We start from the raw sequence: 67,943 nt of genomic DNA, 5'->3' as shown, positions 1-67,943 counted from the left end.
ATGACAAAAGACATAGAAAGTCCTAAATGGGAAGGGGGTGGGGAGCAGACAGGTGGCCTGCGGGCTGTCTGACCATCGAAACTGCCGACAAGAGGCCAGAGGGGAGTGTTCCCCTTTTCTACCCATCTCCCACTCCCCATGGCTCCGCACCCGCCTCTCTCTCTCTGCCGGTCCTCTCCCTCCATTCCCCTCCCTCTTCTTTCCATCTCCTTTCCTTTCCCCTTCCCTCCCTCCTACCATCTTTCGGAGGCCCTCCTTCCTACTTCCTCCACCACCTTCATTTCACTCCCCACTCATCACTCGTGGCTCACCCTCCTTGGTCACTCTGCCTTTTGTCTCTTTGGAAGCCTCTCTCTACCTCTTTGCTCTTATTTGTGTCTCCACCTCAGCCCAATTTCCCCTCTTCTTCTCCCTCTTTATGCCTCCCAGCATGGCCCCCTGAGCTTTGTACATAATTAGCACCCAAAGATGTATATTGAATTGGATCACTACACTTACTATGTGACTTGCACAGTTCTAGACACTTTATTTTCTTTTTTATAAATTTATTTATTTATTTTTGGCTGCGTTGGGTCTTTGTTGCTGCACGCAGGCTTTCTCTAGTTGCAGCGAGCGGGGGCTACTTTGTTGTGGTGCACAGCCTTCTCATTGCAGTGGCTTTTCTTGTTGTGGAGCACGGGCTCTAGGCGTGCGGGCTCAGTAGTTGTGGCTCACAGGCTCAGTGGTTGTGGCCTGTGGGCTCTAGAGCACAGGCTCAGTAGTTGTGGCGCACGAGCTTAGTTGCTCTGCAGCATGTGGGATCTTCGCGGACCAGGGCTCGAACCCGTGTCCCCTGCATTGGCAGGCAGATTCTCAACCACTGCGCCACCAGGGAAGTCCCAGTTCTAGACACTTTAGAGTAGACAGGTCTTTACTGATTAAAAAGTTGAAGCCAGGGAAGGTTTTGAGCTGACAAGGAACATCCTTAGAGCCTTGGTGAAGAAGATTAATTTGTCTGCCTGCAGTGAGTAGGGCAAGTTGCGGGGAGACGAGACCCTTTTTCATGTCCTTTCTCTCCCCCTCCAGCTGTTTCCCTCTGGCTCTTCCTCATCCTCACAGGCTTCCCCACCTGACCGCAGCTTCTCCCTCTCTCCCTTCCATGGATCTCCCTCTCCTTCCTTCAGTTTTCCTTCTCTGCACCCCCTTTCCACCCTCCCTTCTCTCAACCCCCCCCTTTCCTAGAACATCTGTAAGCAATCGGCTTGTGGAGGGGGGGTAGGGTTGAGAGCTCTTCCCAGCCAGCTGTGGAGGGTGTGGCCTAAAGGAAGGGCTGATCTCCAGGAGGTGAAAACTTAGAGCTCCATCCCACCTTCCCCTCCCCCAGCCACTCAGCTCTCTACCCAAACCCCAAACTTTCCTTCTTCCCCTATCAATCTCTACCACACACCCCTCCTCTATCTTTGAGACCTGAAGGCCCTAGCCCTGCCCCTAACCCCACAATTCCGTCATCTGGAACGCTCTAGTCAAACCTAGATCAGAGAGGTGTCCCAGTGCCCAGCCTCTGAACTGCTGGACAGCTATTGAAAGGGATCTAAGCCAAAAGGTCAGGGAGCTCCTCTCCTTGGCTTCTCCCCTGGGGCTTTGAAGTCCAATCTAGGGTTGAGGCCAGAGGTGAGAAGAGATGGAGGCTGAAAGGGAATAGTCCATTCGACCTTTGCTGCAGGTAAGACAGGGAGCCCAATATATTTTTATACATCAGACTTGTAAATTGTATCCACCACTACCTTCTATTATATTAATATCTCAACTCAGTAAAGCCACAAGCTTGAAGTCCAGAGGTTGTTTAAAAATCTTTTAGGGCTTGGTTCCCCCTCCAGCTATAGCTATGGAAGAGAGGGCTGTGCAGAGGAGCTCTCCCTCTCACTGCGCTCCTGAATCTCAGCCCCAGAGACTTCTCATTTTACCCTTGGGGGTTGGCTGCCGGGAACACCTGGATCCTTTGCAGGGATCACTGTATACCCCCATTTACCCACTAATTCATTACCCCAACATGTTATATCTCCCTGAAGGGAAGGGCAAGGGGAGGGACCTATTCTTAGCCCTGTACATGATGCCTGGCAAACAAGTGTGCTCATTACGAGGTGACGATGGACAGGAAGGAATTGGCGGCCAAGGAAGGAGTGTGTGTTTGTTTGGGGGTGGAGGGGTGAGAAGTGCCAGAAGTCCAGAGAGCTCATGGGAAGACTTATACCTTTTCATGAAAAGCAAGAAGGGGAACATGCTAGCCCCTATCCCCAACCTGATGCCAAAGCCAATTTATTGTGTGTTTAAGGACAAATAGCATACCTATGCTGTACACACACACGCGTGCACGCATGTGTGCACACGCACATCCTGATTCCAAACTGATCAGAGATGCTGTCTTTATTTTTATTTTTTATTTTTTTTGACTGCACCACATGGCCTGTGGGATCTTAGCTCCCCAACCCGGGCCCTCAGCAGTGAAAGCGAGGAGTCCTAACCACTGGACCACCAGGGAATTCCCACTGTCCTCTTTATAGAGCCAGAAAAAGCTGAAGCTAGTGAAATAGTATGTCTGTGTTTTGGGTGCAATCTCTGGCCCTCTTGCCCTTCTCCCGGCCCCTTCCAATGCCCTAACTTTCTGTCTGGCATTGGTAATCTTTTCCCAAGAGCAGGCTAGAAATGGCAAGCGTCGTGGGGGTGGGAGGGAACGCCTGGCTCATCCTCAGCTCCTCAGAGCCCCAGCTGGGTGTGCACTGGGAATCCTGGTGCTTCAGGTCCCTCCCTGATGGGCTCCAGATGTGCTTACATCTGGGAAGGCCATCCCAGGAAACGACGCTCCCGCCCACAGCTCCCACCCCGGATGGATCTCTCCTTCAGCTTCCAGGCCCTTGAGCCCAGAAGCTTCAGGCACTCCTTTCTTCTCTAGAGGTAGGTACAAGGCAACAAAGGAGAGAAAAAGGATGGAAAGCAATGGGGGTGGGGTGGGTGAGCAAATAAAATGAGGTCAATGCTTAGGACACCCCAGAGAATCTTATTTCCCTTTTAACTTCCTATGTGAAGTTGTTACATTTTCCTGCAGAATTCTGTTGCCTCAAAAAAATGCCAAAAAGTAGAATAGGAAAACTGAAGAGGGTTTGGAAAAGAAGACACTAGCTTGGATGGTGGAAATTCCTTCCCATTAATCTGATTGCTCTGGACCCCTGGGCCTTGTATTTTTTTACCCCAGTGTTCCCTTAGCCCTGCCCCTCTCCCACCAGTGCCCTTCCCCTAATCCCTGTCCCTCTGCCCCTCCCAAACCTAGTCCAGCCTGGAAAAAGTCCCAGTTTCATCCCTACAGAGATACCTGAGCACAGTCTCAAGCCTTAGGTTCAGGGCCCTAGAACAAGAGAACAAAAGCATCTCATCTCCCAGGACTGGTCTTGTCCCCATGATGTCTAGCAAACATCCTTCATCCACCCCTCCTGTGCTGTGAGCAAAGTGGGGGTAGAAAGGGGAGGGGAGTCTGCGTTTATTTTAGGTCAGGACATGGGGGAGGGGTTTTTCCCCCCGTCAGACAGGGAGTGGGGATGGTGGTGGGTGAGTCACAGATGATGGAGCCATCAGTTCCCCTAAGCAGAGACCTGAGTCAGGGTGGCGAAAGAGCTTTAGGGTTCATACGGCCCACTCCTGTACTTTCCGATTTCTCTCTCTTGGACACACATACATTTCAATGCTCCAACTTTAGCAGGCTCCAGACCCAGACTCCTGGGATAACCAGGATCCTACTCTACTTCCAGAATCCTCCCCCCCCAACCCTTGCAGCTCCACAATCTGTATACCTATCCCTCCGTCCTTCCCTCTGGGAGACCAAACTCCCACTCATCACCCCACCACAGGGCAGGAGGAGGGGGTCCCAGGAGCCGCAAACCAATAAGCTCCTCTGATCCCTTTGTCCAGCGAAGTCTTCCCACTCTTTTTTGCATCATATCACATTGAGAACATTAGATTTGAACCATCCCCAGAGGTAGTGAGAGAAGTCGCTATGGCCAGAAGCCACTAGCCTGGGGTCTCTGGTGCTCCCAGGTCTTACCAGGCTGCGAGGGTTGAGGGGATTGATACCTGCCTCAGCACACCCACAGTCCATCTGTGTGCGTGAACACACACCAGTTGGGAAGTGTTATTTCAGGAAGACCTCACCCAGCCTATGCCACCCCACCAGGCTTCTTACAGGCCCCACAAGGCTCAAGTCTATTCCCCGAAATCAGGATATCCAGCCTCAGGGCTCTCAGAGTTTCCAGGCATTTGAGAATCTGGAAGAAGCAACCCCAGAGAAATCACACACACACACACACACACACACACACACTTCCATCCTGTTTCCGAGGATTAATGAATTGTGCACCCAATCTTCCCCACCCCCACCCTAGGAACAATGGTCCTATGTTAAATATCTCTGCTCCAGAATCTTTCCCCTGTAGAAACCCAGCCCAGTTTAGAGGACTAAACTAACAGTGCAGTGGGAAAAGCAAGGACTTTGGGATCAGTTGGGATGAAATCTGGATTCTACCTCTGCCCCTTTCTTTCTGCTGATCCTGTCTTAGTCACTTCACTCTCTGGGCCTCAGTTTCCTGACAGTAAAATGAGAATCATAATACCTGCAGCGCTGGAGATATTCGGAAGATGAAATGGGATAAAGGCAGGTTAATGGTCAAGCCCAAGGCCAGGCATATAGCATGTGCTAAATAAACTATTATTAATATTCCTCACCCTTCTCCCATGCCACTGACACTCAGCGTGGCTCCTGGCTTTAAAACTTGCACCTCTACCCTGAACTCCTCTGCGGAAATTCAGTCTCCTAGTTCCAAGCTCCAGCCTTCAGGGCAGGCAGGCTGGTGACAGCAGGAGTCTGGTGAGTGTCCTGCCCTTGCCCTTCACCCCTTCTGCCCCTCTGTCAAGCAGACCGTGATTAATAATAATCAGTCATCACAGCAAATAATTCTTACTGAGCAATGAAGGGACAGAGGGTAGCAGAGAGGTCAGAGCCGAGAGAGAAAACAGAGACACTTGGAGACACACAGACTGGCCAGAGACAAGCTGAGAGATACACTGAGAGAAAGCTGACAGGAGACAGAGCATTTAGTGGGCAGTGGGCTGAGAGGAGAGGGTATTGGGTTTAGAGTCAAAACACTTAGGTTCCAGACTCACCACTAGCTAGCAGCCATGTGACCTTGGACAAGTCAATTCACTTCTCTACACCCATTTCCTCTTCTGAAGGAGAGGGTTGGGCTGATGATCCCTAGGAACCCCCTCCTGGCTGACCTTTCTAGGCCAGCTTCCAGACCTGGAGGGCTGCCTGAAGCAGCTCCAACTGGGAGGGAACCCCAAGTGCAGGCCTGACCCGGAGCAGAGGAAGGGAGGGCCAGGCAGAGGCAGGCATGGTGAGATGGAAGGCAGGAGGTGTTGGGGCCACTGGGAGAGGACTTATAAGGGCAGAGAGAGCCAAGAGAGGAGGGATATTGGGGAGAGTAGAAAAGCCAGCCAGAGAATGACTAAGGGGCTCCCGGTGTAAACAGGAGCAGGGAATGGACAGGGAGGGGGCCTGTTTGACTTGGCCAAGCAGGGGGGTGGAGTGGGGAGGAGAACTGGGGCAGGACGCTATGTCCCTTGTCCCTCACCAAGGCTCCTGGGAGGAGCTGAATCACACACCTCCCTCCCTGTATCCCTCCCCACCCCCACCCCAAGCTCCCAAATCCTGGGAAAATCTAAAGAGCTTGTGCCTGAGCTGAAACAGGAGAGATTTGGGTTCACACACACATGCTCTGCTGGGTTATACAGCAGTCAGCCCTCAACTTCTTTCCTCCCAGAGAGGGTCTCAGCCCTTGGCTTGAGTAGTTTTCACCTAGAGGTTACCTTCACGGCAGTGCTGTGCTTAAGATCCTGACCCAGAGATTCTTTGGGTTCCTCGCCTAAGAGGGGGTCAGGACCTGCAGATGTGAGAGTGGGATGGGAGCCAGCATCACTCCACGGTCTGACCAGCTGCCTTCTCCCTTGGGCTGCAGCTGGCTCTGGAGAGGGGCTTTTAAAAAAACAGCTGGGTGATTTGGGACAGGAAGTAGAGTAGTAGAATGAGGAGGAGACTCGTGGCGAAGGAAAAAGCATTGATTCTGAGTCCCCCAAGCCAGAGTGGGGCAGGGGACTGGAGAAGAGAAGGGGCAGGGTTCTGATTCGGGGGATTATTATTCTGGAAGAGGAGGAGTCCTGGAGGAAAAAGACAGGAGGAGGGCTGGAAAGGAGAGGTTAGGAGAGAATCTAGGCCCCTTGGTCCCCCTCCCCCAGACTAAGATAAAGACTAGAATCCTGAAAGGTGATCTCATCACAGAGAGCCAGGGCTGGGGGAAGGGATGGGCAGGGGGTCACTGCCTTCTCCTGCTACAGTCCCTTCCTCTACATCCACAGGGCATCGTGGGAGAATGGGGTCCTGGGTTCCAGCTCCCAGAGCCTAAAGACAACAGAAGCTAAAGGTTGGGCCCCTTTGCAAGACACCACCGCCCCCCCCATCCTACAATTCTCCAGGTCTGTAGGAATCAGGCCAGTTTGATCAAGAAGACACTGAAGGGCCAAAGCAACCCTTTCCCCCTCCCACTACCAGGCTCTTGGTCAACTGCCAGGTTCTAGGAAGGGACTCAGCAGAGGTTTCCATATCCTACAACCAAGAAAGGGGGAGGCCTGGACCGGAATCCTCCTGGTGAAGTAACCCCAAATTTCTGGACTCCTGGGTTTTCAATTCTAGCAACTTGGGGGGGGGAGGGGGCAGGGAGCGGAGAGCCGGTGTAGGTCCTCCATCGGATCGGCCTCACTGGGAGCACCCTGTACCTCAACTCCTGAGTCCCAAATCCAGCTGGCTGGAACCCAGGCACCCCATGGCCCCGGAAGGCAAAGGGGGAATCCCAGTTGGCCAGATGCCAGAGGTGTCTCCTCTGCATTTAGACCCCAAAGCCTCCTCCCTGAATTGGTGAGGGAGACCCCACACACATATTCAGACTCCCTCCGCCCTCCGGAGGTGATTCCTTTCCTCATTAGGAAATTCTCCGCTCCCTTTTTCCGACTCCTTTTCCGAGCGTTTACGTTGTACATCTGGAAAGGAGGCGGGAGGAAGTAGGGGGAAGCAGTGAGAAGGAGGGGGAAGAGCCCAAAGCAGCCCAGTCTGACCCAGTCCAGACAACCGGCCTCCAGCTGGGGCTGGGGCGAGGGAAGTGGAGAGGTGCGTCCCCCCCCACGCCCCTTCGGGGTGGGGGGCGCGGGCTCAGCGTTCCAGGGACCCAGGAATGCCCCCCCGCCCGCCCCCCCGGCAGGCGGGGGGAGGGCTCAGCCGGGAGTTTGGCAAACTCCTCCCCGCGTTGAGTCATTCGCCTCTGGGAGGTTTAGGAAGCGGCTCCGGGTCGGTGGCCCCAGGACAGGGAAGAGCGGGTGCTATGGGGAGCCGGACGCCAGGGTCCCCTCTCCTCGCCGTGCAGCTGCGCTGGGGCCCCCGGCGCCGATCCCGGCTGCTGCCGCTGCTGCTGCTGCTGCTGCTGCCGCCGCCGCCCAGGGTCGGGGGCTTCAACTTAGACGCGGAGGCCCCAGCAGTGCTCTCTGGGCCCCCGGGCTCCTTCTTCGGCTTCTCGGTGGAGTTTTACCGGCCGGGGACAGACGGGTGAGTTGAGGAGGGTTGGCGGCGGGCTGGCGGGGTCGGGGGTGCGCGCCTGGAGACAGGGGGCGCGGCTGGAGTCTGGAGGGGACCAAGGCTTGAGTTTGGGAGGCGGAGTTTGGAAGGACTAGGGTTGGAGTTGGGGGCCCTCGCCGGAGTTGGGGGCCCGCGCTGGAGTAGGGAGGGGACAGTGGCCGGCGTGGAGGGTGGCCAGGAGTTTGAGAGCGATCAGCAGGGAGACGTGTGGGGTGGGGAGAGGACACGAAGCTGCAAGCTGGAGGAGTCTGGGCCGGGGTCTTGGGGCCAAGAGAGAGGAGGGCGCGGGAATGGAGAGCAGAGGGTCTCTGGCTGAGATCCGAGAGCTGCCGGGACCGGAGGCGGATGGGGACGGAGAGGGGGCGCGGAGGCCAGGGTGGGCATTTTGGAACACTGGGGAACCCCGGGACCCCTGAGGGCCATTGTGCGGAGAGAGAACGGGTCGAAGCAGAATGAGCTGTGTGTAGTAAGAAGGGAGTCGGAGGCTGAAGGGGTCCGGAGGTTAAATGGGGGCCAGCCTTACCCTCCCCTCCCCCCTCAACTCAGACTGGGAAAGACTCGGGAGGGGGACGGCGGCTCCCTCCCCTTTCTCCTCGGTCTCCTACTCCGCCCGCCACCCCCAATCTCTGTTCAGAAGAGGGGATCCGGGAAGTTGGGGAGAGTCCCGGGACCCTGGTCCTGGGGGGCGCCGGGGTTGGGGGCTGGCTCAGCCAAGGGCGGGGGCTCGGATGTGTCGGTAGGGGTGTGTGTGCGCCCGTGAAGGGGGGTGGGCGGTTTCCCTCTTCTTCTAGCTCTTGGGAGGAAGAGAAAAACTGATTTCCTGTAGCTTGTCGGCTGGAGCTGAGCTGAGACCGGGACTTCTGGGGTTGGGGTCGGAAGCTGGGGAGACGCGGGCTTGCAGGGCCCAAGAGCGTCAGAACACAGGATCTCAGAGACCGGGGAAGTCTCAAAGGAGGATCCCCATTCCCAGCTCAGCAGGATGACAAGCAGAGCGGACCCTGTGTGCCAGGAAAATGGGGAGCCCACGGGCTTGGGGAAACGAGCTAGGCAACATTAGAACAAGGGTGTTTGTTTAAATGTGGGGGGGGGGAGTAAGAGGGGAAGGAAGCTGCTCCTGGGGTGGGACGGGGACTCCCAGGTGCCAGATGCCTGATCCTCCACGATGTCTGGAATAATCCTCTTTCTGCATCTCTGGGCTCTGAGATTGCCACTGCTCCCCACCATCGCCACCAGCACAACAACCCCTGGTATCCAGCTTTGATAGGACCTCTGTCAGAGGTGAGCTGTTCCTACACATGATACAGTTAACTGAGCTCTACTCATTTCCTTTAATTTTTGGAGAAAAGGGGTTAATCTAGGTAATTCACTTGGGGTATGGGGCATATTTCTCCTTTGTCTGGAGGATGGTTAGGCCCCAGCTGTTGGTTCTGGGCTATTCAAGGTCCCCACCCAGCCCCCACCCCCCCCCCCCGGCCTCCTGCCCAAACCCCCTTGCATCACCCTGGCCTGGAGCTTCTGCCAGGCCCGGCCTCCCCCAGGCCCCTTGCAACTCCTTACCACAAACCTAACCGGGTAGAGAAGGGGGAGGGAGGGAGGGGAAGGGATCCTCCCCCACAATAGGGTATCCAGTTATCTGTATCTTAACCTTCCTCTTATCCCACCCCCACTCCCACCTAACAAGAGTGTCATCTCCCTTTTAAAACACTCCTCTGAAACATCTGGACTTTCACACACTCCCACTTGGTTCCCTAGGTGTCTGTCTGGCCCCTGGCCTGATCCTAAAGTCCCAAAAGCCCTTTTCTAAAGCAGGACCCAGCAGTCTCTTCCCCTCCCCCTCCCCTCTGCTCATCTCTTCTCCCAAGAGAACCCAGGTGTCCAGCTTGTGCACCTCCCCCTCTCATTTTCTCTCTACAAAGCACTCTTAGAATAGGACTCGGAACATTCCACCTCCCCAGTGACCTCCCTCCCCACCACATCTGGGACTTCAACCCCTCCTACCTGCGGGGGACAAATGTAGCCCCTCACCTGGGGCCTTTTCTGGAGAGGGAGGGCCTCAGTGTTCTTGGCCCCCTTTATCACCTCTCACTGTGGAAACTGAAACAGCATCAGAGGGCAGGGTAAGCACTAGAGAGGTTACACAGTAGGAAAGGGGCAGGCTTTAAGTCAGGCCAAGCTGGGTGTGCATCCAGGCCTCACCACTTACTTGTTCTTTGTGTGACCTGGGCTGAGTCACTTAAGACTTAAATACTGGAGCCTGGTCTTCTCATGAAAATTAGACACCTCACTTATGAGGCTGTTCTGAGGACTAAACGAGACAATATATATAAAAAGCACCTGGTCCACGGAGGGTGATCAGTACGTGGAGGTATGACTTTTATGAGGTAGCTATTTTCTGTTTCTCTCTTCCCTGGACATCACCTAGTTCTTTGTCTAAGATTTTCACTATTTCTTACTCACTTTTAATATTTGCTTATGGCAGTGATAGTAATAATAGTGCCTCACATTCCTTAGCACTTTCGTATCAATTTTTCTGTTGGATCATTATAAAAATCCTTGCCTTAGACAGACGAAGCATTACTGCTCCCATTTTATGCGTGTATATGAACTGAAGCTTCAGGAATCATAGAAGTTTAGAACTAGAAGTTTGTTTAGGGACCATTCAAGGGCAACCCATCATTTTATGGGTAGAGAATTCAAGTCTTGGAGAGGGGAAGTGACTTGACTCAAGACATGCGCTTGAAAGCTGCACCAGCCTTACTTAGCCCAGGTCCTTCCCCATGTGGAGCTGCCACAAGTGGAGGCAACTCTTCCTTCCCAGCCAGCCAGGCATTTCCCTCGAGACTACACTGGGGGACCCAGAACCAGGTGTCTCCTCTGGCCTGGCCAGGGCTGCCGTAGGACCTGCAGGAGCTGGGTCCGGTCCACTTGCTACTCTCCACCCCCGACCTTGTCAGGCCAATAGAGTCAAACAGTAACCATGTATTGAACAGGAACTTGGTTAATCAGAAGCCTGGCTGGGGAGATAGTGGCGAGGAGAGGAGGGAACAAATTGGCAACGGGGTAGACCAGAACAGTGGCCTAGGTATCAGGATTCCTGGCTTCTGTTCTTAGGTTGAGAAGGATTCTGAGTGACCCCAGGACATGTGACTTAATTTCTCTGGGACTTAGTTTCCCCATCTGTACAATGAGGACATGGGACTAGGTCAGCAGTATTTTTTGTTACAGTTTTTTATTTTCTTCCTTCCCTTCTTCCTTTCCTTCCTCCTTCCTTCCTTTCTTCCTTCCTTCCTTCCTTCCTTCCTTCCTTCCTTCCTTCCTTCCTTCCTTCCTTCCTTTCAATTCAAATGATATCTTATCAGGGCATTCTATATAAAACAGAGCACCGGGCTTCCCTGGTGGCACAGTGGTTGAGAGTCCGCCTGCCGATGCAGGGGACACGGGTTCGTGCCCCGGTCGGGGAAGATCCCACATGCCGCGGAGCGGCTGTGCCCGGGAGCCATGGCCGCCGAGCCTGCGCGTCCGGAGCCTGTGCTCCGCAACGGGAGAGGCCACAACACTGAGAGGCCCGCGTACAGCAAAAAAGAAAAAAAAAAAAAACAGAGAAAAGAGGTTGCTCTGAAAGAAGATGGAGAGGAGTGTCAGGACCAAACTGGCCTCCGCTCACTCCATGTGGCAGCCCTGAGGCGTCTACAAGAAAGTCTTCAAACCATGGTGCTGAGGCAGCCCGTGTCTCCAAGGAGCATCTCTAGAACATCAGAGTTCCGAGGCTTCAAAATAAATTACGGCAATTTATTTCTTCCCTTGGTCCCTATACTTTGGAAGAGTTTATCTGCCAAGCTGCATTTAGGAAGGAATAATTCATTCCTTTTTCCTGTTTTTTTTTTATCCACCAAAAATTAGAACAAGAAGACGTCTATAGCTGCCAATCAGAGCTTCTGACCAATATGAGATAACTAGGTTCCCCACAGGAGTTGATATAATTCCGGCCCAAAGCAAATACACTTGAGGTTTTAATTAGCCTGGGCTTCCTTATCAGGTAAATGCATGATTTCCGTTAGGCTCTCTGAAATATTGAAAAGAGCCCAAGGACCCTCCATTGTTACCTTCTTGGACCCCTAGTAGGACCCAACTGCTGCAGGATTTAGGAGGCAGGAACCAGGAGTGGGAGAATAAGGATAAGGTATGTGACGTGCCACCCCTGACACTGGGCGCCTCTCTTGGCACACAGGGGAGGGCACTAGTTACTGGACTGACTTGGAGGAGCTGGGAAAGAAGGGCCACTGCATCCTCAGGTATAAGCCATGGGCGGCATGGGGCAAGTCTGGGTCGGGATCTGTGTCCCTTGCCTGTACCCCAGATCTCCTGAACCTTCACGCAGCCATGGCATATGCCCCTGGCCCACAAGTCTGTGGGCTTTCTAAGCCTTGTAAGGCCTCTCTCTCACCTGCCCGCGCTGCCAAACTCCAAGCTTCTTCCTCAGGCCATCCCAGGAGCACCCAGGCTCAGCTCCCCTCCACGGAGTGGTGGGAAAATTGGGGGTGGGAGCAGGGTCCCTTGGCCAAGCCCCTACGCTCTCCTGGAAGAGTATGGGAGCTCTGGAAGACTTTGATATAACCTGTTCAACCTCTTCACCCAGAGGAAGAGGGAGAGGGTATTCCCAAGTCCATACTGAGCTAGTGCCTGACCCAGAACCCCTGCACCACTGCTGTTTTCTGCGGCTGCCTCTGCTACAGAGGCTTGCACCCCTCTCTCCTCCCCCAGCCCTGGGGCAATGCAATCTCTCCCCACCACCAACCTCACCTACTAGGCCTGGCAGCCAACCAGGTCACTGTGCCTCGGAGTAGCCAGCTCCCACCCCCCTACTGAATGTACGGCCTGAGTGAGAGGGGTGGGGCCCAGCAGGCGGGCGGGTGGGAGACAAACGGCGAAGTGAGAGGTTGGAAACAGACAGGAAGCCGCAGGCAGTAAACATTTCCTGTCCCCAGGGTAACCGAGGCTGGCACCCCACCCCCCACCACTCCAGGAACTCTCACTCCAGGCCTCCCCTCCTATCCCTCTGGACCCTTTCTTCTCCCATCCTCACCCTCTGGCCCTGCTAGACCACCCTCACTCTGCTTCAGCCCCTTGGAGATGCTCTCTCTGGTGTTCCCATTCCTATACCTCTTGGACCCCCCACCCCACCCCTCCCCTACTCGATGTATCTCTTGTCTCCCATCCCATCACACACACACCCGCTTTTGTGACCTCTACTGTAATCCCCAACTTGGGGACTCCTGGTAAGAAAGGCTAATGAAGGGATCCAAATATCGGGAAAAGGGTGGGTGTTGGGAGTGCTGAAAGCTGAAAGGGGCCAGAAACCAACAGAGATGGAGAAGCCCAAGATCTGAGATGAGACGGGGGGGGGTCCCTAAAACCAAAACCAAGAGAGCAAGCAGTCCTAGGGGCAGAGGGACAGATGGAGAAGCAGTGCCAGAGTCAGTTATGGGAGGAGAGCAGAGGCCAAGGCTGGCGGCTGGCAGGGACACTGGTTCAGTTGCCCTGGCTGCCAGATGCATCCTCATGGGAGACTCTGGAGGAGAAAGCCCAGAAGGCTGACGACTGCACAGAGGTCTTGGAGGCCATGGACCCAGGAATGACAGAGGCAGAGCCAGAGGCAGCAAAATTATCCAGGACCTTAGCTGTCACCACCCCATTACATAGGACCCCCAGCAAAGGCAACCTTCTCCTCGTCGTCTCAGGGGGAATGAGGCACTGTGTCCAAAACTAAGACCCCAGTAGACCACCCGGATCTGAATTCAGACTCTGAGCAATGGTGTATGGGAAAGGGGTTCAGAGGCTGAGACAGAGACCCAGCCAGGATGGGGAGGTCCCACCAGAGCCCAGGGTGAGGGCAGGTCCACGCCCAGGCCCAGGGGAACAATCTGCCTTCACCATTCTCCAGTTCCTCTCTCCACTTCTACTGCCTGGTTTCCAAGATTCACATTTTCCTCCGATGTGCCCCAGGGCTGGGCAGCTGGACGCCTGGGTTTTGCCCAGAGAAGGGCTTTGGCTTGGGAGGAGAGGGTATAGGCTAGGTAAGAGGACCCTGGGGTTCTAGGGGCTGCACCTCCAGTCTTGGCAGGTCCATAGAGGAGATAGAGAAGCTCTGGCCCTGGCCTCTTGCCAGAACTGACTCTGGTTCCTCCTTCTAATGACAGGGGAAGGTAGGAGGGGAGAGAGTGGGGGGAGGCGGGAGACGCTGTGTTAGTGACAGCGGCACATGGGGACCGCCTGACTCCGGCCTGGGCCTCTGGTATCTGTGGTATCTTCTGAGATATAAATACAACCCGGGGGGCATCTTGCCACGCCCACCCAGACCGTGGCCCAGAGGCCTGGGTCCTTCCTGCCTGGGGAGACTGGAGAAGAGCTAGGAGCCCCCCTGAGCTGCCTCCCCTTTCCCCTCCGCAGGGTCAGCGTGCTGGTGGGAGCGCCCAAGGCTAACACCAGCCAGCCGGGAGTGCTGCAGGGCGGTGCCGTCTACCTCTGCCCCTGGGGCACCAGCCCAGCACAGTGCACCCCCATTGAATTTGACAGCAAAGGTAACCCCCTTCGTAGGTCGGGGAGGTTCAGGGAGGGACTAAGGGGTGGGGCTGAGGCTAGGGGGCGGGGTCTGGAGCGAGAGGCGGAGCCTGACCAGTTCCAGCGCCGCGTGCTCTGAGGCTCTGGGGCTCCAGCTCCGTGCAGCGGTGCAGCGGCTCCCCGTGGCACTCACACCACGTTCCCAATCCAGCCCAGCCCAAGGAGGGCGGGCATGATTCAGAAACATGTGGCTCTCATTTTCCTTGAATCACCCACAACTCAGGGAGGCCAGGGCAGTAACACAGACAAAGACAGGGAGAGTCACAGAGCCTATTCGATTCATTTAACTAAGCACTGACTAAGTGATAATGCGTGCCAGGTTCTGTGCTGGTACTGCAGGGGATTGAAACATGATTAAGGCCCCGCCCTCAAGGAGCTTAAGGTCCGGAGTAGATGCAGAGAGGGATGGAAGGAGACAGGCTGAGAAAGAATAATAACAGCAGCTAACGCTTCAAGAGCGCTTGCTATATACTGGGCACTGTTGTAAGCACTTTACATATATTAACGCACTTAATCCTTTCAACGATGGCGCGAGGTCTTATTATCCCCTTTTTATAGGTGAGGAAACGGGTTAAGTAACTTGACTGAGGTCACACGGCTAGTAGAAGGTGGAGCGAGGACATGAACTTGAGCAGTGTGGCTCCAGAGATAAACTGGGGTGAGGGGACAAAAGAGGAGAGCATCAAAAGATGGAGACAGTGGGAGAGGGGTGGTGTAAGAGCACAAAACCGACCGATTTCTTTTTAAAACCTGGAAGACAGATGAGAAGCGGAGGACCGTAGAGGCAGAGAGGGTTTGGAAGGAGAGAGACAGCCAGACAGACAGATGCACGCACGCACACACGCAGACACAAGGGGCAGAGATTCAGTGACGTGAGAAAGGTCAAGGACATAGAACACGTGCTGCTAGAGACATAGGCCCAGGTACAGACAGAGAAGTGCAGCCAGAGGGTAGCCCTCTCAGGAAGTAGCCGTTCTTCCCCACCTCACCACAAGCATCCTTGTCCCAGCTGGGTGAGGAGGCAGGCGGACCAGGGGAATGAATGCACCTCTAGAAACCCCAGGTTCTGTGTGTGTGCATGTGCACATGGGCTTGTGTGCACGCGTGCAGGGGAAGCTGAGTCAGGCTACAACAGGCAGACTGTAAGGACCTTCCCCATTCCCCCTCGCATGAGTCATGGCCTCAGGGCTTGCAAGTGCTTGGGTGCCCCCAGGCTGAGGGCACGGGCTGCTCTAGGGCTCAGCTGCCCACAGCTGGCATGACTCCCCTTTCTCACTCCCCCAAGGCTCTCGGATCCTGGAGTCCTCGCCGCCGTCTAGCCTTGAGGGAGAGGAGCCTGTGGAGTACAAGTCCCTGCAGTGGTTCGGAGCAACGGTGCGAGCCCATGGCTCCTCCATCTTGGTGAGGGCCAGCAGGCTGAGTGGCGTGGTGGGCAGGAGGGGCAATGGTTGCGGTTAGCGGAGCACAGTGGGGGAGGCGGGGAAGAGAGGTCCTGTTGGACTAAACCTGGACCCCCCTCCTCCTGGGCCCTCCCAGGCCTGTGCTCCCCTCTACAGCTGGCGCACTGAGAAGGAGCCGCTGAGCGATCCCGTGGGCACCTGCTACCTCTCCACAGACAACTTCACCCGGATTCTGGAGTATGCGCCGTGCCGCTCAGGTAGGGCAAGAGGGGGCATGAGCCCTGAGTCTGCCTTCTCTGTGAATCCCCACGGTCCCCCACCCCCCATCAGCCTTGATGCTCACTGTCTGGTCCAGAGAGGTCCTTTCTCTGGCCCCCTCTCCCCTCTCCTTCCCCAAGCTTCCTGCTCTTTCCTGCCTGACCCATCTGTGTGGAGCTCCTTCCCACCACCTTCTCCCCTTGCAGATTTCAGCCGGGCAGCAGGGCAGGGTTACTGCCAAGGGGGCTTCAGTGCCGAGTTCACCAAGGTGAGGAGGGATTTGGGAGGAGAGTGGCTGTGGGTGCTGGATGCAGGGGAATCAGGACCAGATGTGGACTCACATCCTTCTCCCCACAGACTGGGCGTGTGGTCCTGGGCGGACCAGGGAGCTATTTCTGGCAAGGTAAGCCCTTCCTCCTCTATCCCTGCGTCTGTCTCCTGCACCTGGCCTCTTATCCCTCTCCCAGCCCGAGATCACCATCCTTCCCTCCTCTGCCCCCGTCCCAATTCTCCTCTCCCTTTCCTGAGACTTACACATCCTCTCCCACCACCCTCCACAAGCTTCCCCTCCTTGAACCAGACTTCTGAAATCCTACCCAGTCAGCCCCCAGTAACCCCATCCCCGCCACCTCCTCCTCCAGCCATCCCCTCCTTATCCCCTTCCCCAGGCCAGATCCTGTCCGCCACCCAGGAGCAGATTGCAGAATCCTATTACCCCGGGTACCTGATCAACCCAGTTCGGGGGCAGCTGCAGACTCGCCAGGCCAGTTCCATTTACGATGACAGCTACCTGGGTGAGGGAGCAAACGGGGTGGGAGCTGCAGGGGGAGCACCTCAGGGGCCCCTGTCCTCGCTCACCCCCCCACCCCGCCTCCCTTCTCCCACCCAGGCATCCCCAGCTTCCTGCCCTATGTGTCATGTGGAGGCTGACTACGAAGGCCCAGTAGGGGTGGGGAAGGGATTGAGGATGGGCCAGGACAGAGGGGTCCCCAAAGCAGGAATCCTAATATCCGCCCACCCTGTCTCCTAGGATACTCTGTGGCTGTAGGTGAATTCAGTGGTGATGACACAGAAGGTGAGTGTGTCCCCAGGCTGGGGCCAAGGGAGGGGGCAGATGGAGACCCAGGACCCGGAGCCACAGGGACTGAGACACTTACCATTTTTGTCTGACTCCCCTTTCCCTGCCCTTAGCCTACAACTTTCTCTTCCCTCTACAGACTTCATTGCTGGCGTGCCCAAAGGGAACCTCACCTATGGTTACGTAAGGCCCAGCCTGACTCTCCCTCCCTCCTCTGCTCTCCCGTCCCCTGGCTAATCACAAAGAACCATGCATGGCAGTTTGGGAGGGTGAAAAAAGTGGATCAGAACACGGGCTCTTGGGTCAGACCAGTGTTTGAGTTCTGGTACTCACTCTGGATGAATCAATCTGTGATTTATTCCTACCCCACTTCACTCCATAAAAACCTTGAGTCTGCTTAACCTCTCTGAGCCTCATTCTTCTCTTTTTAATGGTATAATAATAGTTCTGACCTCACAAGGCTCTTGTAAGGATGAAGTAAGATAATGCACGTGAAAGTACTTAGCGAACTGTGAGGCAGTGTACAACTGTAGCTGTTATTATTAGACCATGGCGAGTGCTTTAAAAAGGATATAGATAAGAACGCTATAGGAGTCCATTCAATTACCAACATTTATTAGGGCAAGGCAAGAGATAAGAAGATGAATAAGACATCATACCCCATCTTGTAAGGCGCTTCTAATCAAGTACGTAAGATAAGACACACAAGTGATTGTAATCGAAGGTGCAGCTCCTATTCACGAGCCCCTCAGTGCGTCAGGCACTGTCCACTCATGATTTCTATTCTTCGCAACAAGCTTATCAGGGGAGATATTACCATTCACATTTTACACATGAGAAAGCTGAGGCTCAAAGAGACCAAGTAAGTTGTTTAAGATCACCCAGTTAGTAAGTGGCTGGATAGAGATTTAAAACCAGACCTGTCTTATTCCAAAGTCAGCATTCTTTCTGCACTAGGATAAATTTCAGAAAAGTGGTCAAGATGATATAGCAGTTTAGAGGGAAGAATAACCTCTTTCCTAGGGCAGGGATGGATGAGAAAATGTCCTATGAAAGATCAGTGGAGATGAGGAAAGAGAGCATCCTGGGCGGGAGCATGAGAAAAGGCAGGGAAGGAAAGGAAAAAAATTCAGGCCAGTTCAGCATGGGCTGATTGGGCCTGAGGAGACTAAAGAGAGGTTGGGCAAAAACAGATAGGTTGGGGCCAGATTCTCCAGGGCGTCAGAGGACCAACCAAGAAGCTGAGACTGGGCCATGGCTTCAGGGAACCACCACGGATTTCCAAGCCAGCCGTATCCCTCCTAGACCGGCTCCCGCTGCCATGGAGGAAGGGTGCTGAGGGGAAGGGAGAGCCCGAGGCAGGGGGAGGCCAGGGGGCTCTCCAGCAGTCCTGGGGGAGGGCTCACACCAGAGGAACAGCTGCAAGACTGGGGAAGAGAACAGGGAGTCGAGAGCCTCAGGGGACCGGAAGGGCCCATCCCTAAGGGGGCACGTTGGGGGAGCCATGAGTGTTTGTGACTCGGGAGGGCTGGTGGATGTCCTTCAGCTAATAAGTATTGAGTGTCAGCTGCTCACCAAGCACTACTTTAGGCTCTGGGGAGAAAGCAAAACACAAAACAAGGCTCCTGCCCTCACTTATCTGACGCTCTAGTAGGTAGAGAGGCACAACAGACAGATAAGTACGAAATCTGTCAGTAGTAGTTGGTAAGTGACATGGAGGAACATAATGAAGTCTCCTGGGATGGAGCTACCCAATATAGAGATGGGAATGTGAGGCAAAGCAAAGGAGGGAACTAGGAGACAAGTGGTCTATGTCTCCAAGGAATGCCTGCCCCTGGGTATCCTGTACCCATGGGATGGTCTGGGAGTCTGGGACCAATGGGTATATCTCCTTGTCCCCAGGTCACCATCCTTAATGGCTCAGACATCCGGTCCCTCTACAACTTCTCAGGGGAACAGGTGAGGACACCTTCCCCCCCCCCCCCCCCCACACAACCCAGCTTGGACCTCTGCCAACCAAGCCCCCGCCCTGAGCCCATAAGCTCAGCCCAGCTTCTCAGGCTCCCCGGAGTCCCTGATTTCCCCTCATAGCCCTTGTTGATTGACCCCCTAGTTCTGACCCACTGCTGCCCTTCTGTCCCTCCCAGATGGCCTCCTACTTTGGCTATGCAGTGGCTGCCACAGACATCAATGGGGACGGGTGAGTAGTGGGAAAGGGGCACAGCACAGGACGAGGAGTAGGGATGGGACAGAAAAATGCAAGGAGAGTTTTTCTCTGCATTCTCCTCCTCCTGCCTGCATTCCCTAGGCTCAGGGGCAAAGAGAGAGCTGAGAACCAAACACCAGAAGACCTCAGGTCTCTCACTTGGGTGGGAAGGAGCCCGGATCCAAGATGCCTGGGATTTCCTGGCTCTGGGACTGAGGAGGGGACATGGCAAGGCAGGGTCTCAGGATGACTGGGTTTCCCGTACCCTCAGGCTGGACGACTTGCTGGTAGGGGCGCCCCTGCTCATGGAGCGGACAGCCGACGGGCGGCCGCAGGAGGTGGGCAGGGTCTACATCTACCTGCAGCGGCCGGCCGGCATGGAGCCCGTGCCCACCCTTACCCTCACTGGCCATGATGAGTTTGGTCGATTCGGCAGTTCCCTGACCCCCCTGGGGGACCTGGACCAGGATGGCTACAATGGTAAGCACCGTGGGCTCAAGTTGCTGAGGAGGGGTGGGGGCCTGAGTCAGAAGGGATTTGGAGAGAGATGGCTGTCAGATAAGATACCCAAGACCCCCAGTGGCTCCTCCAGGAGGTGTGTAGATTTTAATCCCAATGTCTGGATCTTGGGGCTTGAAGAGGTTAGAATACTGGGAATGACAGATGGGGAAAACAGGATCCCGGGTCCTGGGGTCTGATGGTAGAGATTTGAACTCCTGGATTCCTGGCCTGCTGACTGCTGTGTGTTGTGTGTCTTGCAGATGTAGCCGTTGGGGCTGCCTTTGGTGGGGAGAACCAGCAGGGAGTGGTGTTTGTATTCCCTGGGGGCCCAGGGGGCCTGGCCTCTAAGCCTTCCCAGGTCCTGCAGCCCCTGTGGGCAGCTGGCCACACGCCGGACTTCTTTGGCTCTGCCCTTCGAGGAGGCCGAGATCTGGATGGCAACGGATACCCTGGTGAGTTGTGCCAGCGGCCCCTTTCACCTGAGAATTCCCTGGTCTCAGAACCCTGGCCCCTCTAATGCACTTTCCTGAGCTCCTGGGTGCAGTTCTAGGATGACGCCACCAGATGGCGGTGTCCCCTCACTTCGGCCTCCTTGAACAGTGCAACTGGAAGGGGTTGGGAAGGATTCTGATTTGGGGCTTGCTGTAAGGGGTAGTTTCTTGACTTCTTGCAGATCTGATTGTGGGGTCCTTTGGTGTAGACAAGGCTGTGGTGTACAGGTATGAACTTGGGCAGGGGGCAGCCTGGGAGACGTGGGAACTGGGGGATTTCTCAACAGGGCCGAGTTTGGGGAAGTGTACAAACTGGGATCCTGGGGCTTGGGCATCAGCTTCCCGTGCCCAGGTTCCTGAGGAGTCTTAGTCCTTTGACCCCACACCCACTCTTGGCAGGGGTCGCCCCATCGTGTCTGCCAGTGCCTCCCTCACCATCTTTCCCGCCATGTTCAACCCAGAGGAGCATAGCTGCAGCTTGGGGGGGAACCCTGCGGCTTGGTGAGTGGGGTGCCCAGGAGACTGCGGGGATGGAGTCTGGGGGTGCTTCATCTGTGCCTGGAAGTGGGGAGGGAGACCAGGTCTTTGAAAGTGGACAAATGGGACTGTCCCAGTCTGGGTCTGTCTGGGAGGCAGGTAGGGAATAGGATGCCTGTTCCACTGGGATACACCAGCTTTCCCTCTGGTCTTCCTCCAGCGTCAATCTCAGCTTCTGCCTCAATGCTTCTGGAAAACATGTTCCTGACTCCATCGGTGAGGGAGAGACTGCCTGACCCTTTCAGGCACTGGGATGGGGATGGAGGGGCTGGGGACTCGGGGACCTCTTATCTCTCTGGATAGATTAGAAGGGAGGGGCAGGTGCTCATTAACATATGGGCCCGGCTGCAGGCTTCACGGTGGAGCTCCAGTTGGACTGGCAGAAGCAGAAGGGTGGAACGCGGCGGGCACTGTTCCTGGCCTCCCGACAGGCCACCCTGACTCAGACCCTGCTCATCCAGAACGGGGCTCGGGAGGATTGCAGAGAGATGAAGATCTACCTCAGGGTATGGGCCCGAGGGCAGGGTAGGGACTGGCCTGGGAAGAGTGGCCCCGTAGAACTGGGTGCCCCTCATGAAGGGAAAGAGACAGGGAGATTCCAGTGAAGGGCCTGGGACTTTGGGAGGCTGGGGAAGGGGGCCCTTCTGTTGGAGGAGCTGAGAACCAGGCTGCCTCTGAAGCAATGAGCATGGTCAAGTTTGGACACCTGAATTCTTGAGGGTCCTGAGTGGACAGAGGGAGATGTGAGAGGATGAGGACCAAGTCCCCTGTGTCCCCTGAATCTGTGAACCCTCTCCCCCGGCCCCAGAACGAGTCAGAGTTTCGAGACAAACTCTCCCCAATTCACATCGCCCTCAACTTCTCCCTGGACCCCCAAGCCCCTGTGGACAGCCACGGTCTTCGGCCAGTCCTACACTACCAGAGCAAGAGCCGCATAGAGGACAAGGTGAGGGCAGGGTGGGGAGACGGGCCGGGAGGAGAGGGGCCTGGGCCGCTAGGGGTGGGGCCCTGGAGGGGGGAGCCGACAGCTTAGGAGGGGGTCGCAACTCCCGCTCTCAAGGCTGCCCTACTCCCCAGGCTCAGATCTTGCTGGACTGTGGAGAAGACAATATCTGTGTGCCAGACCTACAGCTGGAAGTGTTTGGGTAAGTGAAGGCTGACGTCAAGCTGGGGGGTTCCAGATGCCAAGGTCTCCTAGCAGAACACATGGAGCTTGGAAGCACCTGGCATGTGAAAAAGTAGAATAGGAACGTATTAGCTGGCTGTGTGACCCTGGGAAATTATGCAACTTCCTCATCTGTATAGTGAGAATAAGAGCCTCTATTTCTCTGGCTTTGGGGAAGGATTAAACGAAATAATCTACATAAAGCATCTAGCCTAGTGCCTGCCATAGAGTCGGAACTCAGTAAACGGTGTCTATTATTGTTATGGCCCATTGTCTTGGTTTGCGGATTAATTCCCCAGTGTCCCTGACCCTGTGTGTCCCCTCCAGGGAGCAGAACCACGTGTACCTGGGCGACAAGAACTCTCTGAACCTCACTTTCCATGCCCAGAATGTGGGTGAGGGCGGCGCCTACGAGGCAGAGCTTCGCGTCACGGCGCCTCCGGAGGCTGAGTACTCAGGACTTGTCAGACACCCAGGGGTGAGAGGGGACTCTCAGGCAGGGCTCGGGAGATCCTGCCACAGGGACACCAGAGCCTTACCTGCACCCACCCCACCTCCAGAACTTCTCCAGCCTGAGCTGTGACTACTTTGCTGTGAACCAGAGCCGCCTGCTGGTGTGTGACCTGGGCAACCCCATGAAGGCGGGAGCCAGTGTAAGTCTGGGACAGGAGAGAGGACCCAAGGGAAAGCGACCGGCTCATCCTGAGCAGAGCTGTGGGATAGGGAAGGAGGGCTGCAATTGGGATTTGGCAGACGCCCAGTCTAACAGCCCCCTTGTCCTCCCTCCCTGTCCTCCAGCTCTGGGGTGGCCTTCGGTTCACAGTCCCGCACCTCAGGGACACGAAGAAAACCATCCAGTTTGACTTCCAGATCCTCAGGTAGGGAGTGGGTGGGGCCAGGCTGAGGCTGAGTTGGGGGCGGGGCCGAGGAGGGTGGGGCAGGGGCGGAGTCTGGGGCAGGTGAAATTCTTCCTGGCTGGGCTCCAGCACCACCTGAGTCTCTCCTCCATCCCACAGCAAGAATCTCAACAATTCTCAAAGCGAAGTGGTTTCCTTCCAGCTCTCTGTGGAAGCTCAGGCCCAGGTCTCCCTTAACGGGTCAGTTCCCCGGGCAAAATGGGGCTCTCTGGGAGGCAAGATGGACTTCTAGGAAAGGATGCATATGGGATGGGGTACCTTCCACTGTCCTCTAAACCACCCTCCTCTTTAGTGTCTCCAAGCCCGAGGCAGTGCTATTCCCAGTGACCGACTGGCATCCCCGAGACCAGCCGCAGGAGGAGGGGGACGTGGGCCCTGCTGTCCACCATGTGTATGAGGTGAGGAGGGACAGAGGCAGGGAGGCCCTGGTCCCCAGGTGGGCTACTGGGAGTGGAGGGCCGGACTAGAATGAATGACAGGGAAGGAGGAGCTGTATGAGTGACAGATGGTTGGGACCAGCCTGAGGGATTGAGAGCAAGAGAGGGGGAGTGGGGAGTGAGAGGTAAAGTCCTGGGCAGGATCAGTGTGAGAGACTGGCCAGCTGAGCAACTCAGAAGGGAAGGATGGGGACTTACCTGGTGGTCCAGTGATTAGGACTCCGCACTTCCACTGCAGGGGGCACGGGTTCAATCCCTAGTTGGGGAGCTAAGTTCCTGCAAAAAAAGAAAAAAAAAGTGGGGGGGGGAGGATGGAGCCACCTCCTCCAGGAGGGTTGGCTGGAGAGGATTTCGCCTCTGCCCGTTGATTTCCTCCCTCGCTCCTGAGATGGGAGACTCGCAGCAGGCATGAGCGGGCCACCAGGACCTGGGTTTCAACAGGGCAGAATCACTCCCTCCCTTCCCATGATCACTGTGCCCTCCTCTCCTCAGCTCATCAACCTGGGCCCCAGCTCCATTAGCCGGGGCGTGCTGGAGCTCAGCTGTCCCCAGGCTCTGGAAGGTCAGCAGCTCCTCTACGTGACCAGGGTCACAGGACTCAGCAACTGCACCACCAGTCACCCCCCCAACCCACAGGGCCTAGAGGTGAGGGGCCTGGGGACTGGCCTGGGGGTGAGGGGACCAGGCCGAGGGTGGTTGGGGAAGGTCGCCGGGAAACTAGAAGAGCCAAGTGGGGTGTGCCTGGAGCTAGGACTTAGGCCACTGGAAGGGGGTCCGAAGGCCCACAGACACCTTGAGACCCTGGGAGAGGAAAAGACTGTTTTATGCATGCCCTTCTGTCTTTCTGCCTGAAGTATCCTTCCCTGACGTCTTGCCCTGGCGTACTCCTAGGGCCCAGCTCGGCACCACCACCTCCGGAAAGCCTTCCTCAGAGCCGCTCGCCTGGGCCCCAGTGCCTGTTTTAAAGCTCGTTTACACATAAACAATGCACTGAGCCATGTTACAGGCTCAGGAGAGATCGCACCAAACAAAACTCACAAGGCCCCCACTCTCATGGAGTTTATGTTTTAGTGGAGGGTAAGAGACAATAAAAATTAAAGAGAGAGAGAGAGAGAGAAACAGGTATCGAGAAGTGTTGAGAGCGCAGTGCTAAAACGCTGGGGCGGGGCGGGGCCCGGCTGGGAGCCTGTTTGGGTCATCAGGGAAAACCTCTTGAGGAGAGAACAGGTGGATTGAGGCATGAAAGGCAAGGGTGAACCTGTGTGTGAAGACTCGAGAAAGCATTCCAAGCAGAGGGGACAGCCAGGGCAAAGGCCCCAAGGCAGGCACGGGGCCCTAATTATCTATTGACATCTCCTCCTTGTAAACTCCAAGGATCAAGTCTCACCCGTTTCGGTATTTCAGTGCTGAGGTCGGTGCCTTGCCACAGGAGGTGGTCAGTTGTATGGGTGGAAGACCAGGTCGAAGCTGCTCTGGACCCCAGAGGCAGGCTGACTCAGAGGCTGTAATGAGGTGAGAGAGGCAGCTAATGGTCCCTTTCCTCTTCCAGTTGGATCCCGAGGGTTCCCAGCACCACCGGCTGCAAAGACGGGATGCTCCAGGCCGGAGCCCTGCCTCCTCAGGGCCTCAGATCCTGGTAAGTCCTCCTGGGAATGAGGTCTGGGTCGAAACGTTGAGTATCTGTTTGCATCCTCAGAGCCACCAGCAGGGCGGAACGCCGCATTCAAGCCTCCGCTTTCTTCCCAGAAATGCCCGGAGGCCGAGTGTTTCAGGCTGCGCTGCGAGCTGGGGCCACTGCACCGGCAAGAGAGCCGAAGTCTGCTACTGCATTTCCGCGTCTGGGCCAAGACCTTCCTCCAGGTGAGGGAGCCTCACCTCAGTCCTGATCCCCGACCTTCTGGCCTGCCTGGACTGACGCTCCTTTCCCCACTGCCCTAGCCACCCGCTTTGGTGACTGGGACCCAGGCAGCCGCGCTCCCCTCCCTCACCCTTGTTTGGACAGGGCTGTGTGTCCTTGGCGCCACCTAGTGGCCACATTGGGACCGACAGCTTCCCTTTCCTGGCCCATTCGGAGGAGGGAGGGCGGGAGGGAGACCAGTGGCAGAGAATGATAGAAAACAGAGATGGAAGACATATCCATCACAGAGAGGCAAGCAGATGTAGGAACAGTAGACAGCAGTCATTTATTGAGTGCATCCTATAGGCCAGGCATCATCCTGGGTGCTTCACCCGTATTCATGATTCCACAACAATACTTTTTCTATTGAACATGCTGTCATCTAATTGTAACTCTTCAGTTACACATTTATTATCTCATATAAGGAACACAGAGAGAGATTCAGAAGAGAATGAGTCCAAAATAGGGAAAGATCATAACCAGAGCCAGACCATGGGGAGCCCAGTGACCTCCTAGATACCATAAGAGGCCACCCTGAACACCTTTCCACCACCCACAGCGGGAACACCAGCCATTTAGTCTGCAGTGTGAAGCTGTGTATGAAGCCCTAAAGATGCCCTACCGAATCCTGCCTCGGCAGCTTCCCCGAAAGGAACTGCAGGTGAGTCCCGGGCCAGAGGTCTGGGCCAAGGAAGATAGAGTGCTGGGCCTGGCGCTAGCACTGGGATGCGACGGGGGCTGGCCTGATTATGGTGACAAATACTGATTGAGCATCTATTGTGTGCCAGGCACTGTGCTAGGTCCTGGGAATACAGTGATAAGCAAGATGGACAGGGCAGTGAGAAGACAGTGTGACAAGCGCCAGCATGTTTATGGGAACACATCATAGGGACACTTGAACACAGGCTTGCAGAGTCGGGAAAGGCTTCCTGGAAGAAGTGATGTTTAAGCAAAACCTGAAGGATAAATAGGATCTACCAGGCTAACCAGTCAGGAAAGGAATATTCTCTGGGGAGAGGGAACTAGCAGGTGTGAAAGCCCAAAAGTCAGAGACAATAATGCACATTTTAGGAATTTGAATTTTGAAGATCAGAATTCTGTTAGCCCAAGACGGAAGGGGAAAGGTGGGTCTAGGTCCAGTGGCAAGTGGGAGCCAAGCGTAGGGTGGGAAGAACTAACGGCTTTTCAGTGACCTCTCCTGACCTGCTCCCCAGGTGGCCACAGCCGTGCAGTGGATCAAGGCAGAAGGCAGCCACAGCGTCCCGCTGTGGATCATTATCCTAGCCGTCCTCATTGGCCTCCTGCTCCTAGGTCTGCTCATCTATATCCTCTACAAGGTCAGCCACATCCTACCTGACCTGGCCTCTCTCTCACCAGGTTCTGCCCTACAGTCCCAAACATCTGCCTCCAGACCAGTTCTCCAGCCACATGTCCCCACCTCTCCCTGGCCACGGGCATCCCATCTGGACACTGCCTATAGGATCCTTTCCTTCATTCTACAGCCCCTAGCTTAGAAAAAGTTCTCTTGACTCAAGCTGATAAGTTTATTTATACTTTCAAAATCAGTGTTACTCACAAGTGGCCAGTGTGTGGCATTTGTGCTGTCACTTCCTCCAGAAACCCATGGCAGCCATCACTAATTGTTCATACCCTAGAAGTAGCCTCAGAATCCTTCTCAAGAGGCAGCCACTACTAGGCAATGAGACTTAGAACTTGACTTCAAACCTATGTGCCATCTCTGGCTGAACTGGGGGCATTTTTATGGCACCAAAGCACCCCCAACCTTAGCCCTCTTAACCCACTGGACCTCTTGGAGAGGTGGTCTTAACAGCCTGAATTGGGCCACTTTTGCAAGATGGGGAGATTGGAAGCACTAGAGTCATCTTCCTCCCGCCTTGGGATAAGATCTGCGGAGAAATGGGAACCAGAGTAACTCAGCTCTCCCTCCTTTTCCCCTCATTAGCTCGGATTCTTCAAACGCTCCCTCCCATACGGCACCGCCATGGAAAAAGCTCAGCTCAAGCCTCCAGCCACCTCTGATGCCTGACTTCTCCCGATCCCAGACTCCCAATCCTGAAGGTCCAGTCCCCCCACCCTCAGTCTACTGACAGGGAGGGGGCTGGGTGCTTCCTGAAGGTGCTGAGGGCCAGGGAGAAGCTCCTCTCCCCAGCCCAGAGACATACTTGAAGGGCCAGAGCCGGGAGGTGCGGAGCTGGGGATCCCCTCCCCCCATGCACTGTGAAGGACCCTCGTTTACACATGCCCTCCTCATGGATGGGGGAACTCAGATCCAGGGACAGAGGCCCCAGCCTCCCTGCAGCCTTTGCATTTTGGAGAGTTTCCTGAAAACAACTTGGAACCAGAACTGGGGGATCCAATCCCAGTTCTCCGGCTCAGACGTGCCACCAGGACTCCCTGTCCAGCTCCAGCCTGCAAAGATCTGTCCTCAGCCCTGCCAGAAGCCCCCAGCTAAGAACCTGGAACCTGGGGAGCGAGACATGGCAGCTCTGGACAGCCCCCACCCCGGTGGGCCAACAAGGAACAATAACCGTGGATGGTGCCCCAGGCCCCACTCAGGACAGATCCCACACCAGGATCCACGCTGGCCCAGAACCAGCTGCAAGGGGAATCAGAACTCTAACAGGGCCAGATCGAACCTGGGGCCTGGGGTTGATCTGGGACCCAGACTCAGACATTGGTGACCTAACTAGGCAGATCCAGGACTACATTTGAGCCTGCTCCAGACCTGGGCCTGGAGGCCCAATCCACCTCTGACTCAGGAGAAGTCAGGAATTGCCCAGGACCCTGAAGGGGCCACGATGGCAACAGATCTGGAACCTTAATACTGGCCGGACACAGGCCCTACTAGTCCCCTGGAGAAAGGGGGAGCCCGCTGCCCCCGGCCTGCAGGATCTGGGTTCTGCCCGCCAGCTGCACTGACGCTGCCCCTCCTCTCCCTGCCCAACCCTCCCTTCACCTTGGCTCCGGACACCCGGGACTTATTTAAACTCTGTTGCAAGTGCAATAAACCCGGCCCGGTGCCCCCACTGACCAGAGCTGGAATCTGTCCTATCCCCACTCTTTCCAGAACTTTCCTGGAACCAGACCACTTGGTGGGTAGGAAATGTTTGTGTTTCTTGCAGCTTCTTTCCACTGGGAGCCAAGAGTATGACCCCCAGCAACTGTGGAACTAGTTTGGGGGTTCCCTTTTCTTAAGTGAAAGAGATGATGGAAGGGGTGAAAGAAAGGCTTGACTCTTCTGCTCATCACCCAGCCCCGCCAGATCTGGCCCCCACACCTCCAGGAGAGAAGGGAGCGGAATCCCTTCTCTTTGGGTTTGAGGGTTAGGGAAGAATACAAAGGGGGAGGTCCAAGTTGAAGGTGGGGGAACATGGTCCAGAGACTCACCTGGGCTTTCCTAAATCAGAATAATGAAATGGGTTGCGAGAAAAGGCCACAGAACTAAATCAGAAGAAAGCCAGTTGGGTTTTTGTTTTGTTTTCATTACCCATTGTATTCTGGTGCATAGAGGGAGTGTTAAATAGTTTACATACAGTATCTCATTTAATTTGATAGAAATTAAATGTGTGAAGTAGGTACAATTAACTCCATTTACACAAGGGGAAATTGAGGTCCCGAGAAGTTATGTAACTTGCCCAAGGTCACAGACTCAAATTCAGCCTTGCCTGACTGTGAAAGCCCTCATGCTTAACCAACATGGCCTTGAGGTCCTTGAAGAGAAACCAGAGTGAGGGAACCCCTCAGGATCCTCTGTCTCCTCTAGGACTGTCCTAATATCCAGGAAGAGGACAGAGGGGGGTGCTGAAATGCTAGCGGGATATTTAGAGGCAAAGATGTTCATGTCCTGCTAAACCAGAGTTCAGCCACCAGAGGGCAGCATAGCCACAAATTCATGGGAATTTGGAGAGGGGAGGAAATGAGGTCCTCCTCACCTTTCTTCCCCCATCAGCAGGGCTATTCTTATTAACTTAGGCTCCTGCCTATCAGTACCCACGTGCTCTCAAAAATATCTCTCCTAGGAGGCCAAGCCCGCTCCACACTCCAATCTGTGACTTCTTGATAATTCTGTAACTTGGGAACTTCTTCCCAGAACCCATAAATGAAGAGGGACTGACAGGCAGGGTGAGACCTGACGAGGCAAAGAGACACGCAGTATTTCCAAGGGTGACAGCTGTGGCATAACAAAGCACTGGGAATTCTCCAGGAAGGAAATCCCATATTCGCCCTCTCGGGGGATGGGTGGGAATGGCATCAGCCGAACTCCAGGGGCCAAATCAGATTTCTTATGCGATTATGAGGAGGAAATGAGGAGGGAAGTGGGCTGTGAGTACTGGGCTAGTATCACGGGTGTGTCTGCATAGTGCCTGTGCCTCTGAGTCTCAGAGAGTGACAAGGTCTCTCCCGAAGATGCACAAAACAAGATGAGAATTCCTTGGGCTCAGCAATGCTGCAGATGCAACCCGGCACCAGCCTCTCTGTCCCTGAACTGTAATTCTCAGGCTCTGGTCTGTTTCCCCTTCCCAATCTCCCAACCCCTCCAGAGCCTGTCTGCCTCCCATCTTGAGACTTGAGTGATGCAAAGGGACAAGAGGGGAAGGGGAAGTCCTGAGTCCTAGCCTCGTCTGTGTCAGTGGAGATGGAAAGGAGGCCCTGGGAAGGGAACAGAGCAGCTGGGGGCACAGAAGGGGGAGGGGGCTCAGGAGAGGCAGCTGGCAGGCGGGAAGCTGATCTGGGGGTCTCAAGTTTCTTGACATCAATTAGAGCAGCCGGCCTGGGCTCATTAGTAGCCCAGGGTGCAGGGCTCATCAATAATGAATTCATCCCACACATTGTCCCCCTCCAGCTGCCTGCAAGGTCACCCCGCCCTCCAGCCAGCTGCCTCCCCCTGGTGAGCTAAGGAACCCCTCTTCTAAGACCTCCCTAACTCAGGGTCCCTGGGGGTAGAGTGGGAGGATGGACGAGGATGAGGGCAAAGGGGTCTCTATCACTGATCAGCCACGCCTGATGCTGACTCTGGTTTGTTCTCTGAGTCCACCCAGGAGAAAGAATGGGAAGAGGCAAGGGGGGGTAGATAACAAGGTCTGGGAGAAGCAGGCTTTGTGATACTAGGCTCGAACAGCATGGTGGTAGGTCGGTTCTGGAGCAAGAGGACCTCCTCTGATGGGCTCGGAGACCCTACCTTCTCCCCCCAAGGCCAGATTTGGGCAGCAAGGCCACAGTCCCCTGAGATCTCTGGGTCTCTGGATCAGAACAATGCCAAGGCATTAGCACCCCCAGAATTCACTTGCCCTTGAGCTGGAGCATCTTGGCAGGTGCAGACACAGATCTTTTTTTCAAACCAGATCAGTGGAGTGAGGACAAGAGACTGCTGAGGCCCAGAAACAGGAACTTGAACTTCCTGTACCTTAATTAGCCGTATGGTCCTAAATTCCCTGCAGAACCCAGGAATGCCAGTCTTCAGTCCCCTTGCTCTTTCCTAGACTGTTCCAAGACTCCAGTCCCCCTGCCCTTCTACCAACCTCTTCCTCCCTGCCTCCACTGTCCCTAAATCCCAAGTGTTCTAGTTCCTACTCACACCTCCTTTCCCTCTGGCTGGGGTTGGCCTGAAGCTGGCTGCTTGGCATTCTGGGAAATCCTCCTGCTGCCCTCCCTCTTGGGGCAGGTACAGACAGGTCCAGGCTGCAGCAGCTGCATCTTCCCCAGACACCTCGTGGACTCCCATACTCCAGCCTCATGCTGCGGTCCCAGTTGCTTGCCTTGGAATACATCCTGTTGGTCCTTAGACTACATCCGGTGTCCTGTACTCCGCCTCTCCCCTGACGTTCTCCCCGGCCCATACATTCTGTCCTATCCTCCATCCTCCCCTCCACCTCATCAAAGACCCCCTACCAGGCCTCTTCAGTCCAAGTTCACCTTAAAGGGGAATGCCCTGGGTAGATGCTCCCATCCCCACCAATCCAGGTCATCTCTACAAGACTGAGCCTCAGTTCTTGATCTTCTGTCATCTCTGGTTGCCCTAATGATCTCAGTTGCAAGCTTCTATTTCCACCTCTTTGGGTCCACTGATTGCAATCCCTTCCCTCAGACCTTCCCTAAGGACCTAGGCATTCGGACCCCAGCCAGAGATCAACCCGGGGTCCATCTTCAACCCCACGTTTCACCTCTGAGACCCAGCCCCCAGGCATCCTGCTCCAGAGCCAGGGAAACAAACTAGTACCTAAACGTTCTCTGCCCCACCCTCTGCTCCTGCCCAGCCCATCACTCTGGAGAGGACTCAGGTGTCCCATCCAGCCAGGCCCCATCCCTCGCCAGAGTACTTAGGCATTCCCCACCCCATATCAGCCTGTGACCAGACTTCCCGCCCTCAGATTCAGCCCTTCCCGGGATCCCAGGCATCTTAGTTTCCAGCTTCCTGTATCAACACACACCGTCCTCTAGGTGTCTTGTTCCCCCAGCCCTGGCTGCAGTGACACCGTAAATCCAGAAGACCCAGGGCAGCAAGTAGAAGAGAAAGCGGGAGGAAACAAGGAGCCGCCAGGACGCCCTCTCCTGGAGCCCTGGGTGCCCGGGTCCCCCCTCCTCCCGTCTTCACCTGCTGCGGGCTCCGCCCCCGCTCCGCCTCGGCCGGCCTCTGCTCCTCCCCCGACTCCACCCCCGTACCCCCAGCCCGGCCAGAACGGCCCCCGGGACAGAGCGACGCGGAACCGCGGACGCCTGGGTCCCCAGCATGATCCTCGGTGAGTGGGCTCTGCGGCTCCGCGGCTCCAGGCTCCTGGGTCCCTCTCAGTAGGTCACCCCCCAACCCCCCGCACCGCGGTGACTGCGGCCGCCCGTCAGCCACCGGTTCCCCCTCCCCCTTCATCTGGCTCCACATCTGGGGCCCCCTCTTTCCCTCTTCCCCAAACTGCCGCTTCTTCTCCCGGTGATCCAGGGAGTGGTAAAGGGGGAGACAGAGCCGAGTGAGACCCCCGCCCCGTAATGAGAACATTGCGTATTCATGAGGCTCATGAATATTATATGACAGTCTACGAGAGGCTGGGGGAGGGGCTGGTCCTGGCCTGGCGGAGTTGAGCGAAAGGTTCTGACCCGTCCCCCCCTCCCCCCCCGCCCCGCCCCGGGTCCTTCCCCCACCCTTAGCTCCAACACTCCGACATCCTTCTGGGCCCAGGATAAGAGGGAAAGGAGGAAGTGAGGGGCGGGCGGGGGGAGAAGATGGTGGGTGTAGCTTCGAGGTGTGTGGTGGGAGGTGGGAACCTGAGGGCTGAAGATAAGGGGTCTGGGGAGAAAAAGGGGTGGGAAACTGTCCATCCCAGGGCCCCTGCGGCTCGGATCCTGTCTCCGCAGCCATCCTGCCCCAACACGCCGGGACCTGCCCCTCTGTCTCCCTGCTCTGGCTGCCTGGGCCCTTCCTTCCCGGCTGCCTTCTTCTTCCTTCCTCCCCCACCCCACCCCCACCCCTGCCTTGGGCCGGGGGCACCAGCAGAGGAAGGGGCCCCGGGGAGTACAAGGATGGCAGAGGGAGACTCCCGCGGGGCTCTGACATCCCTTCAGCCACAGCCACCCCAGCCTCATGACCTACATGGGAAGGGAGCCCCGGGAGGGGGAGGAAAGGACTGCTCATCCGTCGGGCTCCAGGCCCCTGCCTCCACGATAGTCCACAGGCCTGCTCTGTCCTCTGACCTCTGACCTCTGCCCTCTGTCCTGGCTAGGCCGGTTCCTGGGCCCTGTTTGTGGTGGGAGACCCCCCCACCAGGCCCAGACACCTGTGGTCTCCCTGCCCCCCACCGGGGACACCTGGCTGCATGCTGGCACCCCAGGGCTCGCCTGGCTCCCACCTCAGCCCTCTGCTGGGGCCCCCTTGACTCTTGCTTTTCTTCTTTCCTTTGACCCCTATTGACTCCCACTAGGTGGCTCTCTCCCCTTCTGCCCTCCTTCCTCCACCTCTTTCTCGCCCCCCCACTCCTGTAGCTCCTTGCTCTCACCACTCTACATCTGCCCCTCTCCACCTGGCACCCCATCAAATCCATTAAATGAATGAGCCAACAGAGGCACGAATGACTGGTTGCCTGCCTTCTTCCCAAGAGTGTCTCTAGCTGGAAAGAGACTCCAGGCCCATCTATGAAGACTGTCCCGACCCTGGCGTGACCCCCACCAGCACACTTGGACTCAGGTTCCCAGAGCACAGGCTCCACATTCCTCCAACCTGTGCAATCCCTGCACCCTGGCCCCAGCCTGGGCACGGACCCCAGAGGCAACATCATGCTTGTCCAGGACAGGCCAGTTTGAGCCGAGCTTCTCCTGGTCAGTAGGCCTTGGAGAGGACCTCGGGAACCTGCTCGAACCAGCCCAAGATCCCACCACAGGAGGAATGCCAGGGGCCACCAACTGGATGCCCACCACACCTCCCTGAGGACACTGCGATTAACTCCCTCCTTGTGCCCAGCCCACAGAGGGGTGGGAAGCCTGGCGGGCCACATACCTTAACCCTCTTTGACGAAGGAAGGTGAGAGGGAGGCAGCTGCCGGCCAGGCCTGAGGCCCATTCTAAGGTTTTCAGGTTCTGAACGCTGAGGTCCACTGAATCTGTGTGCAGGTGCTCTGCCCGGCAGGTGAGGCCCAGCCTGCCTGCTCAAGAGCTAGACTGTGGGCCCAGGTTTAAGGTGGTGGCTCTGGGCTCAGGTTCACCATTCTGAACTTTGCTTACCCTCCTCTCCAACTGGGCCCTTGGTGTGGTATGTGGGGCGGGGGCATTGAGGGAGGCTTTTCCCATCAGGCCGAGGAAAATTACCCAGGGGTCTTCCTTCTGCCTTTCCTGGCCACCTTCCCCCTTTAGGCCCTGCCCCCGCCCACATCTCCCCCGGGGTTATTAGGGATGATGTTTTGAGTAGTTGTTCATAATCATCCCCTTGTTGCTTTCATCTTTGACTTCAAAGCCTTTCCAGCACTCAGCCGGCCTCCTGCCAAGAAGGGGGAAATTGCAGCAGAAGGGGACAAATACCTCAAATACCTGAGACTTGGTCAAGAAGGCAAGATCTAGGGGTTCCAGGCTCTCCCCTTAATCCCCAAGTTTTAGGCATTTCTGGGGTTAGAAGAGGCCAAAAGGCCTAAAGTGAAAAGGGGATGGATTAGAGATGAGATTCCAGTCGAGACGCAAATCTCATTTCTCCTTTGGCCCCAGAGCGTAATTCCCGTTTTAACCCAGTGCTGACCCCATGTTTTTCACCACCTTGGGCCCTAACGCTACGTGCAACCTTATCCCCAATACCTCTCTGAGATCTGAATCTCATTGCGGCCCAATCTCCAGACAAACGCTAACCTGCAGCCTTACCCTCACATCCTTCCTGGCTCCTGTTCCTACCCGCACGCTGCTGCTCCCAGAGCCAGCTCACTGGCAGACACTCCCATTCTTTGCCACAGGGGCTTCAGGCCCTAGGCCCGACCAGAGACAGCCAAGGGACTGGGACTCCCACCTGGCCAGAATTTCTGGGGAAGAGAGGAAGGAAAAGACCAGCTCTGAGTGGGATGGAAGGAGTAAGGAGTCAGACCTGGCTTGGTTGTGGCCTGGTGCTGGGGGGATACTGGAGCAGGATCAAAGTGCCTAGGTCCAGGTGGGGTGCAGAAATGGACAGATGGCCATCCATCCAAGGGACTGAGACTTCACCCCCCCCCAAAGTGGTTGGGAACTGTCTTTAATAAAGCATTTGGCAGCTCCCCACGGAGCTGGGTGGGGCTCTATCTGCTGGAGCTAATGAGCTTCCCTCTGGAGCGGCCTGTCCCAGCCAGGCCTCAGCTCCTCCCTGCCATGCCTGACATGGTGTGCAGACCCACACACACGTGTGTGCGTGCACGCGCGCGCGTGCGCGCGCACACACACACACACACACACACACACACACACACACTCCAGTTTGCTCTCCACCTCCTCCTCCAAACCCACCTGAAGCCCTCACCTAACCAGCCATATGAAGCCCTGGATTTCCTCCTTCACAGCACTTATTATATTCCTGCCTTTTTCCCCCTCCATCCCTAGGAAAGTGTGGTGCCTGAAAGCCCTGTCTGGAGCCAGCCAGACAGGTTCAAATCCCTCACTAGCTGTGTGACTTTGCTCAATTAACTCCCCCTCTCTGAGCTGACAGTCATCTATAAGATGAGGATTCGTTCATTTAGCAAACATTTATTGAGCTTTCTTTGTGGCAGGCCAGCACTTTACATGGATTTGTTCAATCCTTTCAACAACTCCACAACGCAGGTACCATTGCTCTCATTTGACAAAGGAGAAATGAGACAGAGAGGCTTCGGAAACGAGCTAGTCACCCAGCTAGTGAGCAGTAGAGCTGTCCGCAGGGGGGCATATATGTAAAGCGCCTGGCATACATATTATTCTCAGGATGGCCGAGAGGGGACTGAGGCGTGGGCTACCTGACACCAAGGGCCCAGTTTCTCCCCACGTGGTCCGTAAGTTGCCATCTGCCCCCTCCCACCTCTGATCTCAGTGGAGTGGACCCAGGAATCTGGGAAAGAGACACATGAATCTCCAGTTGCCCACTTTGCTTCCCTGCCTCACTGCATCCTTCCTTCCTTCCTTCCTCCCACTTCCCCTTCCCTCCCCCGACCCCAGGGCTCCTGTCAGTGGAAAAGATGAGTTGCTGGCTAGAGGGAACTGACTGGCTGCTACCTGTTTTCCTCCAACCCCAGGAAGTACATGGAACTTGTTCTCCCCTTCCTCTCCTTGGACAAGATGGAAGCCTTTCTCAGATCTCTGCTGAATTCAGGGTTAAATGGGAGCCCTTTGGGGTTGCGTAGCAGAGAAAGAGGGTGGCAGATCTCGATGGAAATCCCGGCTCTGATACTTACAGGCTGTGTAACGTCAGCCGAGTCTTTATCAGTTCTCTGAACCTCAGTTTCTTCAAGTGTCAGATGGTTAAAAACTAGTATCAGCTATGCCATAGAACAGTCACCTCAGAGATTAAATGTGCTACTACTCAGAGTGCTTTACCTGAAAACATTCTTTTCTTCTGTTGCCTTTTGTGGAACTCACCTCTCTCCTCTGAGGTGGTTGTTTGAGGGGTGGGGGACTGGAGAGTTCAGAGCCAGGAAAGGGTCAAGGAGCTGAGCTGCCTCCCTCTCTGGGGCCGGAGCAAGTACCAGCCCCGGACCAGCTGCCTGGGGTGGGTGCTGGGTGCCTGGGACTCTGGGAGTGCTCAGGTTTCTCTCACCATTCCTGATGCCGCCTGGGGCTCGTTAAGGCTGCCCTGGCCTTGTGTGCCAGACAGGAGGAGGCGGGCACAGAGGGGAGAAGCCATGGGCGGACAGAGGGGAAGGGGAGATGGTCGCCCTGCCCCGTCAGTCTGTCGGTCCCTCTGTCTCCTCTCTCCCTCTCTCGTTCTCTCTGTTCTCTGTCCTCTGGTCTTTCTGCCCTCGTCTCTAGCTCTGTGCCCAGCTTCTCAGCGGTGTCTCTGTTTCTCTCTCATTTCACTCTCTTCATCTCTCCACTGTCCCCCTGTCCTCTTCTCTCTCAGTGTCTATGTCCCTTTTCTCAGTCGCCTATTCCTGCTTCTGTCAGTCTTTCCCATTCTATCTCACTCACTTTTGTCTGACTGTCTCTCTCTTTCCTCTGCCCCTACCCCATCGCAACCCCGAGGTGGCAGAGGAGGGAACGGACATGACATACAGACCCCCAGCTGTCCAAGGGCCAAAGCCAAGCATCCTGCCCTTCTCCTTCAACCCTTAGATGTCTGCAGCCCAAGCTCCCAGCAGCCTTGACCCCTCTCTGCCTCAGGCACCCTAGCTGCCCAGTCGGAGCAGTGGGTGGAAAAGACAGACCCCTCCAGACCTTCCTGGACCAGCTCCCTGCCCCCAGCTGTGCCTGAGCCCTCCCCACCCCCACCCTCTCGCATCCGATTCCCCTAATCCCTGCTCCCCCGCCCTCCCCTCTGCCCCACTTTTCCAGGACTCTGATTGGCTGATTCTACTGACTGGACTGGGGGGGAGGCTGGCAAGGGAGGGGGCAGGGGGCAGAACCAAGGGAAGGGGACGCTGTCAGGCCCAGGCCCCTGGGGGGCCAGGGCCAGGCCACTGCCTGGGGGCAGCAGGCACCAGACACTGAAGGTATGAAAAGGGGCCGTCTCTGGAGGGAGCAGGAAAGGATCCCAGGGGGACCCTCTGCCCCAGTAAGGTCATGGGAGGACGGGGCTAAGCTTGCAGCCTCCTGGGTTTGCCTTTGTTCCTGGGGACCCCTGTTGCTGGCAGGGGGTTGCCAGAGCCATGAAGGGCAGCCAGAGTTCCCTGACTGGTTGACAGAGAAGTCGCAGAAGGGAGCTGGGCCAGCAGAAGCCCAGAGGGGCCAGCCGTGTGGAGCCTGGCAGGGCTCCTCCCATGGCTCTGGGGCAGGAGGAGAAGCTTTCAGGGACGGTAGTGGAGTTTCAGTTCCCCTTGGGGTCAGACCCAGGCATTCCCCTCCCAGGGACTGGTCGCAGTTCCTCCCGCAGAGCCTGAGCTGAACATTCCCGCGGCTGACAGAGGAACCTGGGGAGGACAGGAAGGTGGGGAGAAGGGGCTCTGAGAATGACCACAGGCAGTCCACCTCCCAGATCGAATGCCACTTTCCTACCCCGAGACATCGACAGTTAATTAAGAATTACGACTGGGACAAAATCATAACTTTGGGGAGCCTGAAAGATCCAGCAGCCCTCCTCCAAATACAGGCCTCAATATTCCTCTCTAAGCAGTGGGATGAATCACTCACCTGACAGTTCTCCCTGGGTTAAGACTTAGCCTTTGGGATTCCCTGGGGGAAAGCAAAACCAGAAGAAGGGAGTAGCCAGGGGCATGGGACTCCTTGTGGTCCAGCAGGCGGCCTGCAGAGAAGGCCTGTGATTTTCCTGGGTCTGTAAAATGCCTAAAGGTCTTGGGGGAGGGAGGCTGGAGAAGGGGGAAGTGAAAATCACCCAGAAGGGAAGAACAACAGGTCTGCGCCCTCCCCCAGGCCCACAGGGCACTGTGCTCCATTGCTCCGGAGCCAACCAGCAGGGGAAGTGTGTGTGATGGGGGTCACACTTCTGAGTGTGGGCCCCCAGCTGGGAAGTGGGACTGCCAGGCTTGGGTTGGGCTCCCGAGCTTCAGCCTTCCTGCCCCACATAATGTTTTCTCTGGTCTTTAGGCAGCTTGAGCCGGGCAGGGCCCCTCCCTCTGCTACGGCAGCCCCCCATCATGCAGCCCCCACTGGACCTCAAGCAGATCCTGCCCTTCCCACTGGAGCCGGCACCCACCCTGGGCCTCTTTAGCAACTACAGCACTGTGAGTAGCAGCCTGCCTGCCTTCCCCACCCTTCTGCCACCCCAGCTGCTTCCCTCCCTGCCCTCTTCTCCTCTTGTATCTAATTCCTTATGTCTTCTTAGGGCCCCATCTCCTTTACTTCTAGTCAGTTACAAGTGTCGTTGGCTCTCTGGTATACTAGTGACAACAATAACAACTAATATTCGCTGAAATCCGGCTATGGGCCAGACACTGTGCTAGTGTCCACCATCGAGAGAAGTCACAAGACCTAGACTGGGGGTAGTGAGTACAGGGAGGTGGAAAGAGAGACTCTTCAAGGGCACAAGCAGCCTGTTTGTAAGCTCCAGCTCTCTGGAGCCCACCGTTGGGTGGGTAGGGTAGGGTCAGTGGGGTAGGGCTTGGAGGGCTGGCAAAGTCGTCTCGATTTAATCACTATGAAATAGGGAGGCATTATCCATCCTTGAGCAGGAGAGTGAGTGGGAAGGGGCAGTGTTTGAGGCAGGTGAGTGGGGCAGCTGGATGGAAGGGAGCAGAGACTGGAAGATGGTGGCCAGTTAGGAGGCTGTCCCAGCAATAAGGGCCTGCAGGGGAACCTGGAGAGCCAGACCGGGCCCGTGGCATCGGCAGAGTGCATGAAGGAAGGGGGGTGGGTGAGGTTTTTCCAAGGAAATCTTGACAGGCCACGGTGACCAACCAGGGTTTGGGGGTGGGGGAGAGAAGATGAGTCAAGGATGACTCCAGGGTTCAGGCCTCTGTGACCGGGAGAAAGAAATCACCTTGCCAGGGGCAGGGAGTTAGAGGAGGAGGCTGGCCTGGGGTGAGGCTGCTGAACGCCCTTTAGGACATGGCGAGTTGGTGGACCAGTGGGACGTTGAGCCAAAAATGTCCAGCAGACAGTTGGACTCTGGGTCCTGGAGAGTGGGCTGGAGCTAAAGGTTTGGGGGAAGTCAGCTTTATTCAATTCAAGTAACCCACCATCAAACCATATTCAGTTACAAACACGTACTGAGCATCAACTATGCACCAGGCACTGCAGTAGATGTGTTTTTGTGTGTGCGTGTGGTTTTTGTTTGTTTGCCTACACTGTGTGACTTGTGGGATATTAGTTCCCCAACCAGGAAATTGAACCTAGGCCCTCAGCAGTGAAAATGTGGAGTCCTAATCACTGGACTGCCAGGGAATTCCCTGCAGTAGATGTTTCTATACTTGATCTCATTAAATCCTCACCACAACCCAACAAAGTAGACATTATTATTCCAGTTTGACATACTGGAAGACAGAAACTAAAGCCCAGAAGGGTTTAGGAATTTATCTAAGTTGACGCAGTATGTGCCTAAGGTATGATTTGAACCCAGAGCATCTGACTCCAAATACAGTTCTCTTTATACCTGCTGCTTCCTCCAAACTCCTCCCAGAGAATCCAAACCAACATTTGCAATGCGCTTTGAGGTTTACAAAGCATTTTTCATATGTCAGTTTTTATAGCAACTCTATGGGGTAGCTGTCGTTTTATCCTCATTTTACAGATGAGAAAATTGAGTAATGACGATCAGGAAGGCGCTGTCCTAGATAAAATGGAGACATGAGGGTAAATATGACATGCTCCCATGCTGAAGGTGCTATATTCAGGAAAGAAGTACAGATGTGTATGCAGTGATCTACAATGCAAAACAGAGGAAGGGTTATAAATATTGTGACAGAGACACTAACAAAAATTCAATTGAACAAAAAAAATTTTGAGCACCTACTATGTGCAAGGCACTGGTATCAGGGACACAGGACTCAGTCTGTGCTTGGAGAGCTCATGGTGTAGTAGGAAAGACAGCAAGTTAGCATTTACCCTATAGTGTGAGAAGAGCTGTGCTGGAGGCAGGTAGCTTGTAGGGGAGCCCAAGGGGGTGTCAGGAAAGACTTGTTGGATGTGGTGAGGGACCAACCAGAGCTGAGCAGGAAAAAAAAAAAGAAACAGCAGAGGAAAAAGGGATTGAAGCTGGAGCAGATGACGTTGTGATTTGGGCTTTGAAGAACTATTAGTAGGATTTTAAAAGGGATTTCAGAGAACACTCCAGACTGAAACAAGGGCTAAAAAAGAGCACTTGAGAAACTGCAGTTGACTGGGTGTGACTGGAGCAGAAGGTGCTGGGAATAGTTTCCCCCCAGTCTACATACCTGATTTACACTTAACCTTGGGTATCCTATCTTTGTCCCCATTTTATAGATGAGGAAACACTGACCCAGAGAGGTTAAGTGACTTTCCCAAGATCACAAAGCTACTTAGTTGATTCACGTGGATAATCCCAAGTTTCTGACTCCCCAGGTTCATGGCTCCACGGCCTCTAGTGGGGAGGAGCTATTTAAAGCCATGAGAGTGGATAAGCTTGGAGAGAGTGTGGCCAGGTGTTGAGTGATACCAGCTTTGGCATCAGACTGGCAGGATTTGAATTGATTTTCCAAAAGTACTGGCTGTGTGACTTTAGGCAAATTACTTAACCACTCTGAACCTCAATTTTATCAGCTGTAAAAGAAGACAGTAATAGTACCAACTCGCAAGGTTGTTGTGAGAATCGTATCACATAATCATAATGCCTAGCACCTAGCACAAAGTAAGTTTTCAATCAGTGTAAGCTGCTATGATTATTACGTTATTTCATTGTTTTTATTTACTAGAGGATCAGAGAGAGAAAGGTAGTTTCCAAGGCCCAAGCCTTGGGGAATAAGCAGAATTAGGCAGTAGGAACAGGAGGAGGCAGGCCCCTGCAAAGGAAATGAAGGAGCCATAGGAGGGGGTGGGGACAGAACCAGGTTCCTATAGAGTTGGAGAAGCCAAGGGAGAGAGTGTGGCAGGCTGCATCAATAGTGCCAAATTCTGCGGGGGAAGGAGGACTGCAGAAAAGCTGCAGACATGCCTTGGCAGTGCTGTGCAGCAGTTAAGTACAGGGCTTTGGAGTCAGAACGCCCGGGTTTAAATTCAAATCCCAGCTCAGCCACTTACTAGCTTATGACCTTGGACAAATTATTTAGCCTCTCTCAACCTCAGTTCCCTCATCTATTAAATGAAGATAATAATAGTATTTACTATTATAATAGTGGTTGTAAAGATTAAATTAGATAATCCACGCAAAGAGCTCAGTCCAGACGCTGGCACATCCCAAGGGCTCAGTCAACATTAGGTGGTGAGGATGGTATTATTATTCACGGAAGAGTCTCTCCTTCCCTGCACTAATACTTCCAGATGTTTCCTACTCGGGTAATTCCTACCCCTTAGACCCCTCCCTGAACTATGCGTCCCTCTGCCCTTGGACATCCCTCACTGTCTCCCAAAGACAGCCTCTCTCTACATCCAGGCCCCTGCTTCGCTCATCTCTCGGCCCTAGGTGGAACGGAGGGGATGAGATCCGGAGCTGAGAGAGCCGGAATCCCAGGACCTATCCAGAGAGGATAAGGAAGTGTCTGGGGCAGTGGGCTGTTCTGCCCTCCTGTCCCTCGTCCCCCAGTGCTGCCCCCACTCTACCGCCAGAGGGCAGCAAGTGCACGAAGCATAAGCCCTTCGGGAACCTGGTTCTCCAGCAGGTGGCGGGCGATAGGAGGAGGTGGGAAGAGGTTAGGGATGATGTCCCCAGTTTGAGGTCGCTTCTGCCCTGGGCGACCCCAGCTCCACCGTTCAGAGGAGTCACTAAGAGAGCAGTGCCTGACACCTGGGTACCTGGGCTCGGTCTTGCATTCCTAGTAGGGGAAGTGACATGTATAAGGGGCACAGGGGTCGTGTGCAGAGGGAGCAGGGAAAGGGTCGTCTGCGGACTCGAATGAGAAGCTGTCAGCAGAAGAGCGAGGGTGGAAGGGGTGAAAGAAAGGAGAAAGGTCCAAGCTAGAGAAACAGGGTCGGCCATTGGTAGGGATACTGGACCCAGCAAGGGTCCCCATTGGAGGAAGCCCAGTGGAGCATCTGGTCAATGCCCCGTCGCCAGGCCGAGGGGCCCTTCGCCAGGACCAGGTCTTTCTGGAACGAGTGTCTGGACATGGACACCCCGTCCTCTCTTCTTTTCGCCCTAGCGCCCCTTCAAGCCTCCCGAGCTCCCTATCCCCGCCCCCGCCCTCGGCCCCGCCTCTGGGGCGGGCTCCGGGCCGGGCAGGCGCCGCCTCCCCTTCTCCGGGCCGGCCCGGCCGCACAGCCCCAAGCCACCCGGGCAACGAGCGCCGCGTCCCCGGCCTGCCCGGCCCGGCCAGGCTCGGCCTCCCCTCCCGGGTCCGCCACCCCGGGCCATGGAGCCGCGTCCCCCGGGGTCCCGCAGGGTAAGCCACCCGGCCCCTCCTCTCTCCCTGGCTCCCGCCGCTGCCGCAGCGCCCCCCCACCCCATCCCCGCCCGCCCCTGCCCGGCTCCCTACCTCTCCCTTCGCCTGGTCCTCGGGTTATCCGGCCCATCCCCCACGACCGGCGCGGCCCCAACCAATCTCCGGATCCCATCTGGCGCCCCCCAGACTGCTGCCACCATACTGGATACCCCGGCCTCTGTTTCTCAGATCCTTGAAGTCCCCCAAATTTTCAGACTTCCCATCAGGTCCTACACCTACCCTCAAATTGCCACGCCGCCGGTCCGATCCCTTATGCAGCCCTGACCCCATCTCAGCCTTAGTCCCCTTCCTAGCATCCCTCCCCCACCAGCTTCCACCTGCTCTTTAGACACCCTCTAGCTCCCTCTCTTTCCTGTTTCAATCCTTCCTGTCCCTCAGGTCTTCCCATCCCTGAGATTCCATCCCCCTTCCCTTTTTGCCTTTATTTGGGGCGGGGAGGTGGTGTGGTGGTCAGACAGGGGCAGCGGTGCCATCAGATAAAGGGCAATGGAAGGAAATATAATCATAGCCCCTCCTGGTGTTCCTGATCTGGTTTCCCCCTTCCCTCCCCCTTGCCCTTCCTGATTCATTTTGCCCCAGCTTAGGAGAGCGATTCCCTTTCATGTCTGCTATTGGAGGGCAGGTGGGAGGAGACTGTTTTGTGGACCTTTCCAGACAGTGTCTAGGCCAAAATCCTAGGGAAGGGGCTCTGGAGTGAGAGGGCTCTGGGAGATGCTGGCCTTCACCCCTCCCCAGAGAGCCCTCATCTAGGTCACCAGGGCCTCTTGACCTTGGCCTGGAGCAGCACTTCAGTGGCTCATATTCCACCTGCGCAGGGATTGGGCCCAGGAACCCTCACCTTCAGCCTGGTGTCTCCTCAGTTCCCGGAGGAGAGGGTGGGAAGGACCTACCTGACTGGGTTGCTGCCCTCCTCTCTGTCCACCTCCCACCCCTAGTTGGTGTTTATGGACTTAAGCCTGAGGAGAGGGCTGTGCAAAGGAAAAGGCTCTCACCTGGAGGAAGGACCCAAGCGGGACAGGGACCAATTTGCAGGGGATGGATGTTGGGACAGTCAGCTCACAGGTCATCCTCAGGGCACTGGGTCCTCAGCCACTCTGAGGAGCAGGCTGGGGTCCTGGGGTGGGGCACAGACAGAGCCAGGGACCTCTGCTTTCCCCTCTCCATCCCACTCCTCTCTCCCTACCATTTTCATCGACTTAGGTTTCCTGGCCCAGATTGGGTTTCTGTTTGGGCTGAATTCCATTCCCCACCCAGCATGTGAGGACATCCAGGGGCTATGGAGAACCCTGGGGCAGAGTTGGGGGGTCCCTGGTTAGGGAGGACTGTCGCCCGGAGGCTGGGAGCTGAGTGCAACATCTGTCTCCCCGTTCTGATTAAAGCCTGTCTCCAACTCGGTCTGTCTTCCTGCCAGACACATCATACATTCACACCGATAAACACACAGCTGAAGATTGCACAACCTGACCATCCGTGGCTTCGGCAGAGCCCCGACACAGAACCGCTGATACAGCAACGGTGTACACACAGCACGTGACACGCCTTCGCACTCCACCCCTGCACAGATTGATCATAGACTGCCTAGACACACACAGACACACCCAGTCTTCCCCTGTTTGGCTTTTCCCTGAAAAGGACCTGGGCTTCCAGGAGGTGAAGAGTAAGCCACTGAGAGGGGCTGCTTCCAGCCAACGGCAGGCCAGGAAATTGACACTGGTCTGTCAGACCGGTTATCTGAACCTGGCTCCTGCCTCTGCCACTGCCAAATGGGATGGCGCATTTCACAGGGATGCTAAAGCCCCTTTCCAGACCACCTTCTTCCCCCTGCTCCGTGTTCCTGTCTCTCACCAGTGTCTCATGGGGAATCATGAAGACCTGGGCGCAGGGAGGGCTTCAGCTGAGGAGCTGGGTACCCCCAGCAACTTTTTTTTCACTTGATCCTTCCACCTAGAAGATAAGGTTTCAGCTCTAATCTGGTTCCATGCTTATGAGAGATCCCAGCCCCCACCCAGTTCTACTCAGCTTCAGCTGCATTCCAGGCTTGCCTCTCCCTGGCCGCCTGGGGGCCAGAAGGGAGGAGGACAGGGCAGGGAGGCAGTTTTCATGCCTCTAGGCCCCTGGCTTTATCCTCATAGCAGAAAGCCTCAGACTGAAACTCCCATCCTCTTCCCGCCTCATGTGAACTCTTGGCAGGAGACTGCAAAGACATCTGCTGACCCAGGGTGGGGGCAGAGGCCGTCCCTGATCCCTCCCAACCCCATAGCCCAGCCCCATAGCCCTGTGACCAAGGGGAGGGAGTTCAGAAGATCCCCGGGCTGCCTCAGGCCAGCCCAGCTTCTTACGTTCTCCGACTTATTCCCGCTGGAGCCACCTACTCTCTCCTGAGTTCTTTTGCTCCCTCTAGAAGCTACTGCTTTAAGAGGTCCAGGGAATGAGTGTGTTAGGGCAACCTGGGGCGCAGAGATGGGAAGCTAGGAACATCTGTCTCCTGGGACCAGAAGCTTGGCTTGGTTGATGGTCTTGCCCCAGAGAGGAGGCCGAAAAAGGCTTCAGCTGAGAGCCCTAGGGTCTGGGATGCTTTGAGACTTCCTGAGTGGGCCTCTGGTGGATCAGCCCAGGAGGAAGGTCAAGGTGACAGAGCTTGATCTTCATGGTATAACGGATGGAGACGAGTCCAGGTTCAAGTCCCAGCTCTGCTATTAAGTCATGCTCTGACCTTGGGCAAACCACTTCTACTTTCTGTCAGATGGGAGCACTGGGCCAGGGGATCTCTCAGGTCCCTTCCAGTGCTATGAAGATTGGGCTGGGAGGGAATCAGGGAGCTGAGGCTCAGAGCCCTCTGGCATGCTGGGGGATTGGGAGGAGGCTCTGGGGACTTTGGTTCAACCCAGCTGCTGCCAGTGGGGTTGTGATGGACATGAGCTTGTGCTGGGGTTCCTGGCTCACCCCAGCCTGCCTCCACAGATGGACCCTGTGCAGAAGGCTGTACTGTCCCACACTTTTGGGGGACCCTTACTCAAGACCAAGCGGCCCATCATTTCCTGTAATGTCTGTCAGATCCGCTTCAATTCTCAGGTAAGAAACCCAGCTGCTCACCCATCCACTGGCTGGGGCAGGGATGACCAGGGGATCTTAGGGGAGGGCAGGGTCTGGGAGCTCTGGGTGAGGGGCAGGGATTAAGGGGATATGAGGGGATACTGCAGGAGAGGCAGGGCTGATGGAAAGCACTCGGGAGGGACAAGAGATGGCTGTATATTTTGACATGAAGTATATAGCCCAGTCCTCTAAGGCTGACCCCTACCTCCCTTGGGGACTGAGGCATCCCTGGCTCAGAACTTCTTGGAACACAGGTGGCCATCTGTGTCTGGGTGGGAGTGTGGCCTCTGGCCCTCTGGTCTTGGGTACAGGGCTGAGTTACGTCATTGGCTCCCTGCAGAGCCTGTGCCCTCCTTGGCCTCTGCTAAACTCCTCCCCGGCTCACCCATTTCCCTCTAACCTCCTGGCTTCCTCCTCTCTCCACCATCCTCCCTCCAAATTACACACAAGGCCTGGCCCCCACTGCTCTCCCAAGGGAAAGCCTCTCCCATGGGAGAAGCCACCCCAAACTCAGAACCTTGGTGTCTGGCCTCCCAGATTTTCTCCCTCGGAGGCTCCCTTGGGACTTTTGTGTGGGTCTAGAGGGGGCTTTGTGGCGTGCAGGTTCTGAGAAGTTTTGGAGAAAAACAGCAGAGCCTCATTCTGCTGAGTAGGGAAAAGAAAGCATGTTCTGTTTCTCTACCCAGTACACACACACACACACACACACACACACACACACACACACACACACGTGCCACACCATGCCTCCAGGCTCTGCACACCCCTGGCCCACCCCTGGGCTGTCAGTCTTTTCCTGCCTATCCACACCTTTTATTTCTACTTTACGCCTGTCTGGGTGACCTTGTGGTTCCAGGATTGTGTGTTCTTAGCAGGGGGTGCACACAGTGTGGGGTGGCTCCAGGACCAACCCAGATTTAGACCTCCCCTTGACCTCGACCCCAACCCTGGCTCTGCTCACTGCTGGAGGGTGGGAGACTGGAGGGGCCAGGGGCCAATAGTAAACAGCCCTCTCCTCTTTTTGCCCTCCTCTCCCCTCCCCCACCAAGCGCCTCTGTTTTGACAGCTGTCTCTGCTGCTCTCTCTGTCTCCAGAGCTGGGCTTGGGGCCAGGGTCCTCCAGGGTGTCCGCAGAGGCTTCAGGGAAAATGAGACCCAGAGGGGAGTAGTCAGGGTACAGCCCAGGCTGCAGAGCTCCTGGGACTCCCAGCGTGAGGGTGGGAGTCCCAGGAGCAGCAAAGGCTGGATCCTGGGGCCAGGGGACACAGGCATAGAAGGCCGGGGGTCGAAGAGGATGCGGACTGGCTAGATTGCTCGGCCCCTCCCATTTAGGGTTCTCCTGTAGTTGTGGGGTCCCCTTCCCTCACCCCTGGAAAAGGTGGGAAGCCTGAGTCAGCAGGCAGGCCCTGGGTGTGGTGGTGGGGTAGAGCCTGGGCTAGGTGGGGACCCAGGTTCCCAGCGACTGAGTAACCAGGGTCCTCGACATGGGGCTTTGCCTCTCCCTGCTGTAGGGGAGGTTAAGTGCAGCCTGCTGAGGCCACCCCAGCACCTGAAGGAGCTCCATGGGGAGAATGTTCAGATGAAAGACGATCTCAGATTCCCTTTTCTTCCTCCATCCCTATAGAGCCAGGCTGAGGCACACTACAAGGGTAATCGCCATGCCCGAAGAGTCAAAGGCATCGAGGCTGCCAAGACTCGAGGCAGGGAGCCCAGCGTCCGGGAAACAGGAGATCCAGCTCCCCCAGGCGGCACGCCCCCAAATGGAGAGGGTGTAGCCCCCCGTCCAGGTATGTCTGACTCCCCCCCAGCATCCTTCAACTGAACTTGTCTCCTCCATTCTGTCCCCAGTTCCCAGAACTCCCCTCTGCTTTCATCTCTCTCTTCCTCAGCTCCCACCCCAGCCCCACCCAAGGTGAGTCCCAGCCAAACCCAGTGACGCGAAATTTCCATCCTGTCACCCCCACTGCTGCCCCAGCTCCTCTCAGCAGAGTCCCCGCTGTCTGTCCTCCCCACCTCCCAGTGACTCAGACAGGGGCTAGGGTGAGGCTACCTGGCAAACTTCCTCAAGAAAAAGGGAACCACCAAATCCAGGGAGAGACCATTTCATCTTGGGGAGAGGGGCAGGGGAGAGAATCAGGATATCTGAGGGTCTGCCCATGGGGGCTCCCCCCAGGGAGGACTGAGCCCAGGAAACCCAGGCAACTCCCTGGGTGATCTTGGGTAGATCTTTCGACCTCTCTGGGCCAGAGTTTTTTGTCCCTCGGAAATGAGGGAGTGAGACTTGAAGATCTGTGAGGTCTTTTCCGGGTTTACAAAAAGCAACTCTGAGATTCTTTCTCCCTCGTGGCTGGTGGCCATCCTCAACCTTAACTCCCAGCCAAGAAACCCAGCCAAACAACCTTAACTCCCACCCCCATCCTGGGATTACATCAGATGTCAGTCATGGCAACTCCAGAGAGACCTGACATCCCCATGTCCTCCTTGTCCTTGCCTGTCCTTCCTCCCCTACCCTAAGGAGAATGAAAACCAAGGAGCTGCACCACCAGCTTGGGAAGCAGGCCCCACTCTCACCACACATACACACACAAACACACACCGTCCCTCAGGGATGCACAGATAGGGTGAGTGGGTGAGCTGAGTTCTAACGGTGTTCTGGCTGCTTCTTAGCCTGAACATCTCAGGTTAACTTGGTAATGTCTCTGTCAAAGGGGGATGATGATGGTGGCGGTGTAGCTAGCGTTTTCTGTCTAGCCCTGTTCTAGGTGCTCGATACATATTACCTCACTTAGTTCCTAGGGTATCTCCCTAAGGAGGTAAGGAGACCTGCCCTGCTTTTGAAAGCCAGGAGCTTCTGTCCAGATAGAGATGTGAGTGTGCTGTCTGGATTGGGATGGAGATAAATGATGTCAGGAATGAGGAAGAGAAAAGAAAAGGAAAGATCACAGGATGGACCAGCAAAATGGACACTGGCAGGGCTCAGGAGGTCCCCTCCCACCAGCTCCCCAGCCCCACCCCCGGCCTCCCCCTGACCCGGAAACTGGATCAGCTGCTGGAGCAAGAATGGGAGCGCTAGAGTTTCCCCTGTACAGAGGCCAGAACCCAGCGCTGAGGCCTGGGGCCTGTGCATCTTTAATCAAGCCATGAATTATAGAGCAGCCCACATCCCTGTTTCTTCCCTCTCTGGTTCTGTTGTTTCTGTTTCCCTTTTGCCATGTCTGTGCCTGTCTCTCCCAACCTCTCCTCACCTCGCTTCTGCCCCTTCCTAGAGTTCTGTGGCATGCCTCCCTGGGGACAGGGCAGGCCTCTTGAGAAGGGGCTGGCCGGGCCGGAAGCCCAGGCTGGCTGGCAGGCCTCGGAGGGGAGGTTCCTTGTTCCATGCCCCTCTCCCCCTCACCAGGCTGGCTGCCAGCTTCACCCTGGCTGAAGGGGAGGCTGGTGGGGCTGGACCCCTCAGCCATTCCCAGCTTATGGAGAATGAGCCAGGCACTGGAGTCTCACACCCAGCCTGCGGCAGCTGGACCACATCTGGCTCTGGTCCAGGGCATGAGAGCACGCATGTTGTCACAGGGTGGGGACTCCTGGGCCCTTGCCCTCCGGGAAACGGGGCTAGGTCTCCTCCACATAAAGAATCTTCTCCGAAAGCCATCTGGGACGATCCCTATGTTTCTCCCCCAGTGACAGTTTCCATGGAAAATGGACTGGGTCCAGCCCCAGGATCCCCAGAGAAACAGCCTGGCTCCCCATCCCCTCCCAGTGTTCCGGAGACTGGTCAGGGTGTGACCAAGGGTGAAGCGGGGACTCCAGCCCCAGCCTCCCTGCCTGGGGGAAGCAAGGAAGAGGAGGAGAAGGCCAAGCGGCTACTCTACTGTGCTCTGTGCAAGGTGGCAGTGAACTCCCTGTCCCAGCTGGAGGCACATAACAAAGGTATGGGCTCCCTCCCCCGCGCCCGCTCCCCTGTCCCCACCCCTCCTGCTCGCTGTGTCCTAACCCTCCTGGCTTCCAGCATCCCTGGACCCTCGAGGACTCACCAGCCTATCCCCCTCCCTAATCATCTCCCTCATTCCTTAGCCCCTGACCGGCTCAGTTCCCTCCCCGCCCCCGCCCCATTTCTGGTAACTGTGACTCTCCCCTGACCCACCTTGTGTCTGGAAGGGTCCCAAGGGCCTTGGAAAGCCCCCACGCTTGATGGCCCCCCCCCAATATAGTAATTGGAAATGTGGGTATTTGAGGCGTAGTAAGCCTGGAGAATTTTTTTCCACCTCTTACCTCCCGCCCTCTGGGGGCTCCAGGTACTAAGCACAAGACGATTCTGGAGGCCCGAAGTGGACTGGGCCCCATCAAAGCTTACCCTCGGCTGGGGCCTCCCACTCCCGGGGAACCAGAGGCCCCTGCCCAGGACCGAACCTTCCACTGTGAGATCTGCAATGTCAAGGTCAACTCGGAGGTCCAACTGAAACAGGTGGGTCCAAGGCCCTTTCCGAGGACTCTGGAGAGCGCACCTGCTGAGGGAGGAGGGGGGACAGGGAGCTTGGGTGAGACTCTTCTTCAGGCCCGTCCTTTGGTGCCACAGAAGGGGCGGGGCCGGGTGCTGAGGTGCGATCACTCCGCTCCCTGGCGGTTGCTCCTTTCCCCGTGGTTTACAGCCCCCCACCCACTGGTCCCTGCAGCACATTTCCAGCCGGCGGCACCGAGATGGCGTGGCCGGGAAGCCCAACCCCCTACTGAGCCGTCACAAGAAGCCCAGGGGCGCCGGGGAGCTGGCGGTGAGGCCTGGGCGATGGAGAATTCGTCCTAGGGGCGGGGACCGGAGCGGGGAGGAGAGGGGATGCCGGCCGGCCCTGGGAGAGGTGGAGTTTGCGGGGCCACAGAATGACTTTTCCCTCTCCCCGCCCCTCTCCCCCCTGCAGGGCACTCTGACTTTCTCCAAGGAGCTGCCCAAGTCCTTGGCCGGAGGCCTGCTCCCCAGCCCCCTCGCGGTGGCTGCGGTGATGGCAGCGGCAGCAGGCTCCCCGCTGTCTCTGCGCCCGGCTCCCGCCGCACCTCTTCTCCAGGGACCGCCGATCACCCACCCCCTGCTCCACCCGGCCCCCGGGCCCATCCGAACTGCGCACGGACCCATCCTCTTCTCCCCCTACTGACCTGAACCCTGAACCCCCTCCCATTCAAACCCCCCACCTCCAGCCGGGACCCAGGCCTCCGGGCTCCCAGTCCGTCCCTCCTCCCGGCACTCCCTGAATGATCTCTCTCCTTCCCCCCCACCCCGAGGTACGGGGTTCCAGGAAAGGGGAGGGGTAGCGGGGGAGGGGGGCTTCAGAAGGGGGGGAACACCCCAGATCTCAGGGAACCCCGCCCCCTGCCCTTCCCTCTCCCCTAGAAAAGGGGGGGCTGTCTCACCCCCGGGCCCCCTTGGAGACACCCCCTCCCAAAAGCCATGTGCATCCAGCCCTTCCCCCCCCAAACCTAGCACAAAACGGGGTTCACAAGCCATGATCGGGGTCCAGGGGGCAGAAATGGATTTTCTTGGCAATAAGCGGACTCTGGGACTCCGGCCCCCTACCCCCAAACTGAAGCGCTTCCGTGAACACCCCCGTCCTCCGCAGGGGGAGGGGAGCAGGCGGGATCCTGGGTCCCTCATAAGCACTTTGGTTTTACCGCCTGCAACCTCACTGTGCCCGCCCCGCATCACGCCCCAGCCCAGGTCTAGCCGGGCCCATGGGCAGCACTTGGTGGCATCTCTGGCACTTGGGTGGGACCAAGTAGATGCCCCTATAGACCCTTCCCTCACCTTCTTCCTTCCCAGTCCGGATTCCATTCTTTTCACCAGCACCCATCGCCCAAGGGGTACCAAGGGGGGCAAGGGGTGTCCAGTCCAAGCCCGCCCCCGCCTCGCCTTCCGCAAAACTGTGAGCAAAAAGCAATAGAAGCCTCGCCCCCGCCCCGCCCCTTTCCGCAGGATTTGCAGAGTCTGTAGCCTACCCCATCCCAGCTCCTAGACCTCATGGCTGTCCCCTCCCACCAGACACCTCCACTGCACAACTCGGGCGGGGTCGTGACCTCCCCACCCCACCTTGTGGTTTCCGTATCGTCAGTCCTTCCAGCACAGACCCGGGAGGGGGACAGGCCCCCACTGGCCTTCCCCTCCCCATCAACTCTTTCTGCTTGACGATGTAGCAACCCCGGCCCCCAGCCCACGTCTTTCCCTTTTCCCCCTCCCTGACAATAAAATCTGGATTCGTTGCCCTCCGTCCCCCAGACTCAGACTCTCTATCTTTGCCCGCTGACTTGGGAGCAATTCCATCAGGAAGTGTATGTGTATGGTGACGGGGCGGGGGGGGGGGGGGGCGGCACACAGGAAAGAGGGCCAGAAGAAGGAGGGGGACGGGAAAACGGGGCTGGGAGGAGGCAAGATCCGAGGCTTGCGCAAAGTGAGCAGAGCTCCCCATCCCACTCAGGCCTACTCCGGCCCAGCTCAAGTGTCAACCTGGCCCTGGGGAATCATTTCGAGTCCAGGTCTCGGATTGCAGCCACGGCTGTTGAGAATTCGCCGCAACTCCACCAGGCGGCGCCAACGACATGGAAAAGGAGACCGCTAGGCTCCAGTGCGTGTCTCTAGATTCTAGGCAGACAGGTCTAGACCCGGTCTCAGACAAAGGAAGAATCCAGGTTTTTGTACCTCTGGTGGGAAACGCACGCCAGCAACACTCAAGGCATGGGAATAAGTAGGGGCAGGGACTTGGGAATCTGAGCTGTAGGCTCTACTCGGCCCCAATGTAAACAGTGACCTTAGGGTTAGTCCTTACCCTCTCGAGACCTCAACTTCCCCATCTGCAAAATAAGCAGGTTTGGGTCTCTTAAAAGTTCATTGAGACTTCATGGATCCATGACTAAAGTGTTGGGACCGTGCCATTTACAGATAAGCTAGAGTGCCTTCTCAACTGGTTCCCTAAATGGTCTATGGGACAAGAGAGCACAACATCGCTCACTGCCTCCCACATGATGCTGGGGGAAGGGGTCTCTTCTCTGTCTTCAGAATTCGACTCGACCACACACTCACAAGAGCAGCCAGTGATTCTGTGACCCCCCCTTGCTCTAGTCCAGCTGGGCAGCAGAAGGTCAACAAGAAAGGCCAGACCAGAACCCAGTCTCTACATGGGCCCATCCTGAGTTGCATTCTCTTTGCTCACTTCCACCTCTCTACCCACTTCTCAGTCTTGCTGAAGAAAGGGGGAGGGAAGATGGGATGACATGACGACTGTCAAAGAGGAAGGAGAGGGGGAAGAGGGGCCTCCTGAGCTAGTCAATTATGAAGTTGTTGGGGGGAGTTTGCTGTAGGCTCAGAAATGGAACCCAACAAGGAGTTTGGGGGGTTTTTGTGTGTGTGTGTTTTGTTTTGTTTTGTTTCAGGTCGATCTAGCTCAAAAAAAGAGACTGGAGATCTAGAAGTCTGAGGGGCAGGAGTGGCTGAAAAGGAGAGTGGAATGAGAAAAGCCGGGGCTCGATCACATGTGGGGAGAGGGGGGCCTGGAAGAAATCGGGGTTAGAGGGGCTGAGATATTAGCATGTCCCACAGGTACTTCAAATCTGGTATAAAACTGAGTTCATTATTTACCTCCTTCCCTAAGCCTGCTATGCTTCCCACATTCCCTATCTCATTGATTAAGAGAACCACCATCCACCTGGAAAACTGGGAGTCTTCCTAGCCTTCCCTCTTCCTAACCCTTTATCTAATGAGTCATTAAATAAATCCTATTTGGGCTTCCCTGGTGGCGCAGTGGTTGAGAGTCCGCCTGCCGATGCAGGGGACACGGGTTCGTGCCCCGGTCTGGGAAGATCCCACATGCTGCGGAGCGGCTGGGCCCGTGAGCCATGGCCGCTGAGCCTGCGCGTCTGGAGCCTGTGCTCCGCAACGGGAGAGGCCACGACAGTGAGAGGCCCGCGTACCGCAAAAAATAATAATAATAATAATAAATCCTATTTGAACTCTTAAGGACCTACGGATCCCGATCATTGTTCTCTATTCCCACAACCGCCGCTCTAACCAGGACCGGCTACATCATTTGTGGGGCCCAGTGCAAAATGAAAAAGCAAAATGTTCAAAAAGGATCTCAAGGCTGACTGCAGAGCATTAACTCAAGCACTGGACCCTTCTCAGCACAAGGCCCTGTGCGATTACACACGCAGGTAGCATGCCCACCAAACCAGCCCTGGCCCTAACTCAGGCCCTGCCCACCCCTTGTCTGAACTGGTGCCTCTTTACTGGTCTATCTCCCTTTGGCCTGCAGACTTTCACTCCTTACTCACAACTCTCCAAGTGTAAATCTCCTCCAGGATATAACCCCAGCTCCTCAGCATGGCGCACAAGGCCTTCCTTGATTCTGACCCCACTCACCTCTCCAGGATCTTCCCTCTTGGCCCCTCCTTCACATCCTTTGTTCGCCTCTACCTAAACCTCCGTGACTCTGTGCTTCCTGTTCCCTTTATCTAGAATGTCCTTCTACTTATCCGCCCAAAAAACTCCTGTTCATCACTCACAATCCAGTTCAGGTGTCTCTCTGTGAACCCTTTCCTGATCCCCTCCTTGGCAGTTCACTCCTTTTCTCCAAGTCTCTGATGTACTTCACAGAGCGTCGGCAAACTTTTTCTTAAAGGGCCAGATAGCAAATATTTCAGGCTGTATTGGCCAAGAGGTAAAATTGAGGGTATTATGTAGGTACCTACATAGGTAACCTTTTTTTTCTTTTTTTTTTTTTTTTTGCAGTACGCAGGCCTCTCACTGTTGTGGCCTCTCCTGTTGCGGAACACAGGCTCCAGACGCGCAGGCTCAGTGGCCACGGCTCACGGGCCCAGCCGCTCCGCGGCATGTGGGATCTTCGCGGACCAGGGCTCGAACCCGTGTCCCCTGCATCGGCAGGCGGACTCCCAACCACTGCGCCACCAGGGAAGCCCCGGGTAACCATTTTAAAATGAAAGAAAACATTCTTGGCCCATGGCCCATATGAAAATAGATAGTGGGCCAGATTTAGCCCAAAGGCCAAACTTTGCTGACAGCTGCTTCAGAGGACCAATTAGGCCTTTATATATTTACATATCTGTCTCCTCCCCTAGACTACTCACAAGGCCATGCACCATCCCCAGGGTCTAGCTCAGAGTCCAATGCATAGTAGACACTCAATACGTTTTTGGTGAGTGAATGGATGAACGAACCAATGATTGGGAGCCTGAGCCCCTGTGGGGCGGGAAGCCAGAATCCTAGATGCTTCATTTCCCACCTTTCTTCGTCTGAATCCTTTTTCAGATGTGAACCATCTCCAAGTTCTGGAGAGAGGGAAGGCAGTGTTCTCCCAAAACAAACTCAAGGCTTCTGGGGTGCCTAGAGTTGCTCCTAGAACTTGGTCTTGTCCTTTGGCCCCTTGAGAAGTGGCCCAGATACTCTGATGCTCTGTCTCCCTGTCCCAGCAATTCTCAGCAATGATCTTATAGGTGTCCTGCCGTGCAAAGAGAGGAAGGAAACAGAGCTTGGGTTTCAGGAAGGAGAACTGAAGGAGTGATAAGGCTTTGGGGTGAGTAACAGGGAAATTTCAACAGAGGAGCCCAGATTTCACTAGCTAAGGCAAAGTGAGTAGGACCAGAGAGGCAAGGAAGGAAGCAAGGGAGGAAGTGGCTGAGGTTGTGTAACTGGGGAGTTACTTGTTCTTTCCGTCTAGTATAATAGGAGACAGGAGAGCAGAGCATCTCCTGGCTGAAGCCTGACTGCCCACCAGAAAGGACTGCTCTTTGAATGAGTTGGACATCTTCCACCGGAGAGAGATTTGAAGGCTGGGAGACTCAGGTGAGTACTTTGGTGGTGGGTGTACTTTTTACGTTCTCTGTCTCCTCTCTCCCAGGTGGTAAAAACAGAAAAAAACTGAGGCCTGGGGGCTTCCCCGGTGGCGCAGTGGTTGGGAGTCCGCCTGCTGATGCGGGGGACGCAGGTTCGTGCCCCAGTCCGGAGGGATCCCGCATGCCGCGGAGCGGCTAGGCCCGTGAGCCATGGCCGCTGGGCCTGCGTGTCCGGATCCTGTGCTCCGCGGCGGGAGAGGCCGCAACGGTGAGAGACCCGCGTACCGCAAAAAAAAAAAAAACAAAAGAAAACCTGAGGCCTGGGACTACAGACAGAGGGCACTATTCTCCTGAATACAGAGGAGAGGGGACTCCTGGGTGGTCTTAAGGGACAGGGAAAGAGTTAGAAAGGTCGGAGGGTGCTGGGGTTACTGAGAGTATCTGGATGGATATTGAAAAGGCTGGGAGTTCGGAGTGGACAGAAATTAAAGTTAGATAAAACTTTGGGAAAATCTTTGAAAATGGGAAAGGAAGGGGTTGGGGATCTTGGGATGAAGAGGCCTGTGAATGGCTCAGGAGGCTGGTGAGATCCTGGAGTGGTTCAGATGTTCAGGAGCCCAGAGTTATTCAAGAGATCTAGGGACTTCCCTGGTGGTCCAGTGGCTAAGACTCCACGCTCCCAATGCAGCGGGCCCGGGTTCGATCCCTGGTCAGGGAACTAGATCCCACATGCTGAGACTAAGATTTCGCATGCCCAACTAAAGATCCCACATGCCACAACAAGGTTTCCTGCGTGCTGCAACTAAGACCCAGAGCAGCCAAATAAGTAAATAAATAAAATTTCTTTCAAAAAAGAGAAAGATCTAAGTTCAAGGTCAGGTTCTGACTCCCTCGTCCTCTTCCCCCCACCCCACCCCTTTCAGCCTCCATCATGTGGAACACCTCTGATGCCAACTTCTCCTGCTACCATGAGTCGGTGCTGGGCTATCGTTATGTGGCAGTTAGCTGGGGCGTGGTGGTGGCCGTGACAGGCACCATGGGCAACGTGCTCACCCTGCTGGCCTTGGCCATCCAGCCCAGTCTCCGTACCCGCTTCAACCTGCTCATCGCCAACCTCACAGTGGCCGATCTGCTCTACTGCACCCTTCTCCAGCCCTTCTCTGTGGACACCTACCTCCACCTGCACTGGCGCACTGGTGCCACCTTCTGCAGGGTCTTTGGGCTCCTCCTTTTTGCGTCCAACTCTGTCTCCATCCTCACCCTCTGCCTCATCGCCCTGGGACGCTACCTCCTCATCGCCCACCCGAAGCTCTTTCCCCATATTTTCAGTGCCAAGGGCATCGTGCTAGCCCTGGTGAGCACCTGGGTGGTGGGTGTGGCCAGCTTTGCTCCCCTCTGGCCAATCTATGTCTTGGTGCCCGTAGTCTGCACCTGCAGCTTTGATCGCATTCGAGGCCGGCCCTATACCACCATCCTCATGGGCATCTACTTTGTGGTTGGGCTCAGCAGTGTCGGCGTCTTCTATTGCCTCATCCACCGCCAGGTGAAGCGAGCAGCACAGGCGCTGGATCAGTACAAGCTGCGCCAGGCGAGCATCCACTCCAACAACGTGGCTGGGACAGATGAGGCCACGCCTGGTCGTTTCCAGGAGCTAGACAGTGGGCTGGCATCAGGAGGGCACAGCGAGGGGATTTCATCTGAGCCAGTCAGTGCTGCCACCACCCAGACCCTGGAAGGGGACTCATCAACAGTGGGGGACAATAGCAACAGCAAGGCAGCTAAGCAAAGGGCAGAGAAAAGTCCTCCAGGAGAGCCTGCCAAGGCCAGGACAACTAAAAGAGCCCAGAGAGCTCAGGACTCTCCATCAGAGTTTGGGAAGGTGACTCGGATGTGTTTTGCTGTGTTCCTCTGCTTCTCCCTGAGCTACATCCCTTTCCTGCTGCTCAACATCCTGGATGCCAAGGTCCGGGCTCCCCGGGTTGTCCACATGCTTGCTGCCAACCTCACCTGGCTCAATGGTTGTATCAACCCTGTGCTCTATGCAGCCATGAACCGCCAATTCCGCCAAGCCTATGGCTCCCTCCTAAAACGAGGGCCCCAGAATTTTCGTAGGTTCCATTAGAACTATGTCTCCAGTCACCAGAATCTGGAGATGTCTCCTCCAGAACTAAGGTGGTCAGCTGGTATGAGAGGAGATGAAAGACCTTTGGGAATTTCCACAGACAACCTCTCCCCAAGCCCCAAACCAGGCCTCTCCATCCCTCGCTCAACATTTCAGCCCTAGGCTGCTCAAGGTGCATTATTAATTATTAATAAACAAAATCTGTCCTTTTCACATTCAGGTGTGATCTTTGGGGAAGGAGGAAATAGGCCAGGGTTGGTTTGCAGCTGGAACTTAATAGTTAAGGGTTTGGGGGGACCTAGGTCAGAGCAGGGAGGGGCAGGAAGCAGAAGACCTGGGACACAGCCTTCAGCTGAGGGGTTTTCAGGTATAAAACATGTGAGTTGGTTTAAGAGGATTAGCCTGCCTTTTGCTTAACTTCCCAGAAATGGCCCCCGCCTCTAACTGCTGCTGCCAGGATCCCCCATCACTGCAAACAGGTTTTTTCAGCTCAAAAAATGTTTTGAAATCCAGGTTTGATAGCCCCTCCAGTGAGTCCAGCCTCCTGGCCCTTGCCCTATCCAAAGAGAATGGTCACGGGGAAGAACTCCTCGCTCTGTGGAAATGGAGCTGAGCTTAGCTGAGGCAATGGCAGAAGGGTGTTCTAGCTGCCCTAGCAAGGTCACGCTTGTTGGAGCCAATTCACCTGGGTCCTGGCCCCTCCCTTCCCCCAGACTTGCTCTTGTCATCCTGGATTACGAAAGCCGAACAGAGACTCTAGTTAAGAGGGCTCAGGGGGCTTCCCTGGTGGTGCAGTGGTTAAGAATCCACCTTCCAGTGCAGGGGACATGGGTTCGAGCCCTGGTCCGGGAAGATCCCACATGCTGCAGAGCAACTAAGCCCGTGCGCCACAACTACTGAGCCTGCGCTCTAGAGCCCGCGAGCCACAACTACTGAGCCCGTGTGCCACAACTACTGAAGCTCGTACGTCTAGAGCTCATGCTCCACAGCAAGAGAAGCCACCTCAATAAGAAGCCCGTTCACCGCAACAAAGAATAGCCCCCGCTCACTGCAACAAGAGAAAGCTGCGTGCAGCAACGAAGACCCAATGCAGCCAAAAATAAATAATAAATAATTTTTTAAAAAAAAAAAGAAGGCTCAGGAGCCAAGCTGAGGGGAGAGCCTATCATTCCCTTCCTCCAGTGTAACTGACATCCTGTCACCCATGTGCTTGCGAATGCACATGCACGAATTTAAAGCACCTGTGGCCACCAGGTGACGCTGGTTCTCTGTGTTTCCTTTCTGGCTTCCCTGTTGAGGACAGAAGGTGTCAGCAAGACTGGGAGTCCGGAGATATCACCACCCTCATGGCCAGCAGGGGTGGAGAGCCAGGAATCCGCACCCCTCCCTTTTCCCCAAAGCTTAGGAAGAAAAGTGAAGAATTAGACACTTATTTTTCATGAGATATTTATTGTCTACCTGGTTGGACTGGGGGGAGCAGGGTGGGCACTGGGGATAGAATGTGAGTCATGTTGCTGGTTGACACTGCTGCGTGCCGTCCCTTCCCTGCCCCCAAGTCCATGGTTTGAGCGAACAAAGTCCAGAGAGATTAAGACAAGGGCAGAAAGAACCATAATCAGGATGGACAGATTGATACCCTCACATTCAACACACTTCCAGGGCCCAGGAATCCTGCCTCCTAATGAGGAATGTGTGCTTCGGAGTGTCCTCCTCCCGCAAAAATCACAGCAGCCTATACTGAGTCAAATTCAGGTGACTAAGGCAGGGGTCCAGACAGGCGGGGTGAACAGCAGAACCGATAAAGAACATCAGCCTGGGAGTGTAGGGACCAGGGCTCCAAACAAGGCTCTCTGATAATTAGTTCTGTGAACCTGAGCAGGACCCTGGATCATTCTGGACCTCAGGTTTTATAATCTGTACAAAGATGGGGGTGGGGTGCATCCTTATCATGTGCCTTGTGCTGTCCTAAATCCTATAAATATATTATTCTGTGTAATCCTTACAAAATTTACCAAAAAGTATCTATTATAATCTCTTGCTTACAAATGAAAAAAATGAAGCACAAATAGGGTAAGCAATTTGTCTGAAGTCCAAGAGCTAGTAAGTGATATGATCATGATTTGAGGGCCGAAAGTCTGACTTTAGTACCAGCCCACATGTCTAACCACTATAGGACAGCAGCGTTTTTTTGTTTTTGTTTTTGTTTTTTTGCGGTACGCGGGCCTCTCACTGCTGTGGCCTCTCCCGTTGCGGAGCACAGGCTCCGTATGCGCAGGCTCAGTGGCCATGGCTCACGGGCCCAGCCGCTCCGCGGCATGTGGGATCTTCACGGACCGGGGCACGAACCCGTGTCCCCTGCATCGGCAGGCGGACTCTCAACCACCGCGCCACCAGGGAAGTCCACAGCAGCCTTTTTATAACTAGAATCAAGTGACCAGATGATCCCTAAAAATCCTTCCTGCTCAGGCCTAAGATTCTGAAAGTTGAGAGTTCTCTGAAGGGTTGTAAAAGGCTTCACTTTTCATATTCCTTGAAGGCAATTCAAAAGCTTTGGCAAGTAGGAAGGAGCAGCAATAGGGATTGAGGTTAGACCTCAGGAGGGACTTCCCGATCATCAGTCGCTGGGAAAAAATGACTCAGGGAACACGGAAGGAAACCCTGGAGTCTGAGACCAGAGAGGACAGGTCATAGCGAGAAAGATGCGCCCTCCTCTCACCCTCCACAGCCCACACACCCATACCCCACCCCTAATCTCGATAGGCGCTGAGTGAGGTTAAAGAAGAGGAAGATGATCTCTCAGGCTTTTTCTCTCTTGCGGGTGTGCACTGCGCGCGTGTCCTCGTGGTGCGGAGCTCACGCGTGTCTCGGGGAAGTGTATGCATTTGTCTTGGGGAAGTGGGTCACGGGGGCCCTCCTGAGGGTGTCAGTGTCTGTCTCTCCTTTCTCTTTATCTCTGTCAGTCTCGGGCTCTATCGCGGACTTTCTGACGCTATCTCTCGAGGCTTCTCTTTGTCTCTCTCCATCTGTCCGTCTCTCCTGTAGGTTGTCTTCATCGTTTGTACCTCCGTTATCGCCTTTTTTCTCCCGAGCTTGTTCTCTCCCGCCTGCCCCCCGCCCGCTCTCCCCGCGCCCCCTCCCCGGTCCCTCACCCCGCTGTCGCTCGTCCGCACACTCTCTCTCTTTCGCTGTCTCTTACAGGCAGATTTATGGTCAGCCCAGGGCCTTTCATTGGCCAAGCGCTGACAGGACTTGATTTAACGCTGCCTCTCATTGGCTGAGCTTGACAGGCCGATTTACGAGTCATTCTGTCATTGGCCAAAACGCCTTGGTCCTGATTTATGGCTCGGTGGCGGAGGAGAGGGGGGGCGCCGCTGGGGAATGAGGTTGCCCCTCCCCTCTGCACCGCTTCCGTCTTTCTATCCCCTGCTTTTTCTCCCCTTGCTCTCCCTCCCTTCAAGGAACCGCACTCCCTCTACCTGTTCCTCAAGACCTCTCCTCCTCTTTCATCCATTGGGAGGGGAAAATGGGGCGTGGTGGTGGTAGGAACTGAAGCAGATGAGGAGGTCTGAAGGGGTAAACAGGAGCTGAGGAATCTGAGGGGTAGGATGGGGTAGAGTAGAGAGAGAAGAGGAGATTGGAGAGGGAGAGAGAATCCTGAGCTGAAGAGCGAAGGGGAAACTGAGGGGGCGAAGGGGGTGACCGAGGAATAGGAAGGCTGAGGAGAAAAGGAAGACTGAGGGAGAGAAAGGGTGGGGGGCTCTGAGGAGAAGACGGGAGAGACTGAAAAGAAAGGGCGTGTATGAGGGGGGCAAATGGGCAGAAGCGGGGAGCTCCGGGCACGGAGAGAGACTTTTCTTTTCAAACCTCACTATCCAGACCGAACGAGATGGAAATTTCCTCTTCAGACAACGGTTCTGAAAAGGGGGAGACTTGGAGGAGCAAACACGTAGAGAAAAGCGCAGCAGAGAGGGGAGAGGGGCGCAGGAAAGAACTAGAAGGTAATAGCAAGAAAAGAGAGAGGGAGAAGGATGGAAACTAATGGAGAAGACAGAACTAAGTTTGGTTTTTATTTGGGGGCGTGAGAAAAGGCTAATCCCTAGAGGAACGATTGAGAGCCACAACTCCTCCTCTCAGTGAGGACCCATAGGCGTCTGCCCGGGGACAAGTCAGACACCACCCCCAGGAGATGTTCTACTTCCTCAAGGCTGCAGTAGGCTCCCCTTCCTACACCTCACTCCTCCCGCTTAAATTTATGAGTTCAGGGCTGGCCTTCAGGAATTAGGAATATTTATGCTTCTTTGAGAGTGAGGTTTGGAAGGTGATATAAATAAGGGGCCATGGAGGGGCTGCAGCGCTGGGCTCCTATTTTTAGCACGGACGCTTTCCCAAGGCCCCCACCCACCAGTTCCCTCTCATTCTGAGCCAGAGAAAGGAGCACTGAGTGAGGTGGCGAATGGCTTTCAGATATCAGAAAGGGCCTTTGACTATCCTGGAGAGCCCCTCAGAGGACTGCAGAGCTTTGCAGCAGAAAGGATTGAAGGCAGATGGGGGAGGAGCTTTCCAATCATCCTGGCATTCTTATCACCCCTCCTTGAGTGCAGTTACAGCATTTCTGCAGAAGACGGAGAGAAATGGGGAGAAGCCAGTTTCCCCTCTGCCCCCCCTAAACTCAGTTGCTGAGGAATAAGGGAGAGGAGCCAGGAAATTCAGAGGCAGGTTTCTCTGGCTTGTCACCTTGCTCACGGGGAGAGGAAGATTTGAAATCCTCCACCACCCCACAGACCACAGCCTGGGTCCCTGGGAAAGGAGGCTGGGAATGCAGGGCTCAGGGCATCTCCTAGGAGTCTAAGCCCCCAACCTGTCCACCCCCACTGCTGGCTGGGAATTAAAAACAGCCAGTAGTTCATGATACCCCTGGGCCTCCAGGAAATGAGGGAGGGAGAGAGGATCTGTCCTGTGAGTCCACATGACTTCTCCAGCCCTCAGCTCCAGGAGCCGTGTCTGTGACTCCCAGCCCAACCAGAGGGCTTGCTCTGGCTTGGGGAGGTAGTGAACAAAGAGGGGGTCCATGATATAGGGGGACCTAAAGAGAACAGAGGGAGGTGGGGAAGAGCTGCCCCCTCCGTCCACACGCACACTGTGCCTCCCATCCACTGTGGCCTCAGCAACGATGGCCACAGCACACACGCCACAGCACACACGCCGGACTGTGCTTCCTGGAGTGGGAGAAGGGAGGGAGAGAAAGGTCTAGACTGGCGCTTTAAGAGCCACTTAGGGTCAGAGAGCCTGGGCTACAGAGAGGGGAAGGAGCTGATGTCAGAAGACGGATGGGCAGCAAGATGGGGATTGATGCTAATGGGGGAGTTAAAGCTAAGTACCCAGACACGCAGAGGGCAGAACTGCAGATCTGTCTTCCTCATGCTCACCCCCTCCCCAAACCAGTGCTGTAAATCTGCCTTCTCAATTGGGGGAAGAGGGAGCGAGGAAAAACGAGATGCTCACTTCTCCCTTTTCCTGTTTTTTTCCTTACCCTGTGCAAATCCCCACCCCACCCCCAGTTCTTTTGTCCTCTCCCAGTCTCTCCTCCCAACCCGTGAATGCTTCCCACTGAAATTTCCAATTTTTGGCTTTCCATCAAGAATTGAGGGAATGGTTTCAGCTTGCAGAAGAGCCTAAAAAGAAACCATGAGAAGGTCTCCCTCATCAGCCCCTGGGTGGGAATGGGTTGGTGGGATTGTGGTGAGAGGCTGATAGACAGGAAGCTCCCACTTGCCTCGGTTTCTCTTCCCTCCATCCTCTTTTCACTTGGAGATAACTTGAGCAGCCTTCTCCTGGGACAGTAGGGGGAAGGCGGCAAGCAGGATGTTGGGTGCCAGGAGCTGGAAGGGGTGCAGCTTCAGAGTTGGGTTTGCAGAGGCCCCTGACACACTGAGATTCTTGAGGGGCTAGTGGGCCTCCAGGGGTGGCTCGGGAAGCTGCAGGAGCTGTCCACTGAAATATATATGGTCTGGTTTCTCGGAAACTCCTGGATCATACCGTTCCCTCTCCTTGAGCACACACCCTGCCTGCTGAGTAGAGACAATTTCGGGCCAATAATCTATTTACTGTAAAGGCAGGGTCCAGCTGCTCCTCATCTTCTCAGGAGGCAGTTGGAGGTCTCAGGGAGGAAGACCTACTTTTTTTTTTTAAATCCAATCTGAAGGTTTTTTGGTTTTGTTTTTTGCGGTACGCGGGCCTCTCACTGTTGTGGCCTCTCCCGTTGCGGAGCACAGGCTCCGGACACGCATGCTCAGCGGCCATGGCTCACGGGCCCAGCCACTCTGCGGCGTGTGGGATCTTCCCGGACCGGGGCACGAACCCGCGTCCCCTGCATCGGCAGGCGGACTCCCAACCACTGCGCCACCGCCGTTTTTAAAAAAATAATAATAATAATAAATGTATTTATTTATTTATGGCTCTGTTAGGTCTTCGTTGCTGTGCGCAGGCTTTCTCTAGTTGTGATGAGCGGGGGCTACTTTTCGTTGCTGTGTGCAGGCTTCTCATTGTCGTGGCTTCTCTTGTTGCAGAGCACGGGCTATAGGCACGCAGGCTTCAGTATTTGTGGCACTTGGGCTCCGTAGTTGTGGCTTGTGGGCTCTAGAGCGCAGGCTCACTAGTTGTGGCGCACGGGCTTAGTTGCTTCGCGGCATGTGGGATCTTCCTGGACCAGGGCTCGAACCCGGGTCTCCCGCGTTGGCAGGCGGATTCTTAACCACTTCGCCACCAGGGAAGCCCGAGGGAGGGCTTCTCACGGGGCCTGGAGCTAGTAACCCTTGGGGAATTCCATTTCTTTCTCCGCTTCCAGGTGAGACGGTATCTTCCATCTTTCAGGACCCATAATCACCTTTATCTCCCTCTTTATTGGCAATCAGGGCCTGTTCTGGAGAAGTCCTTCTAGATTAGGGGAAGTTCATCTCGTTTCTCCTGTTGCAGGGCTAAACCTGAACTCCTTTCTAGTCCTGGAAATAACTGGCACCTGATCCTACCTGGTTTCCGAATCCTCCCCAGTATCCATAAGAGAACGACCCTAAAACACTAATCTCATCTCTTCCCTCCGCCCAGGTTTTCCTTCAGAGGCCTAAAGCCACGTCGAGGCCATCGACTCTGTTTCCTCAGTCTTCAGGGACAAAGGAGAGAGCAAGGGTATAGTGGGAAGGGGCGGGGGGTGAGGTTTGTGAGCAGGAGCCATTGGAACCCAGGCTTCCTGCCTCCCAGCATCTGGCCAAGCACTCCCTCCCAACCAGGGAGGTCAGCCATTGCCCTCAAGCCCTAGTCTCGGGGATGCTTCTCAATCCTGGTGATAAATCCTGTCTTTGTCTTCCCTCCAACCCAGGCCCCAGGCGGCTGGGGGTCAGAGGCTGGGGGAGGGGTCAGTGTGGAGGAGGGAGAGATACAAGGAGAGTGGGAGGAGAAGACGGACAAGAGCAGCTGGTGAGCAGGCATGGGGGTGGGCAGTGAGGGGATGGGGCCTCTTGATGCTGCAGATCCTGACTGCACATTCCAGCAGGCCTGCATTCCAAGTGAAAAAGCCAGGATTCCTTGGAATCCTGGAAATACCTTGGGGGTGGCCCCTGGAGCATCAGGAATACGGGGGGGGGGGGGGTTGGTATGGGGTGCCTCAAGGAAGGAGGCTGCTGAAAGAAATGGGAGAATGAGAATATTGTGGGGATCATCTCTATCCCCACCAGACACCCCTCCACACCTGTGCCCTGCATGCACGTGTATAGACGGACAGACTGACACACACACGCGCATACACGCAAGATTTCTGGCCCAGCAGCATGAGGGGGCCCAGGAGGGCCAGCCTGCCCCTTGCCCGGCCCCTCTCCAACTGCCTTCTCTTGCTTTGACTTTCCCGTCTCCACCTCCATTCTTTCTCTCTGCTCCCAGCCTTGCTCTCTTTGTGTGGGTTTCGCTCACTCTTCCAGTTTGCTATGCTGGCTTTCTGCTAACCCTCAGCCCCTGCCCTCCTTGTCTCTCAGTCACTTTTTCTCTTTCCATCTTCCTGTCCCACTCCTCCCACCTCTCCTACTTCCTTGGACTCTCCATCGGCCTGTCCAGCCTCTGCTGCTCTTCAGCCCAGCCATCCTCTAGCCCACTGCCACCCCAGAGCCCTCTGTCTGGCCCGGGGGGACAGTCAGATTGCAAAGAGGGATGGCAAGGAGAAATGAGTGACTCTGAATCAGAGTCTCTGCTTTGATGGGAGGTCTGGGATCATACTGTGTTATGACATGGGATGGATGGAGGTGGGGGAGGCCAGGTGACTGCGAGACAAGTTCGACAAATTGAGGAGGGTGAAATGGGAGGGAAGAGAGATTGATAGAGAGAAGACACAGAGGGCAAACACTAAAGAGAGATAGGTAAGGACTAAGGGTTCCCTTTAAGTGTGTGTTTTGGGTCAGTCTGAAGGGTAGGAGCTGAGGGGCATCTACTGAGTCATACTGAGACACAGATCCAGAGACAAGATCTGGAGGCCCAGCCAGAGGAACACAGATGCGATGTCCACCAGGCAGCCAAACAATTCGAGCTCTCTCACCTACCTGGGAAGGTCTCACAGACCTTTCTCCTCTGCAGATAGCCCTGGAGAGCCAGTTCTCTCTCCACTCACCTCCTCCTCGCCTACCCGCTCCCTGCCCCACCGGTGGGAATGACATGAGCTCTGGCTGCCACTGTCCTCAGCCCTGCTGACGTACTCTCCCATGGGCGAAACAGAGGCCAATCACCTCTGCCCCACCCATTCATTCTCCAGTCCAGGAGCTGGGGCTTACACAAGCCAGCACCCCGGGGTGGGAGGAGGCTGTACCGGGAAAAAAGGGGGGGCATGGGCACCAGGGGGAGGGAGAGGAACTGGAGAGGGGTACTGAGGAAGAGGGGCTGCAGCACTAAATCACTCTGTTGAGGGGGCTCCCTCTGCTCAGTGGGGTGGGGAGAGGATAGACGTTTGGGGAGGAGGGAGAGAAGAATGGGAAATCGCCACATCTGGCAGGCAGGTGTCTGGCACTATTCAGGCTGTAGTCACTTTCCCAGCCAAAGGGGAGGGAGGGGGATGGGGGAGGAGGGGTTCCCAGGATCCCCTGGCGAAGAGGGAAAGGCTCACAAACAGAGACAGAGGCCCAGAATCAGACAGAAAGAGACCAAAGGAGGGAGACAGTCCGACCCTACTCCCCAGTCTCTGCTTCAGTCAGGGCTGGGAATGGCTTTGCTCACAGTCCTGAAAGGAAATTGTTGGCCAGAGGACTGGGTAGGCCGGGGAACTAGAGTTCCATTCCTAGTGGGAAACGGAGAAGGCAGGAAAAGTTCAAACCAGGCCAGGCTGGGGAAACAAGCTCAGAGAATTCCGAGTGTGAGAACTGGATAGAACACCATTCTCCACACCCGTCACTGAGCAGCAGCCCTCACCTCTCAAACTGACACGGCCCACCCCCCAGCAGGGCCAATGCTGGGGGATGAGTAGGAAGGTTAGGACAGTGATCTTAATTACTGAACACTGCTTTTCCCCCACCTCAGGGGGGCAAAGACAAAAATCCCTAGCCCTCATCCAGCCCCCTGTACCCTAACTCTCAATGCAGCACTGCAGGGTGCTATACCCAAGCATTTTTCTTCTTCTACCTGCTGAGGGTGACCCTGGGCCCAGTTGCCCCACAGTTGCTGAACTGAATTGCTAGGTTCTCAAAGGGCAGGCAAGACTGGACAACTGTAGGTTTTGTGCCTTGATGCTGGAGAGGCTTCCCCCTTTGGTTGCCTTTCTTCCCTCATCCTTTCCTATCTAAGGTCCTAATGCAGTCCCTCTTGCCTAACCCCAGAATTAACAGGCCTACCTCACGAGCAGTAGAGGTGACAGAGACCCTTCAGATTGCAGTGCAGAGAAGGGCTCCCCACGCTCCCCCTCTGCTTCAAATCCTGCAGGGGAAGGGGTAAAGAAAACCAAAGCATTCTCCTGTCGCCGCGGCAACCATAAAACCCCCAGCTAAATCCATCTTGTGAGCTCACCGCCCCATTAAGATGCAGGGCCAGGC

General features: G+C 55.6%; 3 protein-coding genes across 8 annotated transcripts; all 3 read left to right on the top strand.

The window, feature by feature from the left end:
• The first annotated feature begins 7,207 nt into the window (after window positions 1-7,207).
• Window positions 7,208-28,269, top strand: ITGA5 (integrin subunit alpha 5). 3 transcript variants are annotated; one of them, XM_029204742.1, is made up of 30 exons: window positions 7,208-7,675; window positions 14,153-14,283; window positions 15,609-15,724; window positions 15,860-15,980; window positions 16,188-16,249; window positions 16,339-16,384; window positions 16,650-16,775; window positions 17,012-17,056; window positions 17,199-17,242; window positions 18,962-19,018; window positions 19,207-19,259; window positions 19,537-19,745; window positions 20,027-20,218; window positions 20,440-20,485; window positions 20,657-20,758; window positions 20,955-21,010; window positions 21,146-21,300; window positions 21,603-21,740; window positions 21,872-21,939; window positions 22,287-22,437; window positions 22,520-22,612; window positions 22,758-22,837; window positions 22,976-23,056; window positions 23,169-23,274; window positions 23,806-23,958; window positions 24,863-24,949; window positions 25,060-25,173; window positions 25,770-25,871; window positions 26,425-26,547; window positions 27,174-28,269. In XM_029204742.1, the coding sequence occupies exons 1-30, from the start codon at window positions 7,308-7,310 to the stop codon at window positions 27,255-27,257; spliced, it is 3,309 nt and encodes a 1,102-aa protein (XP_029060575.1). In that variant the 5' UTR covers window positions 7,208-7,307; the 3' UTR covers window positions 27,258-28,269. The 3 variants fall into 3 exon arrangements, with proteins under 3 accessions (XP_029060575.1, XP_029060576.1, XP_029060577.1); XM_029204744.1 differs by lacking the exon at window positions 7,208-7,675 and adding an exon at window positions 11,981-11,997 and having other exon boundaries at window positions 27,174-28,261; XM_029204743.1 differs by lacking the exon at window positions 7,208-7,675 and adding an exon at window positions 8,454-8,983 and having other exon boundaries at window positions 16,339-16,775; window positions 27,174-28,261.
• A 3,657-nt stretch (window positions 28,270-31,926) lies between these two features.
• On the top strand, window positions 31,927-52,191 carry ZNF385A (zinc finger protein 385A). Of its 4 annotated transcripts, XM_029204745.1 has the most exons (8): window positions 31,927-31,968; window positions 38,390-38,526; window positions 45,817-45,927; window positions 47,572-47,734; window positions 49,623-49,871; window positions 50,237-50,406; window positions 50,615-50,710; window positions 50,855-52,191. In XM_029204745.1, exons 1-8 carry the CDS (start codon window positions 31,959-31,961, stop codon window positions 51,083-51,085), a joined length of 1,167 nt encoding a protein of 388 aa, XP_029060578.1. In that variant the 5' UTR covers window positions 31,927-31,958; the 3' UTR covers window positions 51,086-52,191. The 4 variants fall into 4 exon arrangements, with proteins under 4 accessions (XP_029060578.1, XP_029060581.1, XP_029060580.1 ...); XM_029204748.1 differs by lacking the exon at window positions 31,927-31,968 and having other exon boundaries at window positions 38,250-38,526; window positions 45,804-45,927; XM_029204747.1 differs by lacking the exons at window positions 31,927-31,968; window positions 38,390-38,526 and adding an exon at window positions 42,676-42,795.
• A 3,491-nt stretch (window positions 52,192-55,682) lies between these two features.
• GPR84 (G protein-coupled receptor 84) lies at window positions 55,683-58,101 on the top strand. The gene is made up of 2 exons (XM_029206156.1): window positions 55,683-55,776; window positions 56,690-58,101. Exon 2 carries the CDS (start codon window positions 56,698-56,700, stop codon window positions 57,886-57,888), a length of 1,191 nt encoding a protein of 396 aa, XP_029061989.1. The 5' UTR covers window positions 55,683-55,776; window positions 56,690-56,697; the 3' UTR covers window positions 57,889-58,101.
• The last annotated feature ends 9,842 nt before the right edge of the window (window positions 58,102-67,943 follow it).

Source organism: Monodon monoceros, unplaced genomic scaffold (genome assembly GCF_005190385.1).
Source record: "Monodon monoceros isolate NGI ecotype Baffin Bay Population unplaced genomic scaffold, NGI_Narwhal_1 Super_Scaffold_6, whole genome shotgun sequence".
NCBI lineage: Eukaryota > Metazoa > Chordata > Mammalia > Artiodactyla > Monodontidae > Monodon > Monodon monoceros.
Note: the sequence above shows the minus strand (reverse complement) of the source record. Positions and strands in the feature narration are given on the sequence as shown.

Excerpts from the sequence above, each read along its gene's own strand:
- ITGA5 (XM_029204742.1), top strand. The coding sequence starts at position 7,308 with ATGCCCCCCCGCCCGCCCCCCCGGCAGGCGGGGGGAGGGCTCAGCCGG. Across the intron at positions 21,011-21,145 it reads ACATGTTCCTGACTCCATCG|GCTTCACGGTGGAGCTCCAG; the intron begins GTGAGGGAGAGA and ends GCCCGGCTGCAG. Across the intron at positions 23,057-23,168 it reads GCCCAGGTCTCCCTTAACGG|TGTCTCCAAGCCCGAGGCAG; the intron begins GTCAGTTCCCCG and ends CCTCCTCTTTAG.
- ZNF385A (XM_029204745.1), top strand. Across the intron at positions 45,928-47,571 it reads AGATCCGCTTCAATTCTCAG|AGCCAGGCTGAGGCACACTA; the intron begins GTAAGAAACCCA and ends CCATCCCTATAG. Across the intron at positions 49,872-50,236 it reads GCTGGAGGCACATAACAAAG|GTACTAAGCACAAGACGATT; the intron begins GTATGGGCTCCC and ends TGGGGGCTCCAG.
- GPR84 (XM_029206156.1), top strand. The coding sequence starts at position 56,698 with ATGTGGAACACCTCTGATGCCAACTTCTCCTGCTACCATGAGTCGGTG.